The 69,563-nt window shown below is 56.7% G+C and overlaps 2 protein-coding genes across 2 annotated transcripts; both read left to right on the top strand.

Moving 5' to 3' along the window:
- The first annotated feature begins 31,982 nt into the window (after positions 1 to 31,982).
- On the top strand, positions 31,983 to 40,945 carry LOC123651939 (keratin-associated protein 5-1-like). Its single transcript, XM_045578214.1, has 4 exons — positions 31,983 to 32,014; positions 34,012 to 34,367; positions 36,009 to 36,142; positions 40,832 to 40,945. The coding sequence occupies exons 1-4, from the start codon at positions 31,983 to 31,985 to the stop codon at positions 40,943 to 40,945; spliced, it is 636 nt and encodes a 211-aa protein (XP_045434170.1).
- Positions 40,946 to 54,112: 13,167 nt separating this feature from the next.
- On the top strand, positions 54,113 to 68,972 carry DUSP8 (dual specificity phosphatase 8). The gene is made up of 7 exons (XM_036428806.2): positions 54,113 to 54,629; positions 59,411 to 59,748; positions 61,583 to 61,721; positions 64,340 to 64,506; positions 64,989 to 65,148; positions 65,308 to 65,431; positions 65,713 to 68,972. Exons 2-7 carry the CDS (start codon positions 59,518 to 59,520, stop codon positions 66,755 to 66,757), a joined length of 1,866 nt encoding a protein of 621 aa, XP_036284699.1. The 5' UTR covers positions 54,113 to 54,629; positions 59,411 to 59,517; the 3' UTR covers positions 66,758 to 68,972.
- The last annotated feature ends 591 nt before the right edge of the window (positions 68,973 to 69,563 follow it).

The following is a 69,563-nucleotide window of genomic DNA, read 5'->3' as shown; positions in this document are numbered from 1 at the left end:
GGGTGGGGGCTCGGAGGGGCTCAGGGCTAGGAAGCAGCTCCCCCCCCCCCCCCGCCAGATGTCTAACTGCATTAATGTAGTTGCTAATGCTGGCTGCTTCCCGTTTCCACATAACCGTCCCTAACCTGATTAAGTGGCTCACACAGTCCCACCAGAGCTCCAGGCACAGACTCTACGTGACGGGAGGCAAAAGGTCTGATGCTCATTTAGAAACACAAAGAGCAAGGTTGACGTGGGAGGAACCAGGCCCTTCCACTCTCAGACTTCCAGTGAAGCTCTGGTGGCCGGGGTGGGGGCCGGGGAGGGGCAGAAGGGGCACACAGGGGACCCCACAGGAGGCTCCTCACAGCAGAATTGCTAGAGGGAGTGTGGCCCCTCCCACAAACGGGGCTGCAGCGGGTACATGTTCTGGGGGCCCCCTGGACTGACCCTCACATCACTTTATACAAAAATCAGCTCAAACCGGATCATAAGATTTCAATAAGGTGTAAAACTCTAAAAGGACACACAGGACAAGACCTTCAGGGCGTCTTCAATGTAACATGAAAACCACAATCCTCACAGTTTTAAAAACGAATGGCTAAGCTTTCCTCTGTCGATGCCCTTTGACCCTGAAGAGGCTGCTGGGAAGAGACGGGAGGCCCAGCCACGTGTCGGAGGACGAGCTCGCAGGCAATTCACAGACGGCCAGAGCTCAGCAGCAAAGAGACCAAGAAAATGGGCCTCAGACGTGAGGGCCACGTCCTGGCAGAGGGGGTGCAGGTGGCCGGCAGCTCCCGAGAAGCCTGGCATAGGGGCTGCAGAGACACCGAGGGGCCCCAGGGAGACACTGGCTGCGGTGGGAGCACTCAGTAACACCAGCGGCCGAGCCCCAGGCCGGCCCCGGGGGAGCAGGAGGGGTCACGGGGCAGCTCCCGGGCACACGTGGGAAGCAATGCGGCGGTTTCTGTAAAACCTCCCGTGCACTCCCAGACGCCCCGGAGGCACCTGCTGACCCCGGGGGACTGAAAGCTCGTGTTCACACAAGAAAGTGGACATGGGTTCCCTTGGCTCTGTTTGCCTCAGAGAGAGACAAAAGCTCTGGCGTCCTCCCCAGGTGAGCCAGACCAACGCTGGTCTGCAGACAGGCTGGTGCTCCTTCCCAGAGAAGCACCCACGGAGACGCGGCCCGGCATGGCGCTGAGACACGCCGTGTCAAAGGTCGCAGGCGGTGTGACTGCACTTATTCACTGTTTCCAAATGACAGGACAGCAGCCACAGAGAAGGGAGGCAGAGGGTCCCGGGAGCTGGCTCAGAGGGAGACACATTGCAGCAAAGCTGGTGTAGGCTGGCCCACCCCGCCTGCTGCTGGAAGCTCGTGGGAAACTCCTGAACTACTTTTACAGCTTCCTGTGCCTCTACAGCCATTTCACATGAAACCATTATTTTCAAACGGGCGTTCAGAGCTCTGCACAAAGCTGTCTTGTGTGAGGAAGAAGAAGAAATAAACGTGTGTGTCCTTCTTGCAGACAAAGCCCAGGAAAGACCCCGGTGGCCAGACACCAGGGACTGGGACGGGGACGGGGACATCACAGGAGCCAGGACCCTCTGTGCTCCATCTGCTCACAGACATAAAGAAGAAGAAGAAACTGGGAAAGAAAGGGAGCGATTAGCAAGGACACCCAGAAATACACCCACACTTTCTATGAACAAATGTCTGCGCCAGCAGCCCTCCACACGACCAGAAAGGGGGCAGAGCCAGGCTGACTGTCGGGGAGCTGCTCCCTTCCCACACGGCCCAGCTCCAGGCAGGAGAGGGACAGGGGGACACAGCCAGCTGGCAGCAGGCTCAGCTCACACCCACATTGCAGCCACGGACACTGTCCTTGGTGCTGCCCCAGAGCTGCTCACAATGTCGGGGCCTCCATCCCCAAAACTGGGTCCCAGAGTCGGGGTCGCTGGCCCCTCTCCAGCCCTGGCCTCAGCTCCCTCCTCCCAGGCCCAGCTCCAGAGGCAGCTCAGGCCGCCCCACCCACCCCACCCCAGGCCCTGGCCTCAGCAGATTCTTCCCAGAGAGATAAGCTCCCAGCTCAGCCCAAGGTGGGCGAAACCAGCATTCCCTTCCTTAGTTGGCATTTTCCAGTTGACAAAACACCCCATGCTCTTTCCCCCAGTCGTTCAGTTGCCAAACATTTGTGTTTTTGAGCAGACCTGACACGGCAGAGGTCAGGGGGATTTGGGGAAGGAATGCGAGCTCCGTCTGCTGATTGTGAAACGTGTCAGCGGTCACTCTGACAGGCCCCAGAGGCGGCGATAGCAGGCCGGCCTGGGGCGGGGGTGCTGACGCAGATGTGTATCTGTGTCCCGGCAGGAATCTGCTTTACGTTGAGAAATCAGCGTGTTTACCGCACACCAAGGCCGACCCCCACCCCTTCCCTTTCATGTGGCAGGAATGCTGTGCAGGGCTGGCCGGGGACCCCCGGGACCATGGGGCTCCCCACCAGTCACTGCATCTCCCCACGACCCCCTGTGGGAGCCCTCAGGCCCGGGCCTGGCCCCCAGGGTCAGCCCAGCTGTGTGGGCAGTGCCCTGGGGTGTGAGGTCCCTCAGCTGGGACAGGGCTCTTCTCTGCCCCAAACTGGCCTGCTGGACGGGACGGCGGAACCTCTGGGGTGTTCTGGGAGCAGAGAGGAGAGGCGTCCCCGGATCTAGGACCTTCCATGTGGAGCCTGGTGGGCGGGAGCTGGTGGGGTCAGTGATGGCCCTGGGGGAGCAGTGGGGCTGTGGCTCCAGTTGTGGGGACCAGGGGCTGTTTGGGGGGCTGTGACCCGGTCCCTCCTCGTCCTCTCAGCCCCAGAGCCACGTGGACAAGCATGACATCCTGGGCCCCTGTTTTCTGACCCTGTGGCCGAGGCCCCCACTCGCTGTTGGAGACACATCACCACACGCCCGACGGCTTGTCCGATCCCAGCCCACCTGCCCCTGTGACGGCTTTGGTGAGGCCTCAGCACCCACGGGAGCGTCCGGCAGAGGGTCCCAGGCCCCTGAGCAGCAGCTCAGCACCCAGCCCCTGGCCTTGGCTGGGCCGGCAGCTGCCTCCCAGGGGCGAGGGCTGCAGGTCCATTCTCTGGCCGGGGGTGCCCCCTGCTCCCCAAAGCCTCCAGGGGATGCCGACCCGAATGCCCAGCCCTGTCCCCTACCCGCTCGCCCCCCTCCCCTCGCTGCTGAGAGCCGTCACCCCAGGCCCGGTGGCTGGGCCGCCGCTGTCCCTGCCCTTCCTCCGGGCCAGCCTGGCCCTGCCTGGCTACACAGCCCGGCCAGTCCCTGCCCCTGGCCACGGGGAAAGGGCCGCTCAGTGTCTGACCCCCCGGGACGCTCCGTCTCCCTCCGGGCCCTGGGCCTGCGTGTCCTCGGGCCTCCCGGGAGCAGGTGCCGAGGGGGCTCCATGTGCAGGGCCATGCGTGTGTTTCTGTGTGCCCGTGGACACGCGGCTGCTCCCGGCCTTGGGCTACTGTAGCCTGCTGAGCGCGACCCCTCAGAGCCTCTGCTCTCCGTTGTGGGGGGACAGTGGTAGGATGGGGTGTGGGGTCACATGGAGACGCCGTGTAACTCTGTGTCTTAACAGAGACACACGGAGCTGGCTGGAGCCTCCGTGTCCCCACCCCCAGCCCAGCCCATGTTCCTCGCTGTCTCCTGGAGGTGAGGACGGGGCAGGCGCCCAGCAGCCCTGTCAGACCCTTGGGTGCCTCCCTCCCCCGGGATCAGGGAGCAGAGACAAGGGGCTGGGGTGCCTGGTGTGTGTGGGGCTCCTCCACCAGCCCCCACGGCCGACATGTAACCTCACACACGTGTGGGGTTGGCTCTGTTGTGTGTGAGCCCGTGGCTGGCTGGTCTAAGATACACTCGCTTTTCAGAAGCACCTTGTGGGTTTGAGAAGTTGGACACTTTTTGTTGTAAAACGTCCATGGACGGAAATGGACACGGTCCTGCCCCGGGTCTCCCCGCCCGCCCCCCCCCCGGGCCTCAGCTTGGCCTCCAGGCCCTGAGGACTCCTGCAAAGCCTCGGCCACGCGAGCTGGGAGGACGTGATGTGTTTCCCACAACATTCCTGCTCCTGACACGCGTGTGCTGGCTCCCAGCATTCCAGGCAGCTGTGCCTTCCCGGGATCACCGGGACCTGCAGCCAGCGTTGCTCCTGCAAGGCCTGCTGGGGCTTCTGCGGGTCAGCAGCAGCAGGAAGTGGCCTGTGGGCCGGGGCAGCTCAGGGGGCCCTGTGGGCGCCCAGGCCTGGGAGGGTGCCTGCTGCTCAGGGCTCCTGTCCTCCAGCCTCAGGCTTCTGGGGTACAGGTGTGCTAAGAGCGAACCACTGCTGTCTGAGCCGGTGTCGCTGGGCCCTGTCATTGCCCCTGCTGGGTGCTCTGGGCCGGTGCCCCGCCCTCCGGCAGCGAAGAGGTCCTCTGTGTCTGGCCCCGGTCCCAGGAGCCCGGCTGGGGCACAGCCTTCCCAGGGAGCAGAGCCGCCGCCCCCCGTGGGCTGGAGGAGGTGGGACCGAGTGTGTCCATTTCCCAGTGACCAGTCCCAGGCTGAGGTATAGCTTGTTACCCACCACCCTGCACAGGTGGGCACTCAGCATCTTCCACCACGAAAGTCCCTTTTCAGTCTCATTCTCTCATGCCCACAGGCCTCTGCCTGTCCCCCTGCCTGTCCCCCTGCCTGTCCCCCTGTCTGTCCCCTGCCTGTCCCCTGTCTTTCCCCCTGCCTGTCCCCTGCTTGTCCCCCTGCCTGTCCCCTGCCTGTCCCCCTGCCTGTCCCCCTGTCTGTCCCCTGCCTGTCCCCTGTCTGTCCCCTGCCTGTCCCCTGCTTGTCCCCCTGCCTGTCCCCTGCCTGTCCCCCTGCCTGTCCCCCTGTCTGTCCCCTGCCTGTCCCCTGTCTTTCCCCCTGCCTGTCCCCTGCCTGTCCCCCTGCCTGTCCCTTCGCCTGTTCCCCCACCTGTGCCCTTCCTGTCCCCCTGTCTATACCCTGCCTGTCCCCTGCCTGTCCCCCTGCTTGTCCCCTGCTTGTCCCCTGCTTGTCCCCCTGCCTGTCCCCCTGCCTGTCCCCTGTCTGTTCCCCTGTCTGTCCCCTGCCTGTCTCCATCTGTGGGACCCTGAACTCCCTCTGACCTTCTCCCTCCTCTCCTCTTCCTCCCCCTCCCTCCTCCTCCTGCTCTTTCTTCTCTATTTCTATCTTCTGTATCTGTCCCCATCTCTATCTTGTCTCCATCTGCCTGTCTCTCCCATGACATCTGCATGCAAGGCATTCTCTCCTGAAACCCACTGCCCAGACACGCCCCAGCTCCTCGCAGGCGCCTGCCTGCCAGCTCATCCCTGCATGGACTGCGTGATCCCACCTCCCCACACAGGGGTCATAGTCCCCCAGACCACCTGACAGTCCCCATCCCACCCGCAATGGGTCCTGTCTCGGCCACTCAGAACCCTGCCCTGATTGGCCCTTACGTGTCCGCTGCCATCCTCGGTACCGTGCCCAGGGCTTCCCACCCTGATGGCCGACCCCTCTGTCTCCCTGCCCACTGGCTGTGGCCGTAGGAGGTGGCGGTGGTCTCACACCCCCGTCCTGGCCACTGCTGTGCACAGGACAACACCGAAGGCCCTGCAGAGCTGGGGCTGGCAGCGTCCGGAGCGTCCGGAGGGTCCGGGGCCGTGGGAGACCACCCTGAGTGCATGGCTCCAGGACACCTGTCTCTGGGACAGATTTGCATGGCTCTCTCCCCCTCATAAGTCTCATTGTTCAATCAAGCTAGCCCAGGGGTCAGCAAACTGTGGCTCTCGAGCCACATGTGGCTTTTTGGCCCCTTGAGCTTTTAGCAAAGGCCAGATTAAGTTAATAACAATGTACCTACCTATGTAGTTTAAGTTTGACAAATTCGGCTCTCAAAAAATTTTTTCAATTGCTGTCCTGTTGATATTTGGCTCTGCTGACTAGTGAGCTTGCCGACCACTGAGCTAGGCAATTCAGTTTTATAGCTCATGGCCCGTGGATCTAACTTTTCGTTTCCTTCTGGGTGTCCTGAGAGCTGGCCCCGTATCCCTGGTCACAGGGAAGCGGCATCTCGGTCTCCCATGGGGGTTGGGGGCACACGGGTCCCCTGAGCTCACCCCACCCGCCTGGCCCCCTCACGGACCAGCCCGGACCGGTCCCATCAGGCTTCCCGGGTCTTTCCGTCTGCATTTCTCTCCCTGAAGCTTCTCTCTTTCCCAATCCCCTCTCTGGTTTCCCGCCTACGGTTCATTGAAGGGAAAGCTGGTCTCTCCTTCCTGACAAGTTGTGGTAAGTGATTCGCAGGCCATGCTCTGGGGGAACAATGTCTTAATCTGCTTATCTCTGCTTCGCGGCAGGACCCTCGGGACGAGATACTATTGCCAGGACCCAGTGAGGTGAGCAGGCAGCTCTGCCGGCCGGGACCATGCCAGCCGCTGCCCTGTGCTGGGGGGTCGTGTCCGCAGAACCGCTGCCTCCAGAACAGAACCACCTGACGTCACGAGAAGCAGCTGCCCTGCGGGTGGACACCTGGCCGTTCAGGCCGTTTCCATGGCGCCTATCTCGGGGCAGGCACCCTGCTGGTGGTGGCCTGTGCGGGCCAGCCCAGGTATTTGCGGCTCAGAGGAAAACAGCCCGGCCTGCATGATGGCTCTGGCGTGGAATGTTGACCTAGGAACCAGGTCAGGGTTTGATTCCTGGTCAGAGCACAGGCCGGGGTTGTGGGCTTAATACCCAGTGAGGGGCATGTAGGAGGCAGCCAATCCATGATTCTCTCTCATCACTGATGTTTCTACTTCTCCCTTCCTCTCTGAAATCAATAAAAACACATTTTTAAGAAAAATATGGAAACAAAAACCATAGAAACACGGGCAGTGTAACCGGGAAATCGGTAGGTCCAGGACACATTGAGGGCAGGCACCGCGGGCAGACCCGTGGCTGTGGCCAATCAGACCCCGAGTTCCCCCGTCCCCAGTGGGAGCGGGGCCTGCGAGGCCAGGGTGGCCTGTCGTCCCGTGTGCCCAGCCTCATCGGGGCTTTCCCTGAGCACCCTGCACCCCAGGCACCCCTCTGCCTGCTGCCCACCCCTGAGCAGGGCTCTGAGGAGCGGTCCACAGCTGCACTGCCCTCCCACTGCGCCCCCCGCCCCATCCGTCCGGCCTCTGCCCCCCGCCCGGTGACCAGCCTCTGGGGTATCACGTCTTAGACTCTGTTCCCGTGGCCTTTGGGAAAGGCCCTTCCTATCCGCGTGACAGGGGGTTATGGATGGCTGCTGGCCTCAGGCCTTATCTCGGGGAAGCGTTAGGTCCCGGGGCTGAGGCGCCTGGGAAACTGATGAGTCATGTTCCAGCCCCAGGCAGAGCAGGTCGGTCATCCTCCCCCCTCTGACCACCTCCACCCACTCTGGCCACCGGCAAGCGGGGAGAGGCCTGGGCCTAGGACCCCCAAGGAGCCCGTGGGAGCCATGTCTCCTTCCCGGGCCCAGACCTCACAGCACTGTCCCTGCCCCTCCTGGGGCAGCCGCAGCCCCTGGGCAGCTGGGACCCCGTGCCTGTTCCTTTCCACAGGGCACCCAGGCCACCAGTGGGACCCCGCTCTGCGCTGGTCTCAGGGACTCTGCTCGTGCCACGGGGGGCACCCCGCTGCCATTCGCTCATTGGCCACAGGCTGGTGGCACTGAGGACACTAGAGCGTCTCCTCTCACAGGCTCAGGGATTCGGCTCTGCTGTCCACTGGGGAGTCTTCCTTCCATTGACACAGGAGAGAGGGACAGAGAGTCACACAGACACAGACACAGACACAGACACAGAGACAGAGATGAAAGACAGGCAGAGACGGAGAGACAGACACACACAGAGACACACACAGGGACAGAGATGAAGGACAGGCAGAAACACAGAGAGATAGGGACAGAGTCAGAGAGAGGGACAGACACACAGAGACAGAGACAGAAAGAGGGACAGAGACAGAGACAGAGAGAGACTGAGATAGAGAGAGACAGAAAGAGGGACAGAGACAGAGAGAGACTGAGATAGAGAGACTGAGATAGAGAGAGGCAGAAAGATGACAGAGACAAAGGGACTGAGACAGAAAGAGGACAGAGGCAGAGAGAGACTGAGATAGAGAGAGAGAGACTGAGATAGAGAGAGACAGAAAGAGGACAGAGGCAAAGGGACTGAGACAGAGACAGAAAGAGGACAGAGACAGAGAGAGACGGCACCCCCGGAGCAGGAGGCAGGAGGAGTCTCAGGAGGTGGCAGCTGTGAGCCGAGGACTCAGAGCACTGTGGACAGTCGGCTGACTCTAATGGGCTAAAATTCTGCTTTTGTGGCTACTTTTTTTTTTTTTTTTAAACCATTTTTAATTGATTTTCAGAGAGAGAGGGAGAGAGGAAAAAACATCTGACTTGAGAGGGAGATGGCTGTGGGCTGGCTGCCTCCCACACGCCCTCTGCTGGGCGCCGACCAGAACAGGGCGACTCAGGCACTGAGCGGCCGGCTGGAGGCCTGGTTGCTTCTGAGACAAGGAAGGAGGAAGGAGCGTCACCATTCGAGTTGAGGGTGCTGCTGGGCTTCGGAGCTAAGAAGCATTTGGGGTGTCCCCGCCCCCCCGCAACAGGAGGCTGGGTTCAGTTTGCTGACAATCACAATGCCCTCTCCTGTGAGTTTGGTCCACGCCAGGCAGCAGTCCAGCGCTTAGGACAAACAGAGAGACAGACATACAGAGACATACAGAGACAGACATACAGAGACAGAGACACAGGGACCCTTGAACCCACATTCCACATCCAGGAGAAAGCGGGGGCTGTTCTATCAGAAGCTAAAACCCTGCTGTTTGGGGGCCCAGGGGAGGCCCCTTTGTTTGACTTTCTTGTGCTCAGGTGTCTCCAAGTCCCAGCAGGACCGGAGGCGTGGACTTGCTCTGTTCTCTCGTGGGATGGAGGCCTCAGGCCAGCTGTCCCCAGGCCCCAGGCCCCGGCTTTGGCTGCCAGCCCCTCTGGTTGAGACAAAGGAAGCAGATGAGCAGGTGCGGGCTGTGCCCTCACCAGGGACACCTGGCCCAGAGGCTGGCACGTTGTGGTGGGGCCAGTGGGGTGCACGGCGGGGGGTCCTTGGTGGTGAGCCTATCCAGCATGACCCATCCAAGCCGCTAACCGCTCTGTTCCCAGCCCAGCTGGTCCCAACAGCACTCAGGGCAGCTGATGTGTGCTCAGCGGTCAAGCCCATGATGGTGGCCGCCTGCTGACCACCAGCACCTCCGGCAGGCAGAGCGGGCGGCCAGGACGGGAGCCACGGCTGCAGGGTGCAGGGCAGGGCGGGCTGGGTGGGCAGCTTCTTCGGGGGGCTTCCGTGTCCTGCACACAAAATGCCAACAACAAACCACAGGGAGAGCCGGCACCCCGTCTATGGCTTTCAGAGGCGTCACCCACAGAACAGCAATCCTTTGTCCCTTCGGGGAAGGCGGGCAGCCTCTCCCCACCCCACCTCGTTCCAGCGGGGACTCCCAGGCCAGGGCAAGGCCTCAGGCCCTCCCAGCCTGGCACCTGCTCGCCCTGTGGGCACTCACGGTGGTCCCTGCACTTTCCCTTCCCCTGGGATGGGCTGCATCCCACCATCCGCTCACATTTCTCAGGCAACACTGCCCCCTGGTGGCCAGTCCATTCCTCTGCTGGGAAAGAATATTTCAGAAACCAGGATCCGGGCAAAGTGACTCTTTATTTTTATTTTTTTATATTTTTATATATTTTATTGATTTTTTTCAGAGAGGAAGGGATGGGGATAGAGAGTTAGAAACATCGATGAGAGAGAGAAACATCGATCAGGTGCCTCCTGCACACCTCCCACTGGGGATATGCCTACAACCAAGGTACCTGCCCTTGACCGGAATCAAACCCGGGACCCTTGTCCACAGGCCAACACTCTATCCACTGAGCCACACCGGTTTCGGCCAAAGTGACTTTTTAAACCACTGAGCCAGACTCAGGAGCCTGCCTGGACTCAAGACAAAGAGCTGAACGTTCTAGAAGCCCGGTTTACAAAGCGACACCCACAGCAAAGTGCAGCCCGATGTGGGGGAGTCCGGACTCAGACTCACGGGAAGGGCCGCTCTGCATGAGTGGGGGGGGGGGTCTGGGCATCGGTGGTGACCGCACTGTCCTGCTCTCCAGGCCAGGGCTCCGCGCCCTGCGGTCCTTGAGCGCCCCTCACCCCTGCTCTGGGGACACCCATTCCGTCCCCCTGACAGCCAGTGTGGGTCTCCGTCCACCACGGCCGAGGGCTCCGGTGTCACACAGCTCAGGCCCCCCCCCCCCCCCGGTCCATTAACCACAAGCGTCTCCTCCTCTTGCTGCAGCCGGGGCCTCCGGAGACACGGGGCAGGGGCACTGACTCCGGGTGGCCCAGGTTCAGCTGGGGGGGGGGGGTACCAGGCTGTGCTGTCGCCTCAGTCTGGGAAGCCCAAACCCCAAGAGGGCTTTGCGGGTGGGGTGCCCAGAGGGGCGGCAATGGCCTGGGTGCTTTCTGAGACGGAATCTGGAAGATCTGGGGAAAGGTGGGCTCAGAACATGCTTTTATCTATTATTTCTAAAACTATTTTATTTGACTTCAGATAGGAAGGGAGAGGGAGAGAAACACCAATGATGAGAGAGAATCATTGATTGGCTGCCTCCTGTATCCTCCTACCCAACCCCGCCCACTGGGGGATCAAGCCCACAACCTGCGCATGTGCTCTTGACCAGGAATCGAACCTGGGACCCATGAGCCCACATCCCACGCTCTGTCCACTGAGCCAACCCGGCAGGGGCAGGACATGCTTTTAAAGGAGCCAGAGGATGCCGCCGCCAGGCCTTTGGGGGAGGTGGACGGCGTTTCTGGTGAGTTATACCCTCAGGAGCCTCTGGTGGGTGCTCTCATCTTTCCGGATGTCCCCATGGGCCTAGCCGGTGTGGCTCAGTGAGCAGAGAGGAGGGCTCGGCCCCGGGCACACATCCCGCCTAGGAGATGCAGCTTCGGGCCTTTCCCACCAGGTGCTCGCAGGCGGGGGAGAGACAGGGACGAGGACAGGGAAGAGTGCGGCGAGGCCCCCCAGCTCCGGCTGCCCACCTCCCTCGGCACCTACAGGACAGGAAACGGGTGCAATGGGTTTGGTCACAGCAGTCACTGTGGCATCAGCCAGGCAGGACTCCACCCCTTCCTCCCTGCGAGCAGGCACTCACCTCTGCCCGGGCCTCTGGCTGCACAGGAAACCGCGGTGGCGTTCCCGGTCGGGTCTGGCCCACGGTGAAGTGCCACACGCCGGTGACCGTGCTGGACTCGCCGTGGCAGGAGCAGGCTGGTCCCTGCCAACTGGCAGCTGGGCTCCCAAGACCGGCCTGCAAGTTGCTCGGTCACCATCCCCAAAGCGGCACAGCCCAACCACACCGAGGCACCAGCACCGGGGCCCTTGGGGCCACAGGCGTGTGTGTGTGTGTGTGTGTGTGTGTGTCCCCGGGCCTGAACTGCTCCCAGTGCCCCGCTGGGGAACCCCAGACCACCAACCAGTCAGCCAACCAGAGCCCAGCCCTGCCTCCCCCCCAAGGGCCCTGAGCTGCTCCCAGTGACCCGCTGGCGGTTCAGTGAAGGTGGGTGTGGGGCCTTCGCACTGCTGGGCACAGTGGTGGGAGCTGGCGGGGAAGCTCACCTGGTCGGAGAAGGTCAGGGGTGGCCGGGGCAGGCACAGCTGGCTGCATGCAGATGGAGTGCCACCAGGTACCGCTCACTGCCCCATAGTCATCCCCGGACACTCCCCACATGCCCACAGGCAGCTCCATCTAGCGCCCTCCCTGCTCCTGCCCCACTCATTCCAGCCCTGTCACCTACATTCCCGGAACTCTGTCCTTCGCTCCTCGAGCTCCACTCAGACACACTCCAGCTTATCTGAGCCTCAGGGCCTTTGTGCGGGATTGGCACCTGGCGCCACAAGGTGATGCTGCCCTGGCTGGTGTGGCTCAGTGGATAGAGTCAGCCTGCGAACTAAAAGGTCCTGGGTTCAATTCCCAGTCAGGGCACATGCCCAGATTGTGGGCTTGATCCATGCAGGAGGCAGCTGATCAATGATTCTCTCTCATCATGGATCTTTCTATTTCTCTCTCCGTCTCCCTTCCTCTCAGAAATCAATTAAAATATATATTTGGAAAAATTTTTAAATAAAATAAGATGATGAGCCCTGACTGGCTTGGCTCAGTGGATAGAGCGTGGACCTGCAGGCTGAAGGGTTCTGGGTTTGATTCCAGTTAAGGGCATGTACCTTAGCTGCGGGCACATCCCCAGTGGGGAGTGTGCAGGAGGCAGCTGATCCATGTTTCTCTCTCATTGATGTTTCTAGCTCTCCCTCTCCCTTCCTCTCTGTAAAAAATCAATAAAATTATTTAAAATAAATAAGATGATGACAACAACGTCCAGTTCACCTGCTTCTACAACAAATATGTCAAACTCAATGGCAAACACGGGCCAAGTAAACAGGCATGGGGCCCGCAGGCCGCGAGTTCGACATGCTGTTCTACCAGAACCGAGCTGCGTCCTTACCTTAGGGCCACTGTCAGCCTCAGAGCCCAGGGAACCAGCCCAAGGACAGGAATCTCCCTTTCCCCGCGGAGCCGCGACGCTGGGCAGCGGTCAGCAGCGCCCCCTGGTGGCTCTTCCGCGCGGAGCCGCGTCTCCAGCCCTGGTGCCACCTGCAGCCCAGAAGGAGGGCCAGGCAGAGTGAGGTGAGACCCCTGCAAACATGGACTGAATGTCCACTGCGCCCTGGCCCTCCCGATGGTGCAGAATGGGGTGTGAGCAAAACGCCAGGTGTGTGCCTGCCGCTCATCCAGCCGGGCAGAGAAGAAGGGAGGAAGGGCCCTCAGGTGGATGCAGAGAGAAGCCCTGAGAAGGGGCAGGGCTGCTGGGCCCTCGGAAACCCTGGGCGCAGGTGCTTGCGCTGCTTACCTAGGAGAAGGGAAAGGCAGCGTCCACGCCCACGTGCCCACACCTGTGCCGGCATGGGCCCGACTTACCTGGGCACCCACTTGGGGGGAAGCTGAAACGGGGGGCGTCGCTCTGACCCCTGCTCTGCACTGAGTGCGAACCACAGGTGCACTTCTTGTGAGCGCTCCTTTACCTTCTTATGACTTTCCTCACATTTATTTTTAAAACGTGTGAGCAGCCCCAGCCAGTGTGGCTCAGTGGATACATCCTCAGCCTGTGGACCAAAGGGTCTGGGGTTCAATTCTGCTCAAGGGCATGTATCTTGGTGGCAGACTCCTCCCCGGCCCAGCCTGGGACCTGGTGGGGGCTTGTGCAGGAGGAAACCAGTCAATGTGTCTCTCTCACATAGAGGTTTCTCTCTCTCCCCCCCCCTCCCTTCCACTCTCCAAAAATCAATGGAAAAGTATCCTCAGGCTAGGATTAAAAATAACAATGAAAATAAACAAATAAAAAGTGTGGGCACCAGAGAAGTCTAGTGCCTTTCGAACATCCTCCCTCCAGGAGGGAGACGTGGGCGGGCGGTCTGGTGTTTTCTGGAGAAGAGCTGCAGAGACCAGAGGGGCCCGAGGACTGGGCTCCACGGGGAGAAGCATGAGCTTGGAGCGCTGATGACCACGGAGGGACCCCTCCCACTCAGCCCAGCCCTGTCCCTGGCACCCTGACCCGGGACCTGCCCTCCCCATGCAGGATTCTCCCCTCTCACCGGGTCCCAGGGCCGCGCATGGAGGCCTGTCCAGGAATCACCCACCGAACGGACGCTCTTGATCGGCACTTAGTGAACATGGGGCCTTCAGTGGGCACCGTGTGAGGGACGAGCAAGCAATGACAGGCCTTTTCCCTGTCGATGCGGCAAAGCATTTTGATAGATTTATCTACATCACGCACGTTTGTGTTCTTTTAAAAGATATTTTTATTGATTTTATTATATATATATATATTTATTTCAGAGAAGAAGGGAAGGGGGTAAAAACATCGATGATGAGAGAGAATCATTGATCAGCTGCCTCCTGCACGCCCCCTATTGAGGATGGAGCCTACAACCTGGGCATGTGCCCTTGACGAGGAATTAAACCATGACCTCCTGGTTCATTGGTCGACGCTCAGTCCCTGAGCCGCGCCGGCGGGCAGAGATGAGAGTTTTGCAGAACAGACAGAGAGGAACCGAGCTCCACGCTGTCTCTCTGGAGGACCCAGGGGGGTCTGGAGGCTCAGAGGAACCCGAGGGCACCCCGTCCTGAGCAGGCCAGCTCTGCGTCCCACGAATGAGCGGCCTCAGGGCCTCTCTGGGCCAGAGTGCGTGTTAGGTGAGGTTGGGAGCATGTTGGTGAGGTCGGGAGCAGGAGGGCAGCCGGGAGAAGAGGTGGGTATGAGCCACGGGAGTCCCGTGGGGAGAAGGTGGTTCCAGGTTCTCTCTTTCCATGGATGCATTTCAGAAGCTCGGGCGGGAGACGACGACATCAGCGACTGAAGTCATGGAAGCAGGAGGTCAAGAGGCCTGGACACAGGGCTGAGAGCCTGGGCCGTGCATCCACACCACCACTGAGGTGGGAGGTCAGAGCCTCAGATCTTGCACTGGCAGCAAACGGGGGCACAGCAGGGTTTGCAGCAGCTGGTCTCGCAGCAGCAGGGTTTGCAACAGCTGGACTGGCAGCAGCAGGGTTTGCAACAGCTGGACTGGCAGCAGCAGGGTTTGCAGCAGCTAGACTGGCAGCAGCAGGGTTTGCAGCAACAGACGGGCACACAGCAGCTGGAGCCACAGCCCCCCTTGCAGCCTCCACAGCTGGAGCCACAGCCCCCCTTGCAGCCTCCACAGCTGGAACCACAGCCCCCTTTACTGCAGCTGGAGCAGGAACAGGCTGGCACACAGCAGCACACGGGCTTACAGCAGCAGACAGGCACACAGCAGCTGGAGCCACAGCCCCCCTTGCAGCCTCCACAGCTGGAACCACAGCCCCCCTTGCAGCCTCCACAGCTGGAACCACAGCCCCCTTTACTGCAGCTGGAGCAGGAACAGGCTGGCACACAGCAGCACACGGGCTTACAGCAGCAAACGGGCACACAGCAGCTGGAGCCACAGCCCCCGCAGCTGGAGCCACAGCCTCCGGAGCAGCCACAGCCGGTCATGGTTCTGGTGGTTGAGGGTGGAGCAGGTAGAGGAGCAGGTGGAGAGGGAGGTGGTGAGGTGTGGAGCCTCCTGGGCCGGGGGCCTTTATATACCTGCCCGGACCACCCCTTAACCCCCAGTCCGGGTCCCCACATCCTGCTGTGCAGACTTCCTGGATGTGCCTGTTTGTTTGCTGGGCGTCAGGCTCTCATTGGCCCAGGCCCACATTTCCTCTGTCAGATCCCTAAACACTGCCACTTCCCCGCACGGGACCCTGTAATTACCTGAGCACCTGCCTTCGCTGCTCCCCTCAGGTGACCTCAGAGGACAGTTCCTACAGCTGCCACTCCCTCCCAACCAAACGCCCCTGAACTGGCTGCAGCCTCTCAAATACGATTAGCAACACCGATTGCTTCCAACTCCGACACACGTGCTTGTGCAGAAGAGGAAACTGGGAAACGCAAGGACCAGGCGGCCCAGCTTTTCGTGAGGTCCAGCGGCACTCCTACTCCCTCGCCGTCTCTGTGGGGACGCTGTGGGTTTCGCTGAACTTCCATCCACGTCGTTAAAGAAGCAGAATGGGAACGAGGGCTGTGGCCTCGCCCACCTCGCCCACCAGGGACGTGGCTAACTGTCCCCTGGCTGTCAGCACCTCAGCTGCTCCCGCTCGACCCCTTGTCACTGTATTTTGAAATCTGTGTGAACGCACAGCGGGAAAAGGGCATTCCTTTCTTTCTTCCATTTCTTCTTAGTGAAGGTGACTTCTTTTTAAGTTATATTTTTCCGGTGGGCTCTTTCATCTTTACGGAGTTATTTTTGTAGATATATATTTTATTAATTTTTCACAGAGAGGAAGGGAGAGGGAAAGAAGTAGAGACATCGATGAGAGAGAAACATCGACCAGCTGCCTCCTGCACACCCCCTACTGGGGATGTACCTGCAACCAAGGTACATGCCCTTGACCAGAATAGAACCCGGGACCCTTCAGTCCGCAGGTCGATGCTCTATCCACTGAGCCATACCAATTAGGGCTTTACGGAGTTATTAATAGGTTGAGGAAATAAATCCTCAGTCTCCAAACCAGATCAGTGTTTACACAGGAGCCGAGTTTATGGTGTTTTTAAAAACCATCTTCAGTTTTCCTTAATGGCGTGTTTTTGTTTTGTGCAGCTATGGTTTCCCTGCCTGGCCAACCCCTTTCCTAGAGTGCGAACGCCTTTCTGTGGAATCAATCCTGCCTCACGCGGAGAGGTGACCCTGCTAATTCACGTGGCTGAGGAGTGAGCAGACAGAGGCTGAGAGAAAGGAGGGGAAGGGACCCAGTGCTCACTGCCACCCAGCAGGTCTCCTGTCTGCCTTCCCACCTGCTGTCCAGTGCCTGGGAGGATTCATGGGTGACACCATGTGGCCGCAGGAAGAACAGCATGTGTCTGTCCCCTGTCCATGGGCTTATGGACACCAGGTAATACTTGGGACCTGCTTACACTTACACAGCTCTTGCTGTTCTCTGAGGCCCGGGTTCCCCTGGGCGTCCTGAATTCATTGTCAGCTCTGCCACCTGGGGGGTGGGCAGGTAGACAAGCCTTCAGGGCCCTGAGCAGGCCTTTGAGAGGCAGGAGCACACTGTTGCACGGGGCCCACAGCACAGTCCTGGGGTGACGCCCATCTCAGCCAGCCCTCCAATCTCAGGGAAGCCATTCTAGGTGAGGCGCCTGCGGACCAGGAGGCAGAATCCCCGGGCAGCCCCATGAGAGGTGGTGCTGCCAGGAGCTCCCTGCAGATGACAAAGCAGAGGCCCAGGCGCCCCCAGAGCAAGAGAAGGGGCAGCAATGATGACATCACCAGGAGTGAGCAGGGCCTCCGGCTGAGTCTGCGGCAATCTCAGTGCTGCTCCAGGACCAAGGACCCTGTGCGGATGTGGGCAGTGCTGACCAAGGCGACCAGGGAAGAGAGCACAGCGCCAGTTGGTTATGAGAAAACACCGAAGGTGCCAGGAAGACAGCACAACAGGAACCAGGAAGTGACCATGTGCCCAGCATCTCAACTGCCCCCTGTCCCCAGCGGTATATAATGGCCCCTGGCCCAGGAGGCTCCACACCTCACCACCTCCCTCTCCACCTGCTCCTCTACCTGCTCCACCCTCAACCACCAGAACCATGACCGGCTGTGGCTGCTCCGGGGGCTGTGGCTCCAGCTGCGGGGGCTGTGGCTCCAGCTGCTGTGTGCCCGTCTGCTGCTGTAAGCCTGTGTGCTGCTGTGTGCCAGCCTGTTCCTGCTCCAGCTGCAGTAAAGGGGGCTGTGGTTCCAGCTGTGGAGGCTGCAAGGGGGGCTGTGGTTCCAGCTGTGGAGGCTGCAAGGGGGGCTGTGGCTCCAGCTGTGGAGGCTGCAAGGGGGGCTGTGGCTCCAGCTGCTGTGTGCCCGTCTGCTGCTGCAAACCCTGCTGTGAGCCTGTCTGCTGCTGCAAACCCTGCTGTGAGCCTGTCTGCTGCTGCAAACCCTGCTGCTGCCAATCCAGCTGCTGCAAACCCTGCTGTGAGCCTGTCTGCTGCTGCAAACCATGCTGTGAGCCTGTCTGCTGCTGCAAACCCTGCTGCTGCCAGTCTAGCTGCTGCAAACCCTGCTGTGCCCCGGTTTGCTGCCAGTGCAAGATCTGAGTCTCTGACCTCTCACCTCAGGTGACCCCTGCTAACCCAGCTTTCCCAGCTGTGACCTTTCTTTTATTGCTAACTTCAAAATCTCACTCAGACCCACCTCCCACCCCCCACGCCCCACCCCCTGTAGAATGAACCCTGATGTGGCTGCTTGTTCCTAAGTAGAAGCCACCCTAATGTCCATGTACCTGACACGTCTCCTCCTGAGTCACACTCGAGCCTGTCCCCTGGTCCATGAGCCCCGTGTGGGGACGCGGAGCCTATGCCGCTGAGGGGACCTTCCTGGGAACCCGGGGGTGGAAGAGATGCCCTCGGAGCTGCTTTGCACGTCACACACTCTGCTTGACCTTCAGTCGTTGATGCGACTCAATACGGATATCGCTGAGGAGCCGAAGCCCTGCTCCTGGAACTCCCTGGGCGGCCTCCTCCCGGGCTCTGGGCGCCATTCTCTCCGACGATAATTCAGACTTCGGGGTTGATATTGATGGAGTCATTGGTGGGAGGTGCTGAGGCCTCACCTCCAGGACAAGGCCACACTCCTGGATGCCTCTCCCCCCTCTCAGGACCTCCTTATCCCCGTCCTATCAGCCATGGATCTGGTGGAGACAGACTGTCCCTTGGCCAGGCCTCTGCCATCTGCCTTCTTAGGCCAGGGAAGACCCTGGGCTTCTGCATTTGATTCAATAACGTCAAAATGATTCCAGCCGGTGTGCCTCAGTGGTTAAGCATCGACCTATGAACCAGGAGGTCACAGTTTGATTTCCGGTCAGGGCATGGGCTCAATCCCCAGTGTGTGGCGAGCAGGAGGCAGCTAAACGGTGATTCTCATCATGAATGTTTCTATCTCTCTCTCCCTCTCCCTTCCTCTCTGAAATCAATAAAAAATTTTTCTAAAAAGCATCAACATGACATTGTGATGTATGTTATCTAAAGATCTGGAGAAACGACCAGCCGGTGGCTGCGAGCACTCCTAGCACCGAGCCTCCTTGGTGAACACCGTTTCTGTGTCTAATGGAAACTGGCTCTCCAGGAAGGGCTGGGAACAGGCGGGAGGAACCTGGAGTGTCCTGTTATCCGGACAGACAGGAGGACGCAGAGACCACCCATCACGGCAGTGGGACCAAGGGCCCAACTCAGAGGGCTGAGTTCTGAGAGAACTCAGTTCTCCCAATGCAAGGCTGCCCACAGCATTCCAGGAAGATGGAGGGGAAGCCCTTGGCTTTGGTCTTAGCCAGAACCACCTGCTCTGGCACCAACAGCCAAGGCACCCAATGCAAACATGAGTGAGCAGACGGGGCCACGTCGGACGACCATGTGTCTATCCACACAGCACAGGACACAGCCTAGTGAACACAGCAGGGGAGTCGGAGACAATGTTTGCAAAGCGCATTGCCCCTGATGAGAGAATTCCTAAAATATTAAGGTACTCACATAGCTCAACAGCAAGATAGCAGACCAATTAACTCGGTTTAAAAATGGGCAGAGGAACCTGTTTGGCTCAGTGGATGGAGCGTCCGCCTTCGGACTGAAAGGTCTCGAGTTCGATTCTGATCAAGGGCATGTACCTTGGTTTCGGGCACATCTCCAGTAAGGGGTGTGCAGGAGGCAGCTGGTCGATATTTCTCTCTCATATTTTTTAAATAAATAAACAAACAAACAAACAAACAAATAAATAAATAAAAATGGGCAGACGTCCTGAACAGACCATTTCCCAAAGATGGCGTATGAACAACCAACTGGTCCCTGAGAAGATGTTCAGTGTCACTAATTATCAGCGAGCTGGAGAGCATGCCACAGCGAGATGCCACCTCACACTTGTCGATGGCTCTTCACACCCCACCACCTGGTGCCGGTGAGGATGTGGAGATCGGGGAGCCCTGGGCATGCTGGGGGCTGTAAATGGTGCAGCCACTTTGGAAAACAGTATGGCGGTTCCTCAAGAAAATAAAAATAGAACTATCATCTAACCCAGCCATCTGCTTCTGGGTATAAGCCCAAAGGAAATAAAATTAATGCCCGAGAGATAACTGCACTTCAGTGTTCACTGCTGCATTATTCACAATCGCGAGATGTGGAAACAGTTTCACTGTGTGTCAACAGATAACAGTAAAGAAAATGTGGCATCTACACAATGAAATATTGGATAACCTTTAAAAGTGCCCCGTCAGTGTGGCTCAGTGGTTGAGCATTGATCTATGAACCAGGAAGTCACGGTTCAATTCCTGGCCAGGGCATATGTTTTATCATTTATGTTTCTAACTCTGTCTCCCTCTTCCTTCTTCTCTGAAATCAATAAAAATACATTTAAAAATAAAATAAAAAGAAAATCTTGCCATTTGAACAGCATAGGTGGACCTGGAAGGCATGACATAAAAGAAGCCACAGTAACAAAGAATAGAATGATTGTTGCCAGGGATTGCAAGGAGGGAAGGATAGGTAGAAAGTTTCCATTTCAGAACTTATTCAGAATGAAGAATAAGCTCTAGGATCTATTGTTAACTGGTGACTACAGCTAACAAGGTTGTACCGAATATGTCCATTTTGCTAAGAGAATAAACCTTGTTTCTCACAAAGAAGGGTAACTGTGTAAAGTGATAGATACATTGATCAACTTGATTGTTGTGATCATTTCTCAATGTGTATATATATCAAAACATCACACTATACAACCTAAGTAGATACAAATTTTCTTCATGAGTCATACCTTGTAAATCTGGGGGGTAAATACACAAAACGCAAACCTGAGGCTCCTGGAGGAAGCACCCCGTCAGTCAGAGCTAAACATGTGAGGCTGGCTGTCAGGAAAATGTAGAAAATGCTTTCCTGGTTGAAACCAGTTGGGCTCAGTGGATAGAGCATCGGTCTGCGGACTGAAGGGTCCCAGGTTCGATTCCGGTCAAGGGCATGTACATTGGTTGTGGGCACATCCCCAGTGGGGGAGGGGTACAGGAGACAGCTGATCGATGTTTCTCTCTCATCAGTGTTTCTAACTCTCTATCCCTCTCTCTTCCTCTTTGTAAAAAAATCAATTAAATATATATATATATTTTTTTTTAAAAGTGCTTTCCTGCTGCAGATGCTATGAAACCTGGCCAGTGGCTCCATTGGTTGGGGCATGGTCCCCTGCATCAAAAGGTTGCCAGTTTGATCCCCAGTCAGGACACATGCGGGAGGCAATCCATCTCTCTCTCTCTCTCTCCCCCTTACTCTCTCTAAAATCAATGAGCATATACTCAGATGAGGATTATTTAAAATGCTATTAATTAACAATGAGGCAAATCAAATACTAGGAGAAAATTGTACATAACATGTATGTAATTTATATAATTACGTGCTATACACACACACACACACACACAGACACACACACACACACATTATGCAAGGTGTCCCCTTGGGAGTTCAACCAGAACGGGAATTTGACCACTTGCTATGACCACCAGGGGGCAGCGTGGAACATGGTGGGTGACCAGCTGCAGCTGCGGGAGCAAGGGAAGGGGAAGAGAGGAAGGGGGAGATGGGGAGGTGGGGAGGTGGGGAACCTGATCAGCCCTGATCGCTAGCCAGGCCGAGGGACCCTATTCGTTCATGAATTTCGTGCACCGGCCCTCTAGGACTAGCATAATAGTATGCGATATATTATACATAACATATAATTATGTAGAGAGCAAAACACTTTATGGAACTGAATTTATGAAGAACTCCAGCAAATACACAACAAAAAGTCAAAAACTCAGGAAAAATAGGGTGGTGGCCACATCAGTTCACATGTAGCAAACCTTGTGGGATTGTGTATTTCAAATACGTGCATGTCACTGGATGTACATTTTATCTTGGGGGGGAAAAAGGTAAAATTTATTGTCCAGAGAATGAAAGTGCATGAGAGATGATGGCTCCTCAGATTGTGTCTGATCCATTCAAGCTATTTTCGTGGCTTTGAAGGAAATAACTTCCAGTTCTGTCTGTGACCCGTGGGGTTTTTACAAAGACGGACAGAGAACCAGCAAGTGCCCAGGAGGCAGTGTGGGCCCAGGTCTGAGAGAGTGGGGTGGACCCGTTCCAGGAAGACGCTGGCCAGAGGGAGGGGCGGGCAGCTAAGGCCACGGAGGCTAAGGCTTCAAAAGGTGGTTTCACAAATTTAACAAGATGGTCCTGGTAGCTTTGAGGTGGTGGAACTACAAACCATTTCATCCCATCTCACACCTGATACATTTACTCACAGAAATAACTACCAATGCATTTTCAAGTCGGGAATAAAACTCCCTTGCCGGTGACGAGGATTCAAACCAAAGAGCAAAGACAGGGGAGCCCAGCACGGGGCCCAAGCGCCAAAGGAGCTCAGTCTGTCTTTACTGAGGGAAGCACCTCAGGCAGAGGCCACATTTAGAAAACTGCTCGTGGACCCAGGAAATGGAAACTCACAACAAACAAAACAAACACAACATGACCCCGAGGAAATGGGCCAGACACAAGGAAATGACAGTGCCCAGCATCTCACCTGACCCCTGACCCCGCGGTATATAAAGACCCCCGGCCCAGGAGGCTCCACACCTCACCACCTCCCTCTCCACCTGCGCCTCTACCTGCTCCACCCTCAACCACCAGAACCATGACCGGCTGTGGCTGCTCCGGAGGCTGTGGCTCCAGCTGCGGGGGCTGTGGCTCCAGCTGCTGTGTGCCCGTCTGCTGCTGTAAGCCTGTGTGCTGCTGTGTGCCAGCCTGTTCCTGCTCCAGCTGCAGTAAAGGAGGCTGTGGCTCCAGCTGTGGAGGTTGCAAGGGAGGCTGTGGCTCCAGCTGTGGAGGCTGTAAGGGGGGCTGTGGCTCCAGCTGTGTGGGCTGCAAGGGGGGCTGTGGCTCCAGCTGCTGTGTGCCCGTCTGCTGCTGCAAACCCTGCTGCTGCCAGTCCAGCTGCTGCAAACCCTGCTGCTGCCAGTCCAGCTGCTGCAAACCCTGCTGTGAGCCTGTCTGCTGCTGCAAACCCTGCTGTGAGCCTGTCTGCTGCTGCAAACCCTGCTGTGAGCCTGTCTGCTGCTGCAAACCCTGCTGCTGCCAGTCCAGCTGCTGTAAAACCTGCTGTGCCCCCATTTGCTGCCAATGCAAGATCTGAGGCTCTGAACTCAGACCTTCGGTCTCAGTGTTTGGGAATCCCCTGAATCAGGTCCTCCCTGCTGCACCTCAACCTCCTCCTTCCCCTCATTCATGCTCAGCTCTCCCGGCCTTCTCCGTCCTCCTCCCTCATGGGCAGTGAGTCCTGGTCACTGGAGGTGCCTGGAGGCAGGTGCCAGCTGACAACTGAGACTGCGCCCTGGCTGGTGCGTGGCCATTCCCTGCCCCTCCCGGTGGCTGAGATGCTTGGACAACCCTGCATAGTCAGGGTGTGTCTGAGTGATGGCCGAGGGCTGCTGGCACCTGGCTCCTCAGCCACCAGGGCCCTGTCCTGTCCTGGCCACGCCCTCTTTCCCCGCCCCCGACGCCCGTATGAGGCTTTCCTTCCTCCTTTGCTTCCACTCTTTCTATAAAAAATAACTGAATTTCTTTTAATAAAACTTGTGTGCTTGTAGCCAACTGTATACTTGGTGCCATTCTTTCCTTGTGGTGACACATCACTAACCTCCTCGTAGATGTGACTCGGGTCGGTCCCCTCAGCCGGGATCCATGCGGCGTGCCTGGTGCATCCCCAGGAACCACCACCAGCTCTGTCTTCCCAGCGCCTGCCAAACCCAGCGCCCTGTCCCCTTCCTGGCGAGAGTCCTCAACCGGAGGCGTGGGCATCGGGTGCCCGGCGGGGAGGCCCCATAGGGCAAACAGAAGGGTCCTGGGTACCACAACCCGCTGTGCACCCACGTCTGCTGCCTGGGCTGACTCCTCTCAGCAATGGCTCTGAAAAGGAATAAGGTTCTGACACCTGCTACTCAGTCCAAGTCTGAAAGAACTATGTCAGGTGAAGGAAGATAGTCACAGCAGACAACGTATAACTCCATGTTTCGTTTGATAAAGTATTTTTTATTTATTTCAGAGAGGAAGGAAGAGGGAGAGAGAGGTAAAAATATTCATGATGAGAGAGAATCATTGATCAGCTGCCTTCTGTATGCCCCACACTGGGGATTGAGCCCACAACTTGGGCATGTGCCCTGACCAGAAATTGAACTCTGACCTCCTGGTTCATAGGTGGATGTTCAACCACTGAGCCACACCGGCTGGCTCTTACTCCATTTTAACAAAGTGTCTAAAAGAGGTGAACAGAGCCATAGAGTAGTGAGCATTTTCTAGGGATCAGGCCGAGAGGGAGGGACGAAGCTGCCTGCTAAGTGTGCTCAGCCTCTTTGGAGTTAGAGGGGGTGACCAAGTGCCCTGGAGTCAGGTGGCAGGGATGGCGGCACAGCTTGTGCAGACACTAATTGTGCATTTACTCGTTAAAGGGCATGTTTTACGGCATATGAATTCTACCTCAATGTTAACTTCATGTCATGGTTTTGTGTTAGGATTCACCTATGTATATATTTAGATATTTCTTAATATTAAAGAATTGTTCCTGGCCAGTGTGGCTCAGTCAGTGAGCACCCATCTATGAACCAGGAGGTCACAGTTCATTTCCTGGTCAGGGCACAGGCCAGGTTGTGGGCTTGGTCCCCAGTCGTGGACGTGCAGGAGGCAGCCGATTAATGATTTTCTCTCATCACTGATATTTCCCTCTCTCTCTCTCTCTTTCTCTCTCCCTCACCCTTCCTCTCCGACATCAATAAAAACGTATTTAGAAAGAGAAAGCAAACCCTTTTACACCCAGCATGTCAGGAGCTTGGAAGGGACACTCTCATCCCTGCGGCAAGAAAAAAGCTGAACAAACCCCAAAGCCACAGCTTCTCTCCCATTCACCAGACCTGAGGCCACAGAGCACAGCTTAGCGTTACCTCCAGTTTCTCAGTGATCAGAGAATTCGCTGGTGCTTGTGAAATATCAGCGCATCCTCGAGGCTGCCTCGGGGAAGGGAGCTCTCAGACAAGCTGCCTGCAGGGCGGGTTTCTCTGTGCCTGCTGACCCCGGAGAGGGGATGCCAGCTCCACCCATCTGGCCTTCTTGAGATGCTTCAGGGACAGAGGGGCTGAGAGTCCCTTGTGAAGGTCACAGCTCCAGTCCCTTAGACGGAGACAGTGTCACAGGCCTAGAGAACACTGCCCCCCCTCACCCTCCCACCCCTGTCCTGCACAGTGCCTTCTCCCAGGCCATCTCATCCAGGTTTCAACAAAAAAATGACCAGGCTGACCACAGGCTCAAGCGGACCCTAGAGACACGGAGCAAGAACCAGAGGCAGCCCTCGCTGGTTTGGCTCAGTGGATAGAGCACTGGCCCTCGGCCTGAAAGGTCTCAGGTTCGATTCTGGTCGGGGCCACATAGTTCGGGGCAGGCTTGGTCCCCAGTGGGAGGCAGCCATTCCATGTGTCCCTTTCACGTGGATGTTTCTCACTCTCCGCCCTTTGCTCTCTCTGAAAAACCACAGGAAAGTGCCCTTGGGTGAGGATTAACAACAACAAAACAGAATCAGACATGGAGGCAGGGCTGTGGGTGTGGCCATCCAGTGCTCGGGGCTCGGGCCACAGGAACAGGTGGTGCCTGAGAGGTGGACGACCTGAGGCAGAAGCTGAGAGATACCTGAGCTCAGAAAAAGGGCCACAGCGCAGACTGCCCCCAGTAGGTTCCCAGCGACGGGGCGTGCTAAGGGGAGGGGTGGAGGCCAGGGGGGTTGGGAGGAGGGGGAGAGGAGCTTCCACGGAAGAAAGGAGAGAACACGGGGCACATCGATCGGTACGCTGCTGGGACACTGTCGTCAGAAGGAATAAAACTGGTCCCTTTTTTATTGTTCCTCACCTGAGGATGGAGGTCAGCTAAGTGGCGGGTCATCACTTCACAGAATGTGTGAGTAGAGACCTTAACCTCCCCCACCTCACCCCCAAGCTTCTATGATGCTGGATCCAATTACAACCCGATAAAACCGGGGAGGGAGGTGCCTGGACGGCGTGGCTCAGTGGTTGAGTATTGACCTATGAACTAGGAGGTTGTGGTTTGATTCCTGATCAAGGCACAGGCCTGGATTTCGGGCTCGATCCCCCGTGTGGGGTGTGCAGGAGGCAGCTGATCAATGATTCTCTCTCATCATGAATATTTTTACCTCTCTCTCCCTCTTCCTTCCTCTCTGAAATAAATAAAAAATACTTTATCAAACGAAACATGGAGTTATATGTTGTCTGCTGTGACTATCTTCCTTCACCTGACATAGTTCTTTCAGACTTGGACTGAGTAGCAGGTGTCAGAACCTTATTCCTTTTCAGAGCCATTGCTGAGAGGAGTCAGACCAGGCAGCAGACGTGGGTGCACAGCGGGTTGTGGTACCCAGGACCCTTCTGTTTGCCCTATGGGGCCTCCCCGCCGGGCACCCGATGCCCACGCCTCCGGTTGAGGACTCTCGCCAGGAAAGGGACAGGGCGCTGGGTTTGGCAGGCGCTGGGAAGACAGAGCTGGTGGTGGTTCCTGGGGATGCACCAGGCACGCCGCATGGATCCCGGCTGAGGGGACCGACCCGAGTCACATCTACGAGGAGGTTAGTGATGCGTCACCACAAGGAAAGAATGGCATCAAGTATACAGTTGGCTACAAAGACACAAGTTTTATTAAAAGAAATTCAGTTATTTTTTATAGAAAGAGTGGAAGCAAAGGAGGAAGGAAAGCCTCATAGGGGGTGGGGGGCGGGGAAGGGAGGCGTGGCCAGGACAGGCCAGGGCCCTGGTGGCTGAGGAGCCAGGTGCCAGCAGCCCTCGGCCATCACTCAGACACGCTCTGGCTGTGCAGGGTTGTCCAAGCATCTCAGCCACCGGGAGGGGCAGGGAATGGCCCTGCACCAACCAGGGCTCAGTCTCAGTTGTCAGCTGGCACCTGCCTCCAGGCACCTCCAGTGACCAGGACTCACTGCCCTTGAGGGAGGAGGATGGAGAAGGCCCGGAGCGCTGAGCACAGAGGGGGCCTGAGCATGAATGAGGGGAAGGAGGAGGTTGAGGTTCAGCAGGGAGGACCTGATTCAGGGGATTCCCAAACACTGGACCGAATGTCTGGGTTCAGAGCCTCAGATCTTGCATTGGCAGCAAATGGGGGCACAGCAGGTTTTACAGCAGCTGGACTGGCAGCAGCAGGGTTTGCAGCAGCTGGACTGGCAGCAGCAGGGTTTGCAGCAGCAGACAGGCTCACAGCAGGGTTTGCAGCAGCAGACAGGCTCACAGCAGGGTTTGCAGCAGCAGACAGGCTCACAGCAGGGTTTGCAGCAGCTGGACTGGCAGCAGCAGGGTTTGCAGCAGCTGGACTGGCAGCAGCAGGGTTTGCAGCAGCAGACGGGCACACAGCAGCTGGAGCCACAGCCCCCCTTGCAGCCCCCACAGCTGGAGCCACAGCCCCCCTTACAGCCTCCACAGCTGGAGCCACAGCCCCCCTTGCAGCCTCCACAGCTGGAGCCACAGCCCCCTTTACTGCAGCTGGAGCAGGAACAGGCTGGCACACAGCGGCACACGGGCTTACAGCAGCAGACGGGCACACAGCAGCTGGAGCCACAGCCCCCGCAGCTGGAGCCACAGCCCCCGGAGCAGCCACAGCCAGTCATGGTTCTGGTGGTTGAAGGTGGAGCAGGTAGAGGTGCAGGCAGAGAGTTAGTTGGTGAGGTATGGAGCCTCCTTGGCCAGGGGCCTTTATATACGCCAGGGGCAGGGGGCAGGGGGCAGGGTCAGGGCAGATGCTGGGCACTGTCACTTCCTTGTGTCTGGCCCATTTCCTCAGGTCATGTTTATGTTTGTTGTCTTTTCTCCCTCGAGTTCCCATTTCCTGGGTCCACTGACTTTTTTTTTTTATTTTTCTAAATCTGGCCTCTTCCTCATGCAGGCTGAGCTCAGTCTTTCCTCCCTCAGGGTCCCTGGCAAGGGGGCCACTTGCTTTCTGTGCCGACATATGTGACCTGGCGTGACCACATGGCCAGGTCCCGTACATCTGTGTGGGAACATGTGCTGTTGATGAAGGTGCAGAAGGTGCGACAGAGAGGCCGCCTGGTGACTTAGCCCCAATGTGGCCACAGGGCCCTGAGGTAGGGAGGCCGAGAGGTGAGACCACACCACCAGGAAGGTGGACAGAGAGGTCAGCTTTGAACCTTACAGCCTCGAGCTGCAACCCCCGGAGGTGAGGGGCCTGGGTGATTCCTCCCTCCCAGCTCCAGGGGCTGGCAGCCATGGCACTGCCTGTCTGTGGCCTGGGCTGGGCCAGGAAGACTCGGGGGCATGTCTGGGATCCAGATCTGGGGGGATCTGTTTCTGTTGTTTTTATCGCCACATTTGTGGTAATTTGTTGAGTAGGGGCAAGAAAATTATACAGTTTTGACACTGGGAAGCAGTGTGCTGTGATACAAGAACCTACAGGGTGGGGGTGGGCTGGACACCTGGTGCGGGGATGCTGAGGGGCGTGACCGAGAGGCCTGAGCCACCCAGTGAGTATGGTAGGAGTGCGGGCGGGAGGCTCAGCCTGCACAGCTCTAGGCGTGGAAAGCTGGGGTGGGGGCTGGGGTGGGCGAAGGGGCCCCAGGGCTGAGGGTTTGCAGCAGCAGGCTGCAGGCTCCTGTTGGAAGCGAGAGGAAAGTTATGTTCTGGCAGAAAGGGCAGCTGAACTGTGTGTAGAATCATGAGGACAGAACCCCCACCTCAGTTTTTCAAAAAAATTAATTTTTATTGATTTCAGAGAGGAAGGAAGAGCAAGGGGGGGAACGCGGGGGAGACTCACAGGGAAAAGGACAACAAACACAAACACGACCTGAGGAAACAGTCCAGACACAAGGAAGTGGCAGTGCCCAGCATCTCACCTGCCCCCTGCCCCCGGCGGTATATAAAGGCCCCCGGCCCAGGAGGCTCCACACCTCACCACCTCCCTCTCCACCTGTGCCTCTACCTGCTCAACCCTCAACCACCAGAACCATGACCGGCTGTGGCTGCTCCGGAGGCTGTGGCTCCAGCTGCAGGGGCTGTGGCTCCAGCTGCTGTGTGCCTGTCTGCTGCTGTAAGCCCGTGTGCTGCTGTGTGCCAGCCTGTTCCTGCTCCAGCTGCAGTAAAGGAGGCTGTGGCTCCAGCTGTGGAGGCTGCAAGGGGGGCTGTGGCTCCAGCTGTGGAGGCTGCAAGGGGGGCTGTGGCTCCAGCTGTGGAGGCTGCAAGGGGGGCTGTGGCTCCGGCTGCTGTGTGCCCGTGTGCTGCTGTAAGCCCGTGTGCTGCTGTGTGCCAGCCTGTTCCTGCTCCAGCTGCAGTAAAGGGGGCTGTGGCTCCAGCTGTGGGGGCTGCAAGGGGGGCTGTGGCTCCAGCTGTGGGGGCTGCAAGGGGGGCTGTGGCTCCAGCTGCTGTGTGCCTATCTGTTGCTGCAAACCCTGCTGCTGCCAGTCCAGCTGCTGCCAGTCCAGCTGTTGCAAACCCTGCTGTGCCCCCGTCTGCTGCCAGTGCAAGATCTGATGTATTGTACTAACTTCTTCCAACTGTTCCATCCAGTGAAGCTTCTGGTTTCCTCACCTCCTCTGCACATTCCCAGCTTCTGCCAACCTATTCCCCTTCTCATCCCTCACGAGAGGGGCCGTGTCCTCTGAGATATCCTGACTCATAGGAAGAGCATATTCCAATGCTCACCAGCTCCTCTCAAACCAAGTGGCCAGGCCCTGGCTGAGCTTCTCAGTGGTTAGAGCATCTTCCCACGAAGCCCAGGTTGCAGGTTCAATCCCCTGTCTGGGCACAGACAAGAACCAGCCAATGAAGGCATAAATAAGTGGAACAATAAATGATGTTTTTTCTTTCTTTCTTTCTTTCTTTCTTTCTTTCTTTCTTTCTCTCTCTCCTCTCTCTCTCTCTCTCTCTCTCTCTCTCTCTCTCTCTCTCTCTCTCTCTCTCTCTCTCTCTCGTCTCTCCTTCCTTTCTCAGAAATCAGTAAATAAAAATAAAATAAAAATAAATCAAGTAGCCACCACTGTTATTCCTGATTCTTCTAAGAAACCATTATCTACCACTTGTAGGCACCAACCCTATACTAAGTAGCTGCCCGTGACTGGCAGGGACAGCACCCCTGGCTCCTCAGTGAGAAAAGCACTGCCCCCTCACATCCCAGCCACTTCCTTCTCCCCAAAAAGTCAGTCCCTGGGGATCCTTTATCTTCAACAGTTTCCATATTTGTCTGTTAAACTACAATGTCCTGCCCACAAACCATGTCTGTCACTGCGAACACTTTCATGGCAGTGTGACTCTGCACGGCAGTCTGCCTCCCAGGCTCATGGTGAGGAACCCCACTGGGCCCAGGCCAGCCAGCTGGCACTCCTCTAGTGCCCCCACTGCCTCCAGCCATGCATGTCCTCCACTGATGTTGGCAAGAGAATGGTCTGAGACATGGCAAAAGAGGTAGGGAGCCCTGGGCAGTGTCTGGGGTAGGGCTTGTGTCCTTTGTCTGGTACTGTCCAGCAGTGGGCCCTTCCCTTTGGGGCAGTAGGATAGTGTGCTGGGACCAGCACCTTCCTACCCTCTTTCCCTCTCCTGTCACAGAGGTGGGAAAGCACTGCCCCGACTCCCTTGCAGCTATGGGTCCAGATGCAATAAGGCTCAGTCATTCTGCTCTCATGACATTAGGAAAACAGAATGGGCAGAAGCACGGGGGCGTCCTGGACCTTCCAGGTGACATCAGGCACATTCCATGGTCCAGCCATGGCATCAGACCTGCCCAGGCACAGGGCCCAGAGAGCCATCCCTGGGGGTTGGCTTCTCTGTTCTGTCAGTGACCCTGAACCCCCCATCTCCATATCAAACCCACTGTGGTGAGCACAGTGAGGTGGCAGAATAATGCTCCCCAAAACAACCTGCCTGAGCCCCACAACCTGTGACTCCTCCTGGTTACCTGGCCAAGGGAATTCAGGTGGCCGGTGAACTTAAGGCTGCTGACCGGCTGACTTAGGAGGGAGTCCTGAAACAGGGAAGAGGGAAGCAAAGGAGTCACAACCAGAAAGATGATGGAGAGTCGTCCCATGAGAAAGACATGACCTGGGGCGGCTTCAAGGTCTGAGCCCCTGACAGCTCGAGGATGAGGTTGCCTTTTAGGGGAAGTGTGGGTGCATCTGGGGAGCATCTTGGTGGGGGTAGGCATTCTGAGGTGCCAGTAAGACTCCCCAGAGGAGAAGCATGGTGGCAACAAGAGGCGAGCATCTGGGGTGCAAGGTTGTAAGACCCCAACATGCTTAGCATGGGGGAGAGAGCATGGGCCAGGCCAGAGCACCACTCCTGCTAACGAGAATTTTCAACAGCTTGAAAGCATCAAATTAGTATGTCTTTGCACAGCAAAGGAAACCATCAACAAAATGAAAAAGGACCTTACTGATTGGCTTATTGACTGGGAGAACATAATTCATCTAGAATACATCCGATAAGGAATTACCTTCCAAAATATATAAAGAACTCAAAGAACTCCACACCAAAAAACAAACTGTAGAGGGCCCCCTGGGAATGCACATGGATGACCTTTAATTATCATCAGCTGAACTTAAGGCATAGGCAGAACCACCCCCTGGGAACACGTTTCCCCAAAATGTGGGAGACGGACCTCAGTACCAATTTCTTATCTTTATCCATGTTCTTGGAATGAGGAACAAGTAGGACCTTTACTTACCCAGGTCTTGATATGCTAAATCCCTGGAATGAGGGGATCAATAGAACCTGGGCGCACCCAAAACTCCTTTGATTCTAAGCTTTTCAGGGAAACCTCCCTTTATTCTTTTGGAAATAAATAAATGCGATGTGTTGTCTGTGGTGGGTGTTGACTGTCCCTCCATCAGAGTGACAGCCCCCACCCGGGTCCCAGCATGAATCTATTTCTGTGTCTTGGTCTCTTTTTTCCTTTAATTTCTTAATCCCCAGCTCCTCCACTCAGGAACCTGTCATTTTCCGCATGGGTGGAGGAAAACAGAGAAACAGCCCCCATAATAAACAAATAAACAAAAACAAGCACACACACAAAACACAATCCAATTAAAAAATGGGCAGAGTACCTGAATAGACACGTCTCTCAAGGGGACATACAGATGGCCAATTGACATCGGAAAAGATGCTAAACTTCACTAGTCATCAGAGAGATGTAATTAAAGCCACAATGAGGTATCACCTCACTCCAGTCAGAATGGCTACCATCAGCAAATCCACAAACTACAGGTGCTGGCGAGGATGTGGAGAAAAGGGAACACTAGCACACTGCTGGTGGGAATGCAGACTGGCACAGCCATTAAGGAAAACAGTATGGAGTTCCCTCAAAAAACAACAATGGCACTGCCTTGGGACCCATGAATGCATGTCCAGGGATAAATCCAAAGAACCCCAAAACATCGATTCAGAAGAACAAGTGCACCCCTCTGCTCACTGCAGCGGTATTTACAAACAGCTGAGACTTGGAAGCAGCCCAAGCGCCATCCATCCACGAGTGGATAAAATAGCTGTGGCTTATCTACACAATGGAATACGACTCAGCAACTATAAAATATGGAAATCTTACCTTGGCCACATCATGGAGGGACCCAGAGAGTATTATGTTAAGTGAAATAAACCAGTCAGAAAAAGACAAGTGCCATATGATTTCACTTAAGTGTGGAATCTAAAGAACAAAATAAACTAACCAGCAAACTAGACTCATAGACACAGAGAACAGACTGACAGTTGTTGGAGGCGGGGGGGGGGGGGGGGGGAGGTGAAGTCATTAAGCAAAAGCAAACAAACAAACAGAACTCAGAGACAACAGGATGGTGACTGCCAGAGGGAAAGGATGGTGGGAGGTGAGGAGGGTGGAGGGGATAAATGATGACAGAAGAGATTGGACTGTGGATATGAACACACAATATAGAGAGTCTGCATACAGAATTGTGCACTGGAAACCTGAATAATCTTATTAACCAATGTCACCCCAATAAAGTCAATCAATTTTTAAAACATGAATAAAAAATTAAAAAACCAAACTCTTAAAAAAAAAAGTGCTGCACTGTGATTAGAAAGTTAAATTAATTTTTTAAAATATATTTTATTGATTTTTTTTTACAGAGAGGAAGGGAGAGGATAGATTAGAAACATCAATCAGCTGCCTCCTGCACACCTCCTACTGGGTATGTGCCCACAACCAAGGTACATGCCCTTGACCGGAATCAAACCTGGGACCTTTCAGTCCGCAGGCCACCGCTCCATCCACTGAGCCAAACCATTTCGGCGAGAAAGTTAAATAATTGTAAACCCTGCCAACAAGGCTCAGTGGTCGAGCATCGACCTATGAGCGAGGAGGTCAAAATTCGATTCCCGGTCAGGGCACAGGCCCGGGTGCGGGCTCCATCCCCAGTGTGGGGTGTGCAGGAGGCAGCCGATCCAAGATTCTCCCTCATCATGGATGTTTTTCGCTCTCTTTCCCTCTCCTTTCTTCTCTGAAATTCATAAAAGTATATATATATTAATTAAATTAATTAAAAATAGTAAAAAAAAATAAAACCAGTATGAAAATGAATTAAAAGCTAACAGTTTCCTAAATAAACCCAAGAAATTGGAGCCTGGGCCCTGAGACCAAATGAGGCTCGTGTACCTCGTGCCCCTCCCTCCCTGTACACGTCCCGATGCTCCCGGGACTTGTCCTCAGTCTGGGCCTCCCTGTGGCAGGTCTCACACGAGGAGAAGAAAAGGCAGATGAGCAGCTCCCATGGGCGCTGGGAAGCATTAAGCAAGCAGGAGCTGAGTCTCTAATAGTGGAGACACACAGGGGAAGACATCAAACTAGAGACCAAAGAACGTGGATGCAGCCTGAGCCAGCCAGAGGACAGGGACACAGAGGAAAAAGCACAGCGCAGGAGTGGCACAAACAGGAACCAGGAAGTGACTGTGCCCAGCATCTCACCTGACCCCTGACACCCGCTGTATATAAAGGCCCCCCGGCCCAGGAGTCTCCACACCTCACCACCTCCCTCTCCACCTGTGCCTCTACCTGCTCAACCCTCAACCACCAGAACCATGACCGGCTGTGGCTGCTCTGGGGGCTGTGGCTCCAGCTGCGGGGGCTGTGGCTCCAGCTGCGGGGGCTGTGGCTCCAGCTGCTGTGTGCCCGTCTGCTGCTGTAAGCCTGTGTGCCGCTGTGTACCAGCCTGTTCCTGCTCCAGCTGCAGTAAAGGGGGCTGTGGCTCCAGCTGTGGGGGCTGCAAGGGAGGCTGTGACTCCAGCTGTGGGGGCTGCAAGGGGACCTGTGGCTCCAGCTGCTGTGTGCCCGTCTGCTGCTGCAAACCCTGCTGCTGCCAGACCAGCTGCTGCAAACCCTGCTGCTGCCAGACCAGCTGCTGCAAACCCTGCTGCTGCCAGACCAGCTGCTGCAAACCCTGCTGTGAGCCTGTCTGCTGCTGCAAACCCTGCTGCTGCCAGTCCAGCTGCTGCAAACCCTGCTGCTGCCAGACCAGCTGCTGCAAACCCTGCTGTGAGCCTGTCTGCTGCTGCAAACCCTGCTGTGAGCCTGTCTGCTGCTGCAAACCATGCTGTGCCCCCGTTTGCTGTCAGTGCAAGATCTGAGGCTCAGATACGCAGCCTGGTAGTTTTGGCCATGAGTGAAGACACATCCACGGGCAGGACAGCACTCAGGTCAGGAACCTCCTCGTCCTTGCTGGCCAGACTTTGCCATCTGCAGGCCCTTCAGAAACTGAGCCCCGAGAAGCAGCCCTCAGGCACTGCATGGGGCACAGAGCCTCCCGGCTCTCCCCATTCCGGCCTCTCCCTGCTCAGTCCTTGTGCCCAGGGAACTCCAGGGCTGGTGCGGATCCCAGAGCCTGGGCCCTGACCCACTGAACACCACGTCCTGTCCCTGGCATTCCCCGACACCAGCTTGCCTGATTCTTGATCTAATCAATTCCTCCCTGGACATGGGGAAGCCTCTAAATGAGCAAATTCTCCTGTGACCAGCTGGTCTTTCCGAGGTTCTTTCCTCTCTGCCATTCTCGGGGGAAACCAGAGCCCTCTGCGTGCTGCCAGGGGTGGGGCATGCAGGGAGTGGACACTTTTTACTTCGGTTGATGTGGCTCAGGGGTTGAGCATCGACCTATGAACCAAAAGGTCATGGTTCGATTCCCAGTCAGGGCACCTGCCCAGGTTGTGGGCTCAATCCCCAGTAGGGGTGTGCAGGAGGCAGCCAATCATTCTCATCATTGATGTTTCTCTCTCTCTCTCTCCCTCTCCCTTCCTTTCTGAAATCAATAAAAATATGTGAAATAAAATAAAAGTGCTTCATTAAAAAAAAAAAAAAGTCTCAAAGCTACCACACCGAGTGAATGCTTCACCAGGAAAGAATGCCAGCTCCCACAGTAGCTCTCTCTTTCGGGGGGTGGGGTGGGGAGAAAGCATTCTAACACACCCACACTCACGTCAATGCCAGCTCAGTAAGAGGTGAAGGTGGCAGCCTTGTGCCCAGCGAAGGGTCCAGCACCAGAGGGCAGAGCAGACGTCGCCCGAGGAGAGCTATGTGTCGGTGCTGACCCTCGGAGCTGGCATAAGTTTTGCCTAGTGCAGACCCCTCCCTGCTGCCACCTGGCTGTGCAGGAGCCCTCCTCGAACACCTGGGGAGGCAGGTGACCTAGATGCGACAAACAGCAGACATGCCGAAACCTGGGAGGAAGGCTGAGGGGAGGCCCTGCAGAAACTAGGGCTTTGAAACTACCACGAACACCAGGGAATTCGAAGGCCACACGTTCCCAGCCAAGGGCGCTCAGAAAGACCCGGGAAGACTCAGGCTTCTCCTCCATCCAGCTGGCAGCGTGCCCGGGACAGGCAGGCAGTGAGTGTGGGCAGAGCTAAGTATCCAGGGAGGATCCCACAGAGCTGCCTGCAAACCCCGATCTGTCTTTTTGTCCTTGTTCTAAGCATTTAAGAAAAGTGTCCTCAAGCCCCTGGCTGACTACTAAGCGCCAGAAACACAGATCTGAAACCACACAGGACAAAGGCTAGTCTTTCCAAAAACGGTCTAGAAACCACCAAGTGAGCAAACACCTACCACTCACCAAGCAGAGGAGCAGCCCTGGGGCGGGAGAGGAGCGGTTGACAGTCACACATTATGATATCGAGGAGTCCAGTTTTCAGCGCAACAGAAGTGACCCCAGAAGTGGGGCTGCTGGTTCTATGGCGGCTCCACCCTGGGTTTCCTCAGGGCTCTCTGTGCTGTCCCAGCAGTGGTTGGCCACGCTGTTCCAGTCCCACCACGGGGCTCCCGTGCGCCAGGTCCTCGCCATCCCTGGCCTGTCCTTCGGCGACGGCCACTCTCACGGCCTGAGGGATGCCTCTGTGTGGCTTTGATTTGCCTTTCCCTGACCACTAGTGACATTGAGCATCTGTGACTGATTTCTGACCACATCCCAGCTCCACCGAAAAGGGAAGAAGAGTCTTTTAAACAAATGGCACTGGATATCCCGGTGCCAAGAAATGAAGGTGAACCCGACTTCACAGCAAAACTGACTCCAAATAGAACAAAGACAGAACTCAGAGAGTTTGAGCAATGAAACTGGAAGAAAGCGTAGTGTATTCCTAAAATAATAATAATAATAATAATAATAATAATAATATATAAAAATAATTAAAAAAAAAAAAAGAAGTGTAGTGTAGGGAGCATTTGAGATCTTGCTCCCAGGCAATTGCCATCAATTTGGCTCAAATAAACTCTTGTAAAAATACAAAACAAAAAAACACAAAATAGTGTAAATCTTCATGGCCTTGGGTTTGGCAAGGAATTCTTAGACTTGGCTCCAAAAGCACCAGCAGCAAAGGAGAAATAGACAAGTTGGACTTTGCCAAAATCAACAATGTTTGTGTGTCCTACAACGCCGCTATGAGAGCGAAACGTGAGAAGACAACACGGGCGGAGGGAAAGCATGTGCACATCATGCATCTGACATGGCTGTGAGTCTGGGACATATAAGAGATGCCTGCAGCTCATAGAAAAAAGAGAAATGACCCAGTTTACAAACGGGGAGAGAGTTGAATAGACATGTCTCCACAGAAGTCCTGAAATGGCTAACAAGCACAGGGAAAGGCATCCGTCACATCAGTCTCTGAGGAAATGCACGTCGAAGCCATGAGGTGCCATGTCAGACCTCTCGGGTGGCTATTGATAATGTCCATTCCCATAAGGGGACCCATGAAACGGAGGCGGCCCCTGTGGCCCAGCCCACGTCACAAACCTAAACCCCAGTCAGCCACACCAAGTCCCCCACTCAGCTTCAGCCAGTTCAGGAGCCCTAGAAACAGGACCTACTGCCTTACAAGGAAATCCCCATCTCCTGGCCATCCCCATGTTGTCTCTGCAGCTCCCTGTAATTGGGCAGGAAGAACGTGGAGATGAATGAGTGCTTGCTAATGCTTATAAGTTTTCTTTTGGGTATAATGCAATGTTCTATAAATAAACTGTGATGATATTTATAAATATACTGAAATCATTGAGTTATGCCATTTAAGTGTATGAGCTTTATGCTGTATAGATCATGTCGCAAGAGGTGCTTAAAAATCACATTAGCAAAGCCCTAACCAGTTTGACTGAGTGGATAGAGTGTTGGCCTGTGGACTCAAGGGCCCCAGGTTTGATTCCGGTCAAGAGCATGTACCTTGGTTGCAGGCACATCCTCGGTAGGGGTGTGCAGGAGGCAGCTGATGGATGTTTCTCTCTCATCAATGTTTCTAACTCTCTATCCCTCTCCCTTTCTTTCTGTAAAAAATCAAAAAAAAAATTTTTTTTTAATCACATTAGCAAAGTAAATATAGGCACTCAACCCATCAAAAATGGAGAACTACAAGGTTTGAGAGCACTTGAAATCAACCACGGAATTCACCATAATAAGGAAATGTTCTATGATGATTTAAATGAAAAGAAAAGGCACTTAAAATATTCAACATTCATTCACAATTTTACAAAGAAAGACCCTGCAATATGGAAGTCAGTGAACACTTGCTGAATGAGACAGCACTAAAAAACATCAAAAAACCACCAAACACCGTTCTTAGTGGTGCAGTATTTTAATACTTGCTCCCGAGTTGTGAACAACAAAAATGTTCACTCTCGTTGCTACTTCTCATTGTCCTGAAGGAGCCAATGCAATAAAATAATTTAAAAATTAAAGTTTTGAGGATTAGAAAAGAGGTCATCACACAGGCCCACATGACATGTAGGAACTCTGAACGGCTGCAGATGCACTAGTGGATGTATTGCTGGGGTGGTTCAATTAGAATAATGACTGATAGTCAACCACTGGGTAGGCCTACCGCTGTTAACGAGTGAATCAATCATTAATAACCTTCCAGGACAGAAAGCACCAGACCCCGATGGGCTCTGGTGAACCCGACCAAATGTTTAAGGAAGAAGTTCACCAGCTCTCTCCGTGCTGTTTCAGAAGGTAGAAGCCAAGGGGGCACTTCCTGACTCACCCCGTGAGGCCAGCACCACCCTGATACCAAGACCAAGCAAACACATCACAGAAAAAGAAAAGCACAGACCAGTGTCACTCATGAACAGAGATGTAAATTTTTAATAAAAAAAAAAAGAGCAAAAAACATTAGTAAATCAAATCCACACGAGCATTAATAAAAATATATGCCGGGACCAGGTGCATTTTATCCCAAATCTGCAAGGCTGGCTCAATATTCAAAAATGAAAGAACGTAATTCATCACTATGACAGACCAAAATGGAAAATTTTAAGACCGTGTCAACAGACCCAGCATTTGGCAAAACTCAAACGCCTTCGTGATAGAAATGTGCAGTAAGCTAGGAACAGAGGGGACTTGCTTGACTTGGTAGAGAGCATGGACAAAAGCCCACAGGTAATGTCACACATCGTAGGAAACAAGATTTCCTGCAAAGGTCAGGTTCAGAGCAGGGATGTCTGCTCTCACCACTCCTTCCCAACATGTGTTGGAAGGCCTTGCCAGGGCGATAAGACAAGAAAAGAAGGTGGAAGGAATACGGATTGGAGGGGAAGAAATGAAACTGTCTTTGTTCTTAAATCACATGATTGTCTATATAGGAAATTCAAAACATTCTGCAAGAAAAAAATCCTAGGACTTACAAGTGATCATAGAAAGACGAAGGGATACAGGTTTATATACAAAAGTCAATCACTTTCCTATATTCCTGCAATGCACAAATAGAATTACACATTAAAAACACAATATCATTTACACTAGCACCCCAAAAAGTGAAAGCATAGGTATACACTTAATTTAAAATGCCTGAGATCAGCCCTAGTCAGTTTGGCTCAGTGGATAGAGCATCCGCCTGTGGACCAAAGTGCCCTGGGTTCAATTCTAGTCAAGGGCACGTACCTCAGTTGCAGGCTCCTCCCTAGCCAGGGTTCTGGTCCTGGCACATGCAGGAGTCAGCCAATTAATGTGTTTCTCTCACATCAATGTTTCTCTCTGTCTTTCCCTCTCTCTTCCACTCTCCAAAAATCAATGGAAAAATTTCCTCGGATAAGGATTAATAAAAAATAAAATGTCCAAGATCAATATGAGGTAGCTACAAAACTCAGATTGAAAAAAAAATAAAAAAAGAAATAAATTAATGGAAAGATAATCCATGTTCATGAATCAGAAGACACAAATTGTCAAGATATCAGTTTTTCCCAAAGTGACCTATACAGTCGACGCGATCCTAGCCAGATCCCAGTGGGTTATTCTGCGGATGTTGACAAACTTTCTCTAGAATTCACACGGGGGCGAAAGATCCCAAAAAACCCACACTGTGTTGAAGGAGAACAAAGCTGGAGGACTGACACTTCCAGACCTCAAGGCTGACTATTCAGCCACAGGAATCAAAAGAGGTCGGTAACGGGCACACACACACGGATCAATGGAGCTGAGCAGAGAGCACAGAGGCATCTCTGCACAAATATGGTCAACTGGTCCTTGACAAAGAGCAGGTGAGAGAGGGTCTGGGCTTCTCCTGGAGCCCAGCACACAGAGCAGAATGGATGTAGCCTGTTCCTAGAGTATTCCACAAACACTAGCAATCCTGGAAGTTACTTTCCATGAATAAAGAATAAACAAAACAGGAAGAGGTTAAATTTAGAAACATGAAAAAGAGGACCAGACATACACACACAGACACACAAACAAACTCACACTCACACAACAGGCTCTGGAGAAACGGCACAAAAAGCCAACACGATGCTGTCACCCACATGCCATGCTGTCGGCACAGAAAGCAGGTGACCCCCTGTCAGGACTCTGAGGGAAGAAGCCTGAGGTCCGTGTGGATGAGGAAGAGGCCAAATTTAGAAACCTCCGAAAACGGTTGGTGCCCGGGGACAGGACAATCAACACAAGCCACCCTGAGGCAATAGTCCTGGCACATGCCCTGACCAGGAATTGAAAACAAGGAAGTGACAGAGCCCAGCATCTCCCCTGCCCCCTGCCCCTGCCCCCAGTGGTATATAAAGGCCCTCGGCCCAGGAGGCTCCACACCTCACCACCTCCTTCTCCATCTGCTCCTCTACCTGCTCCACCCTCAACCACCAGAACCATGACCGGCTGTGGCTGCTCTGGGGGCTGTGGCTCCAGCTGCTGTGTGCCTGTCTGCTGCTGTAAGCCCGTGTGCCGCTGTGTGCCAGCCTGTTCCTGCTCCAGCTGCAGTAAAGGGGGCTGTGGCTCCAGCTGTGGAGGCTGCAAGGGGGGCTGTGGCTCCAGCTGTGGGGGCTGCAAGGGGGGCTGTGGCTCCAGCTGTGGGGGCTGCAAGGGGGGCTGTGGCTCCAGCTGTGGGGGCTGCAAGGGGGGCTGTGGCTCCAGCTGTGGAGGCTGCAAGGGGGGCTGTGGCTCCAGCTGCTGTGTGCCTGTCTGCTGCTGTAAGCCCGTGTGCCGCTGTGTGCCAGCCTGTTCCTGCTCCAGTTGCAGTAAAGGGGGCTGTGGCTCCAGCTGTGGGGGCTGCAAGGGAGGCTGTGGCTCCAGCTGCTGTGTGCCCGTCTGCTGCTGCAAACCCTGCTGCTGCCAGACCAGCTGCTGCAAACCCTGCTGTGAGCCTGTCTGCTGCTGCAAACCCTGCTGCTGCCAGTCCAGCTGCTGTAAAACCTGCTGTGCCCCCATTTGCTGCCAATGCAAGATCTGAGGCTTTGAATCCAGACCTTTGGTCTCAGTGTTTGGGAATCCCCTGAATCAGGTCCTCCCTGCTGCACCTCAACCTCCTCCTTCCCCTCATTCATGCTCAGGCCCCCTCTGTGCTCAGCGCTCCGGGCCTTCTCCATCCTCCTCCCTCAAGGGCAGTGAGTCCTGGTCACTGGAGGTGCCTGGAGGCAGGTGCCAGCTGACAACTGAGACTGCGCCCTGGCTGGTGCGTGGCCATTCCCTGCCCCTCCCGGTGGCTGAGATGCTTGGACAACCCTGCACAGTCAGGGTGTGTCTGAGTGATGGCCGAGGGCTGCTGGCACCTGGCTCCTCAGCCACCAGGGCCCTGGCCTGTCCTGGCCACGCCTCCCTTCCCCGTCCCCCACCCCCTATGAGGCTTTCCTTCCTCCTTTGCTTCCACTCTTTCTATAAAAAATAACTGAATTTCTTTTAATAAAACTTCTGTGTTCCTGTAGCCAATTGTATACTTGGTGCCATCCTTTTTTGGGGGTAATGCATTGCTTACCTCCTCGTAGATGTGACTCGGGGTCTGTCCCCTCTGCTGGGGATCCATGTGGCGTGCCTGGCACGGTTGTCAGGTTGTGAGCCTCAATAGTTGAGCATCAACCTGTGAACCAGGTCAGAGTTCAATTCCTGGTCAGGGCACATGCGCAGGTTTTGGGCTTGATCCCAAGTAGGGAGTGTGGAGGAGGCAGCTGGAGGATGTTTCTCAATCATTGATGTGCCTTTCTAAATTGATTTCAGAGAGGAAGGGGGAGGGAAAGAGAGAAACATCAATGAAGAGAGAGGGCCCACACCGGCAGGGCTCTCATCATATTTTTATCCCTCTCTCCCTCTCGCTTCCTCTCTGAAATCAATAAAAACATACACATTTTAAAAAAGAACCACCCACTGGCTCCTATCTCCCCAGCAGCTGCCCAAGGTCATTGACCTCCCAGGACAAGAGTGCTCCACCAGAGCAGTGGGCACTGGGGGACACTGCCAGGCAAACTGGTCTGGTACCCACAACCACCTGGGATTGGTGGGAGCGCCAGTCAATGAGGGACAACTCCTCCGTCCCACCTCCCTCCTCTCAAGTTCCTCCCTCCTCCCTCCTCCCAAGTCCCTCCCTCTTCCCTCCTCCCAAGTCTTGGGACAGAAAGGCTGGTCCTGGAGGTTCCCAAGGTCGAGGGATCCCAGTCCTCGGAGCCTCAGTCCACCTTCCATCAAACACACACTTAGAGTTTAGATTGAAAGCAAAGGGTCGCCTCATAGAGCCCTGGACCAGTTTCTTCTGGGAAAGCAAGACCACTGTACATCTGGGAAGCTCAGGGGACTGCCATGGGGATCCGCCCGCAGTGAGACTGTCCTGGGACCGGGTCTCCTAAGCTGGGCTCTGGAAACTGCACCGTTTCCGGGGAGGAGGGGCCCAGCGTTACTGAGGAGGTTCTGTAGCCAAATGGACCTGAATAAGAGAGGAAAGTGTGCCAAAGCCAGAACCACGCTGAGCTGCTCACCTGATGAGCTCAGCTGGGAACAGGATGGAGGGACAGGTGCAAGGCTGAGGAAGGGGTTCCTGAGACAAAGGAGGGGAGGATAATCTAGATACTGTACACAATGTCAGATGTTTTCAGCAACATCTAGGAGAGGGTGTAAGTCCTGCAGAGGTCCCGTCTAGCCGGGGAGCATGGTAGTATTTATCGCTGGTCTTGAAAGAAAATCTTATTTAAGATCATGGCTTTTGGGGTTCAGGAAAGTGGTATTAGCGGAAGCATGAGTTTTCTGTATGAGCATGTGCACACACAGAGGCAGGCAAAGCAGCTGGTAGAACCAGACCTCCTGGCTGACTTTGATGCTAAGACCAGGCGAGCCCCAACGTATGGATTTCCATGTGCCACCATCCTTGGGGCACGGCCTCTGCAGGAGAGAACTGACCTGACCTGCTGCGGACAGGGCAGCCCCAGACAGTCCCAGGGCAGTCCCAGAGAGTTTCTGGGAAAACATTTGAAGAAGGGGAAAGGGGGAGGATCCAGGGAGGTAGGGTGGAGCGGGTGCCTTGGGGAAGTCCCCCCAGCAGAGTTGGCACCACTGAGACATGCCCTAAAACAGACCTAAATGCAGCCCACTCACCCCAGCCAGCAGACCAGCCAAACTCTGAGCATGCGACGTGGCACAGTGAGCCCTGGCATCCAATCATGATGAAGGGGTGAGCAGGTGTCCGCCCAGTTCCTGGCACTGCTGGGGGTGGGGCAGGAAAAGGCATCATTACATTTATTTTTTTAAGTTAATTACCTGTTTTTTCCTAAATATATTTTATTGATTTTTCACAGAGAGGAAGGAAGAGGGACAGAGAGCTAGAAACGTCGATGAGAGAGAAACATCGATCAGCTGCCTCCTGCACACCCCCTACCAGGGATGTGCCCACAACCAAGGTACATGCCCTTGACTGGAATTGAACCTGGGACCTTTCAGTCCACAGGCTGATGCTCTATCCACTGAGCCAAACTGGTTTCGACAAGATGTCATTATATTTAGAGAGTCTTGTCTAAGATGGGAAAAATAAACAAATAAATAAAATTTAAGTATGAAACGATAGAGTTGTCACTGAAACAGGGACAGTAGATAACTTATAAATCAGTCAGAGCAAAAAGATGCGTGGTTCAGTGAGTGAGCATCAACTTATGAACCAGGAGGTCACAGTTTGATTTCTAGTTGGGGGCTCCTTCCCAGTGTGAGGCCTGAAAGAGGCAACTGAGGAATGATTCTCTCTCATCATTGATGTTTCTCTTTCTCTCCCTCTCTGAAATCAATACAAATATATATATATATTTAAACCCTATGACAGCAATTGCTGGTGTGGCTCTGTTGGTTGAAGCGGCATCCATGAACCAAAAGGCTGTGGGTTCAATTTCTGGTAAGGGCATGTGCCCAGGTTTCGGGTTCAATCTCCCATTGGGTATATGAGGCAACTGGTCAATCTCTCTCTCTCTCTCCCTTCCTCTCTCTAAAAATCATCCTCTAGGGAGGATTTAAAATAAAAGAGACAATAGTTAGGACTGACTGATCATGAAGATACTAGGTACCCAGACTTGGGCTACCTAACTAAACCTCGCTTTAAAATAATGGTTTGGCTCAGTGAATAGAGCATTGGCCTACAGATTGAAGGATTTCAGGTTTGATTCTGGTCAAGGGCACATGCCTGGGTTGTGAGCTTGATCCTCAGAAGGGGGCGTGCAGGAGGCAGTTGATCAATGATTCTCGCTCATCATTGATGTTTCTGTCTCTTCCTCTCTAAAAACAATAAAAATATAATTAAAAAAATAAAAATAAAATAAAGTAATGCTTAGCCCTAAATGCTTGAGCCAGAAAAAGAAAGATTGAAGATGAATGAGTAAGGTATTCACATTAAGAGAGTAGAAAAACAAGAACAGAGAAAAATAATAGAGTAGGAGGAAATATAAATAAACAAATTTTGAAACAAACCATAAAGGGGGGTCAATACCATTAAAAGCTGGTCTTCGAAAAGCTAAGGAAAGTGACACCATTGAGCGAAACTGATCAGAGGCCAGAAAGGGAAGGAGGAAGGAGAGGAGGAGGCACAGACGCCCCCCTCTGGCAGGAACTCAAACAAGAGCCGTGGGAAAGCATCGACCACCCACCGGAAAACCTGGATGATCCGTCATCTCGCCTGAGGAAGAAACGGGAAATTGACGAGGGACAAGTCTGCTCTCTGTGTCCCGTGAGCAAACCTCCGCCGTTCCCGTGCTCCCTGATCACGTCACAGGCAGGTTCTACCCAGGGGTCGAGGAACAAATAGCTCCTCGTTGGGCAAACGTTTCCACACGCAGGACGTGCCGGCCACACCCAGCGCACAGGTGCCACAGGAGGGGGCCGTTGGGAGGAGCGGAAGCTCTGCCAAAACCGTGTGCCAGCCCCTGGGATGATGCCCAGGGACAGGAGGTACTGCATGTTTACATCCATCATGAAATTCGCCATCGTAACCACAGGAGGGGCCTATCTGACCGTTTCAGCGGCTACAGACAGGCACTCAGTGAAGGGCAGCACCCGCTGAGGACAGAGGCAAGAGTGCTGCCAAACTGGGAACAAAGGGGCCTCCCTTCATCTGACAACATTTTCTACTAAATGTTCACAAAAAGCTTTCCCCGAATGGCAACAGGTGAGAAGTGTCACCTTTAACATCGGGAATGAGGCAAGGCTCTCACAGCACAGTAAGGCCCACAGAGAAATAGAAGCTGTAGAGATGGAAAAGGGGAGTAACCAATAATTCACAAAAAAACACATGAGTGTCCACAGGAAGCCAAGGGGCAGCTACAGATGCATGATTAGAATGGAGCCCTGGCTAGGGTGGCTCGGTGGTTAAGCATTGACCTATGAACCAGGAGGTCAATGGTTTGATTCTCAGTGCAGCACGTGCCCTAGTTTCTGGCTCCATCCCCAGTGTGGACCATGCAGGAGGCAGATCAACGATTCTCTCTCATCTTGATGTTTCTATCTCTCCTTCTCCCTTCCTCTCTGAAATAAAACTATATATATATATTTTTTTAATCAAATCAGACTCCAGGCAATGGAAGTGCACTGGAACCTATGACAGGATGAGCAATTGATAGCAGGAAATGGCACATGGACCTAAAATCTAGGAAAACAAGGTAAAAGAGTTCCTAAATATGGCACAAAAGGGAAGCAGGAAGTGACAATGTGCCCATCATCTCACCTGACCCCTGACCCCCGCTGTATATAAAGGCCCCCGCCAAGGAGGCTCCACACCTCACCACCTCCCTCTCCACCTGTGCCTCTACCTGCTCCACCCTCAATCACCAGAACCATGACCGGCTGTGGCTGCTCTGGGGGCTGTGGCTCCAGCTGCGGGGGCTGTGGCTCCAGCTGCTGTGTGCCCGTCTGCTGCTGTAAGCCCGTGTGCTGCTGTGTGCCAGCCTGTTCCTGCTCCAGCTGCAGTAAAGGGGGCTGTGGCTCCAGCTGTGGGGGCTGTAAGGGGAGCTGTGGCTCCAGCTGTGGTGGTTGCAAGGGAGGCTGTGGCTCCAGCTGTGGGGGCTGCAAGGGGGGCTGTGGCTCCAGCTGCTGTGTGCCTGTCTGCTGCTGTAAGCCCGTGTGCTGCTGTGTGCCAGCCTGTTCCTGCTCCAGCTGCAGTAAAGGAGGTTGTGGCTCCAGCTGTGGGGGCTGCAAGGGAGGCTGTGGCTCCAGCTGTGGAGGCGGCAAGGGGAGCTGTGGCTCCAGCTGCTGTGTGCCCGTCTGCTGCTGCAAACCCTGCTGCTGCCAGTCCAGCTGCTGCAAACCCTGTTGCTGCCAGTCCTGCTGTAGCAAACCCTGCTGTGAGCCTGTCTGCTGCTGCAAACCCTGCTGCTGCCAGTCCAGCTGCTGTGCCCCCGTCTGCTGCCAGTGCAAGATCTGATTTTTGGGTTTTGCTGGGACTCTTCCTAAAGTCAATGCCATCCCGGGTCAGGAGTGATGGGTTCCAGCCTAGCCCTCACCTGCCTTTCCCCAGCATCCCCTGAAGGAGACTGTCCCTCTCCACCCCAGAGCCCTGTTACCATCCTCCTCCCTTGCCACTGGTGAGCAGACCTCTGACCTCCTGCAGGAAAGGCCACAGCATCTGCCCCCAGGAATGATTTGCAGAGCTCTGTCTCCCACCTCAGCGAAGGCCTGTCCCCGAACCCAGCCCATGGACATCTTCTCCCTGCGGACATCTGCTTGGGACGGCACAGGCCCCAGTTCTGCTTGAGCGATGGTCCTTTGGTGGTGTCTGTCTATCCTTTCAGAATGTAATAAAGCCCTTGCCCAGACCCCATTGCTGTGTTGGCGTGTTTATCTGTTTATACTCCTCTGTGGCAGTGGGAGGGGGGGCAGCAGGCATTGGAGTAGTACCTGTAGCCACACTCAATTCTGAGACCCCTTCCTGGGTGCCCTCTGCCAGCACTGACCTGCCCTTCACTCCCAGACTCCCTGTGTGTTTCCTATGCCAACTGGCTGAACAGCCAGAATGACTCCCCTCCTCCCAGCACCTCAGGGTCCGCGCCTATGAAGTGGCCAGGAAATGGTCTGTGAGCAGTAACAGCCCTGGAGACGGGACTGGTGAGGCTGGGTGAGTGGGTCTGCACATGCCTGCTGCGGGCTCAGCGGGGGCAGGTGTGGCCCCATTATCTTTGCTGTGTGCTCTCATGTGGCTCTGGCAACATGCTGGCCTTCACTGCTGGCTCACAGCAGCCCTGGTGACGGACAGGAGCAACGCAGAGCCCTAGCCGCTGTGCTCTGTTGGCTGAGCATCGCCAGTGCACCAAAAGGTCATCAGTTCGACTCCCAGTAGGGGCCCGTGCCCAGGTCGTGGGTTCGATCCCCAGTTGAATGAGTGCATTCAAGAAGCAACAAAGTGCCGAAACCAGTTTTGCTCAGTGGATAAAGGGGCATCCTGTGGACTGAAAGGCCAGGGTTCAATTCTGGTCTAGGGAATGTACCTTGGTTGTGGGTACATCCCCAGTAGGGGGTGTGCAAGAGGCAACTGATCAATGATTCTCTCTCATTGATGTTTTTAACTCTCTGTCCCTCTCTCTTTCTCTCTGTAAAAAATCAATAAAATATATATATTTTTTAAAAAGAATGGGGAAAACTTTTTTTTTTAAAGAAGCAACTAAGTGATATTTTTCTCTCACCTCACTGTTTCTCTCTCTCCCTCTGCCTTCCTCTCTCTAAAATCAATTTTTAAAAAAAACTTTTTTTAAATAAACAAAGCACAGAGAATAAGTGCCACATGACCCAGACTCCATTGTTTGTGTTGGACCACGGAAGTTTTTCAGGCCCCTCTCCCCGCCACCCTGAGCACACACATGGTGAACCAAGGAGAAAGCCCTTTGCCCCTTGTGGGGAAATAGAACCACTTAAACCCCAGCCTCTCAGGCACCCAAAGACCAGACTCCTCCCCTAACAGAAGCATGGTCCCCTCTCTCCACTCAGGCCACAGAGCCCAGCTTGGGGCCTCCCTGCATGGCTAGTATGCCTGTCCTGCCCTCGCACTGCCCGTGTGGTGTCCTTGGCCATGATATCTCAGCCATTTGGGGCAGCGGGCTGGTCCTGCCCTCCCTGGATAACCACAGAGCTGGGACCTCCCCACAGCCTCGCCGTGGACAACTCTGGAGCCAGAACAGGAGCCACACAGCCTGTTCTGCACCCACAGTCCTGACCTCTGAGACGTGATGGTCTAGTGACCTCTCCTGACGAAAACCAGGAGATCGAGTTCCCGCTTCCGAGGGACATGCTCATGGGAGGTCAGCCGTCCCACCGCAGCAGCTAGCAAAGGCCAGGCCAATGACAAAATGCATGGGTTAAAAGGCATTAGCAAACTGCATGTGGCGTGTGCTTTATCACAATGTTCAAGTGTAAGAATATGTCCTACATGACAGTAGAGAGCTGGGGAAGCATGGAGACCAGGTGGAAACGTCTGGAGAGCAAAGCCCTTCTGAGACGCTATGAGTGTTGTGTCTGTGCTCTCGTCCTTTGGGGAGTTAGTCACGTCTGGGTGTGGGCTGACCCTCAGGCTTCACCCAGAAGGAGGGGCTCTCCTAAGAGAGAGAAGCCAGCAGAGTTGGTGAGTGCCCGCACAGGGCACAGGGACACTGCCAATCTCTGGGGCCTGAGTGAGGCCACAAGGCTGACCCGATGCAGCCACAGCCACGGGATTCTCGTCAGCTTGTGGTGCTGAGCCCATAGTGTCCTTCCAGATAAAAGTCTCTGCCTCAGACACAGGCATATCTGCCCCTTAAGGCATTTTCTGAATTTTGAAGCTGCCTGAACAGAAAACAAATTCCTGGTCAAAGGCACATGCCCGGGTTGCAGGCTTGATCCCCAGTGTGGGGAATGCAGGAGGCAGCCAGTCAATGATTCTCTCTCATCATTGATGTTTCTATCTCTCTCTCTCTCCCTTCCTGCCTGGCATAAATAAAAATATATTTAAAAAATAAATGAAGGATACACTGACTGGAATTAAGAATAATTTATAGAGAATCAACAGTAGAGGATGTGCAGACTCAAATCAGGGATTTTAAATCTGAAGAAGTAAAAAACACCTCATCAGAAGAGCAAAAAGAAAAAGTAATCCAAAAATATGAAGATAGTATAAGGAGTCTCTGGGACAACTTCAAGCGTACCAACATTCGCATCATGGGGGGTGCCAAAAGAAGAGAGAGAGCAAGATATTGAAAACCTATTTGAAGAAATAATGATGGAAAATCTCCCCTACCTGGTGAAAGAAAAAGACTTACAAGTCCAGGAAGTGCAGAGAGTCCTAACAAAAGGAACCCAAAGAATCCCACACCAAGACATATCATAATTAAAATGCCAAGAGCAAAAGACAAAGAGAGAATATTAAAAGCAGCAAGAGAAAAGCAGTTAGTTACCTACAAGGGAGCACCCATACAACTGTCAGCTGATTTCATAACAGAAACTATGCATGACAGAAGGGAGTGGCAAGAAATATTCAGTGATGAATAGCAAGAACCTACAACCAAGATTACTCTATCCAGAAAAGCTATCATTCAGAATTGAAGGTCAGATAAAGAGATGTTCAGACAAGAAAAAGCTAAAGGAATTCATCACCACCAAACCAGTATTACATAAAATGTTGAAGTGCATTGAAGAAGAAGAAGAAGAAGAAGAAGAAGAAGAAGAAGAAGAAGAAATATATATCAACAATTGAATGTAAAAATAAAATAAATGAACCAGGAATCTAATGAACAAAATAAGCTGATGAATAAAATAGAACCAGAGGCATAGAAACATGGAACAGACTGACAAATCTCAGAGGGAAGGGGTGGGGGGTGGCAGAAGAGATTAACTAAAGCACTTATGTTCATATAGGCATTACCCATGGACACAGACAACAGAGTGGTGAAGTCTGGGGGCGGGGTGGGGGGAGGGAAACTAGGTGGAGAGGGGCAATGGAGGGAAAAGGGCAGACATCTGTGATAGTCTCAACAATGAAAATTTAAAAATAAATAAATAAATTGAATCTTAAAAAAAGAAATTGCTGACATGGTGAGGTCTAGGGCACAGGTGTTTGTTATACTGCTCTCATTGTGCTTATTTGTGAGTTTTTAAATATCATAATAAAAAAACACAAGAAATAAAATTCCCTGTAATGTGTTACAAAGAGCACATAGGAAGACGCTGCCCATTGCATTGTTCTTAGGAGCTGAAATGTGGGAACGAGCTGAGAAACAGAGAGCTGGTTGAACATCACCGCCCTCCATAGAATGCAAATCCCACAGAGATCCGTCACTGGGTAGTGGGAATCCCAAAAGCATTTCCTTGAGTGAAAAAAAGCCAGACACAAAAGCGTGCCATTCCTATGAAGAACAGGTCCCGCGCCCCGACATGACAGGTCCGAAGGTGAGTGGACCTGACTGGAAAGGCGCAGGGAGCGCCCTGAGGGAGGGGAGTGCTCTGTGACCAGCCGGGTGCATAAGGTTGTCAGAACCAGGCATCTCCTTGTTCAGCCGAGATGTGCGTTTTACCAACCAGGCTTGTTAACAAGTCAGGTAGGGGTAAATGGATACAAAGCTACTACTCGTGCGCTGAGCCGCAAATTAGCAAGAAAAAAGCGAACTGCTTTTCCGTTGCAGAGAAGGATGCTTTGAGAAAAACCCGCCGAGGGCGTCCCTGCTGCGCCGTGGTTTCTGGCGGGCTGGCGGCAGAGGGCGCGCACGGACTGCCTGGAGCTCAGGGACCGCGGGTCCCACCTGAGGCTGCCCAACCGGCGAGCCGCGAGCCGGAGCCAAGAAATCCGGCTGGACCAGACCGGACACCGGACGCCGCCTTGCCGCCTCCCAGGCTCCGCGAGGGCCCTGCTCCACCACGGGATCCCGCACATGGTCTGCGCGCCCACCAGGCCCGCGTGGCCCCGCCCAGCTGTGGGGAACCAGGGCCCAGCAGACGTTTGGGCTTGGACTTCGCCCCGCCTGGCATGGCGGCCACTGCGGGAGGCCAGGCCCCGCTGGGGAGCTGTAAACCGCGAGGGATCCCCTTTCACCAGTGGCCACCTCAGACCCGCCCAGCGCGCTCCCCAGCCCCCTGCCCCTCCACACCCGCGGCCAGAGTGATGCCCGCTGCCCTGCAGAGATGAGCCCGCCTGGGGGCGGAGGCTCAGAGCCCACCCCATCAGGTGCCACCGCTCTGATGGGAAGGGCGAAACCAAAAGCTGGGGAGGGGTGGAATCTAGCTCCCGGGAGGGGGGGGGGGGGGGGAAGAACCCAGGGCCAGAGCTGGGGGCTTGGAAGTCGCCGTCCTATCCACAATGGATACCTCCTACCCCGCTGCCCCCTTGTCGCCCAACGCCAGGTTTAAGAGGGAGAAATAACCATCAGGGTTATAAAATACTCATGGCCTAAATATATCCCCCTGGTCAGACACAGCTTGGGAACTGCGCCACCCACCCACCCACACTGGCACCTTCCAGAAGGGGACAAGAGGACAGCCCCTCAGTTTACTGCCATCTGCTCAGAGCACAGCCAGAGTTCTTAGGGACCAAGGGTACTCCCAGACCACATCTGGGCTTGGCAGAATAGGAGCTGCCCCCCACCTCAGGAGCCCACTTGGACACCCCCACCCACCCCTAGCACCCTACCTCCACCTTCCTCTCAGGCACTGGGCCCTCCCTGGGCCTGTCAGGGGGAGAAAGCTGGTATAGGCAACCCCCACCCCCACCCCTCCTAAGCAGTCCTTCTAGAAGGATATGGACAGCCCCCCCACCCCCTCCTAAGCAGTCCTTCTAGAAGGATATGGACAGCCCCCCCACCCCCTCCTAAGCAGTCCTTCTAGAAGGATATGGACAGCCTCACTCCTGTGGGGCGAGGCTCTTAGGGGCCTGTCAGAGCTTCCATGGTCCAGCCTCCCCACTTTTCAGACGTGGAGTAAGCCCAGGACAGCCAGTCCCCCCCCCCCCCCCCCGCCACACACACACACTCACACACACACACACACACACACACACACACGTAGCTGACCTGGCCGTGCATCCTTGATGGGCATCTCCCCTGCCGAGCTCACACTCCTCTGGCCAGGACCTCTCTTCTGAGCAGGGCTCTCCTTTGGGGCCCAGCCTGGCTCCAGGAAGGAGGAAGGCCCTGCGCCCAGCTCCAGCCCTAAATAGCCCCTGGTTCCCTGTGCTTCATCCTCCTGCTCCCCAAGATGTTTGTTTCTCCTGAGTGCTGGCTCTGAGTCAGGCACCACACACACACACACACACACACACACACACACCACACACACACACCACACACACACACCACACACACACACCACACACACACCACACACACACACACACACACACACCACACACACACACCACACACACACCACACACACACACCACACACACACCACGCACACACACACCACACACACACACACCACACACACACACACCACACACACACCACACACACACACCACACACACACCACACACACACACACACACACACCACACACACACCACACACACACCACACACACACACACCACACACACACACACACACACACACACACTCACGCCTGCTGTTCTTCAATCCAGAAAGGGAGGAGGCTCCGAGCACTTATTAAACTCCTACTGAGCAGCACAGTCTGGTGGGGGGACTGGGTATGGGACAGGGGTGGCCCCTCCTGAATCCTCGCCAGCATATACCTCCTGACCCCATTCCTGCTCAGAGCTCTGGATCCTGATTGCCCACTTGAGGAGATGGCCGTCCTGCCTGCTTCGTTTTCCTGACCCTTCTTCCAACCAGCAATGGCTGAAAGCCATCACTCCTTCCTCCCTGGGAAGGGGCTGCGCTTCCTGGGACTCCATGGGGCTCGGGCTGGAGGAGGGAACACCTGCACTCTCCACTGGGTAGCCCAGAGAAGGAGGGGCTCAGAAATGTCTGGGCCCTGGCTGGTTTGGCTCACTGGGCAGAGCATCAGCCTGCGGACTGAAGAGTCTTGGGTTTGATTCCAGCCAAGGGCACTTGCCCGGGTTGGAGACTCAATCCCCAGGAGGAGGTGTGCAGGAGGCAGACAATCAATATTGATGTTTCTATCTCTCCCTTCCTCTCTGAAATCAATAAAAATATTTTTAAAGAAGAAAGAGAAAGAAAGGAAGGAAGGCAGGCAGGCCTGGGCTGTCTAGCTACTCCTCCCCCAAATAATTACCTCCCCGGCTCCTAGGCTGGTCAGCTCCCGGGGCGGTGCCCTTTGTGCCCTTTCTCTGAAATGAGTCCCAGCGCTGGCACAGGGCCTGGCCCAGGAGGGAACTCGGTAAACATTTGACGATCAATAGATGCGTGGCTGCCTGTCCTCTGCCTCTTTGGCGCCCCGGCCTCCTTCTGGTGGAGAGACAATGTCCTAGGTGGGCCCTGCTGCCCCACAGGCCGCTGCAGCCTCCCATCAAGACCTGCAGGTCACCTCCTGGGTGGCCTCTGGGGACACCCACCTGCTCCGTGTGTAGCTGGCCCTGTTCTGGCCACACTCGCCGAGGTGTAATTACCTGTGTTTGTTCCCTCTCTGGACTCCAGCGTCCCCACAGCCCGCTGGTGTGTTCCCACCAGGACCGGCTGGGGCGGACCCCATAGTCTTTATTGGAGAGGGCACCCTGTAGGGGTGAGCCTGCTTAGGGGTGGCTTTTCACTGGAAACGTCAAGGGCTAGAGGTTCTCGGTGGGGCGGGGGAGGGGGACGGCGCTGCCCTGTCCCCACCACACACACCACACACCACAGTCCAGAAGAGTGTGACCGAGGCGACCCGTCTCGCCTCCGAGCTTCCAGGCTCCTCCCAAAGGAGTGGGCACGCGCTCCGACCTCCGGGAGCCGCGGAGCAGGGTGAGCACCGATGCTGCAGGAGAGCGCGGGGCGCACTGCGGACCGGCCCCGCTAGCGGCTCCCCGGGCGGCGGCCCTAACGAACAAAGGCTGCGGGGGGTGGGGGCCGGCCGACCGCGGGGAGAAGACCCTCGCGGGGAACCCGGTCAGCCGGACCCGCCTCGGGTCTGTGTGCCGTGAGGCTGGGGGTCCCCGGGAGAGGCAGAGCGATGGGGCTGGGAAAGATGGGGGCCCAGGCGGCCCCTTTAAGAGCCAGTGTCGGGGTGCGGAGTGAGGGCAGAGGGCGGAGGGCAAAAGCGGCGAGCCCGGCCCCCCGCCCTTCGCGGCCTCCGCCTCTCATCTGCACCCAAAGCTGGGCTCCGGCTGACGTCACCTGCCCCCGAGCCGCGCGCGCTGATTGGCTGCAGGTGACGTCAGGGCCTTTTTTCGCTCCGCATGACCTCATCCCCGCCGGCGGCCCCGCCCTCCGCCCCGGGCCTGTCACTCGCGGGCGAGCAGTGGCCAAGCGGTGGCCGTCCAAACGCCGAGCCCCAGCCGAGCCCGAGCTGAGCAGCCCCGGCCGCGCCCGCCGAGCCGCGGGTGGGATGCGCGCCGGGAGTGCGCGTGCCCGCCCGCAGAGCGCGCGCCCCGGCCCGAGCCCGCGCTCCCTGCGGCGGCCGTGGCGGCGACGGCGGCGACGGCGACGCGGCCCGCACGCTCCCCGGTCCCCTGCCCCGGCGGCGTGGGCCCCGGCCGGGCCCATGGGCGGCGCGTCTGACCCTGCGCGCTGAGCGCGACGCAACCCGGTGCGCCCGAGGCGACGTGAACGAGGTGAGCGGGCGCCGGCTGCGGGCGCCGGTTGCGGGGCGCCGGAGGGGAGGAGGTTGCCCGCACGGAGGAGCCCGGCGTCCGGCCCGGGGGCGCCACCCGGGAGCGCTGGGGGCTGCGTCTGGAGGTCTCCCGGGAGGAGGAGGCAGCCGGAAGGTGAGCGGCCCCGCTCGCAGGTTGCCGGTCCTAAACCCAGCTCGCAGGGATGCGGTGCCAGACAGGGAAGCCCTTCCCCCGCCTCTCGCAGCGCCCCGCGGCCCCGGGCCTGGCCCACGCCCTGCCACCGCTTCGCCACCTTTCTCCCGCGATCGCTGCTTATCTTGGGGGGAGGGTATGAATAAGGACCCGGAGGGACCATTGGGATCCAGAGGGTACCTGTCGGGACCACTGCGCAGCCTGCGACGCCGCCGCCACCCCCTCTCCCTCCCCCCCCCCCCCACACTCAGCCCCGCTGGGGCGCAGAATTGGAGAAGGGTGTCCCTGCTGCGGGCTTGTGGGGTGCAGAGGCTGTGGCTCCCGGAGCGGAGCACCTTTGGCTTGCAGAAGGCTCAGGGAAGGATGCATTCCGAGTGGAGGGGGGACTGCAGATCCACCTCTCCCGTGTACCCAGGCCGCCGCTGGCACCCCCACCTCCGGGTGCTCAGCTGGGCACTGCGGAATAAAGAGTCGCCAGGCTGCTGCGGAGGCAGCCCGGGTGCGGGGGGAGGGGCTGGCACTGCCAGGCTGAGTGTAGCCAGCCTCCCTCTGCCTGTCTACCCACCTGCGGGTGGTTCTTAGCAGCCTGGCCTGGAGGGGAGATGGCATTGATGGGCCCAGCCCATAGCAGGTTATCATGTTCTGGGAGAATCTGCCTTCTGGCTGCTGCTGGGAGCAGTCGGCCTGGGCTGCAGTGATGGAGGGGGGAATGGGTGCTGGGGGAGCTGGTGGCAGGATCTGGTGTGGCATCTGCAGTGTTCTTGTTGTGCAGTGTGGGGTGTGGGGCGGGGGGGGGGTGTGTGCTGCGGACCAGGGGAGCAGTGTTCTCCCTGCTCTGGGCCCCAGACCTTGCCCCCAGGGCAGCCCTGGGCTGTGAGCAGCATCAGTGCCCCTCCCTGCTCCGAGGACAGATGTCCCTTGCCTTCCCTGAGATGGCTAATGAGCACCGGCCAAGGACAGGCTGCATCCTGAGGTCGCGGCCATCGTGGGGCTGGGAGAGTTGCTGGGCAGGTTCTCATCCCTGCTGTTCTCAGTCCCAGGGAAGCTCCTGGCCCCCGTGGCTGCCTCCAGGAACAGTGAGCTCCGTGCACAGAGATGCAGGAAGATGCTGGAGCCACCCTGTGCTCCAGCGCCCTTCCAGCATCACTTCTCCTCAGGCGGAGGCTGCCTTTGGGATCCAGAAGTTTATCATGGACAAAGGGCCCGGCAGCCATGGCTGTGGCCAGGGGAGGCTAGAGGGAATCCTGGTTATGTTTCCAAGATGTGAAGCTCAGAGGGAAAAGAGATGAGGGGGCTGAACCCACAGTGAAGAGACACTGACTGGGTGGGGATGCAGGAGGAGGCACTGCTCTGGGACAGCTCTGCCTGGGCAGGAACGGGGAGGTGCTTTGGGCTGGTCCAGGTGGGAAACCTGGGGGGTGGTGACCAGCAGCAGCCTGGGCAGGCCTGTGTGCACTCCGGGGACAAGCCCTGCAGATCAGCGAGGCCAGAGCACACGAGGCAGGAGCCGAGGAAGCCTGGCATTGCAGGGTCAGTCCCCACCTGCCTTTCCAAGGCCCCATATGCCAAGCCTCCCACCCCAGGCCACCCCAAGACCCCTGGGTGCCAAGAGGGCAGAGCCCCCCACCCCTCTAGTCTCTAGCCCCCCTGGACTGGCCAGGGCAGTGAAGCCAGCTTGAGTCCTGTCCTAGCCACCCTGGGTGCTGAGAGGGGAGCAGAGATGTGAGCATGTGGATGAGCATAGGTGGGGGTGGTGGGAGCCAGCCTGCTGGGAGGTCTCAGTGTGGCCTTTCCACCCCTGGGTCATAGCAAGCTGGACATCTCAGGTCCCTCCACGCTGGCTTTTCCTGAGTGCCTGCCTGTCTGTGCCAGGCACCACTCCTCTGAGGAAAGCCACAGTGTCATCCTCACAGTCTTAATAGCCTAGCCACCTATGCAGGTAGTGAGCTCCCAGTCACTAGATGCCGAGCAGAAGGCACCGTGGTGAGGGTGCTGGCAGCTGGGTCTCTTGGTCATGCATGCACTCAGGAACATGTGTGTGCTCACGGAGGCCCTGGGAGCGACGGTGTCAAGTCGTGGGGCTGGCATGGAGGTTGGGTGTCCTGGGACCTAGAGCAATTGGGCATGACATGCAGAGGGTGAGGACACCTATGTCCAGTGACCACATGTGTGTGCACACACATTTGCGTGTGAGTAACTATACATGGCGGGCAGAGGTGAGGTGCATTGTGGGAAAGGGGTAAGCACAGCTCTGAGGGTGGTCAGTGTGCAAAGGGGTATGTCCCAGCAGGTGTACACCCACACAGCAGCCAGGCTGCACCCAGCCGGGGCAGGGATGGTCTCCTGCCTCAGGACTGGGAACAGCCTCTGGTGTGGAGTGGGCTGTGCCTCTCTCCCTCCACACCCAGCCTCCAGAGCAGGAGGTGGTCGGGGCTCTCCCCCTCAGTTCCCAGGAATGGGGTCTGGGCTGAGACTGGGGCAGGTCCTTGAAAGCAGGAAGGACAAAGACCCTACAATAGCTCTTTGCTCTGTACCCACCTGGCCTGCTCTAACCCCACTGGACTGCTCGAGACTGTCCTGAGCATTCCCACCCGATCCCCACTCTGTGCCCAGAGCTCAACCCATCCACACAGCCCAAGAGGGAGAGGTAAGCCTTAGGTCCAAGGAGGCCTGTGGGTGAGTATGCGCTCCCAGGAGGCCAGCTCCGAGCAAGGGGTCTCCTGCAGAAAGGGTTCAGGCCAGACCCAACCCCCGTGCCAGCCCCCCGACTTGACACCGTCGCTCCCAGGGCCTCCGTGAGCACACACATGTCCCTGAGTGCATGCATGACCAGGATACCCAGCTGCCAGCACCCTCACCGCTGTGCCTTCTGCTCGGCATCTAGTGCCCGGGAGCTCACTACCTGGCCTTCAGAGCCTGTGCAGGGTGAAGAGGGTAGGGGCCTCATGGGCCCTGGCTGGGGGTGGTCCCAGGCCCCAGGTCCTGGGCACCTGCAAGGTGGGGAGGAGGAGCAAGTGAGGAGGGGGACCTGCCGCTCTACAGAGCCAGCCTGCTCAGTGGCTGCTGAGGCAGGAGGAGCGGTTGCCTGGCACTTCTGCTGTTGCCATGGTGACAACAGAGGTGCTAACTGACTAATGAGTCCCTCTTGGCTGCAAATAACAATACTGTAGTGGTTAATAGGGCCTCGCTGGCAGATCCTGGGGAGGCAGGGGGGGAACCAGGTAGAGCCTGGGGCCGGGCTGCCCACCCCCCTGCAGCCCCAGCAACATCGCCCCTCCCCTCTCTGGTCTTCACCTAGCCTCACCCCCTCCCTGCCTCCCTCCAGCCTAGATTCACACCCTGCTGGTTTGAGGGGCAGTTAAAGACCCTCCACTCTCCCAGCCCATCCTCCTCCCCGTGCTAGAGTTCAATTTGGCTCTTGGAGTTTTAGGTGGGAGGTGACTGCCCCACCCACCTGATGAGAACACGAAGGCAAGTGCCAGGTGCAGGACTCCCTGGCCCACAGTGTCCCCCCAACTGTGACCCTCTCAGGGTCCTGGGCCTCTGAGCTAGGCTCTTGGTTCCATGTCACAGAGCCGGAGGCTCTGCAGAGCCTGCAAGAGAGAGTGTAGGAGGCCTGGTGGCTATGGCCGGTCTCAGCCCTGAAGAGGTGCAGATTATAACTCAGAAGCTTTCCAAACTGCTCGTGAAGGAATCAAATAGCCACCCCACCCCCCAAGCTGGGCGGGGATTTGGTGGAGGGAAGAACTGATGGAATGAGACCTTGGTTCTGTCCAGTCTCCTTGGTGTGACCTTGGGCTTGTCCCACCCATTCCCCCGAGCCTCAGTTTCCCATATTAAAGCAAAGGTAGGCCTGGCAGGTGGGGTGGGGTGGCAGAGATTGGCACTGAGCCCCAGTTCTGCAGTCTCCTTAACCTCCTCCTCCCTCCATTCACCCCTCAGCCCAAGGGCCTTTGGGATATGCTGAGGATCCCAGATAGGGATCACCCATGATGACCTTTATCCTTGGGTTGTCCCCACCCCCAATCCTGGGATCTACCAGCCCTTAGAAGGTGCTCCCAGACCCCAGGCCCCCACTGTGTGAGAGTACCCGCTGCCACCACCCCCTTTTTGTGAGCGTGAGACACACCCTCCGGAGAAGGATGCTGGCTACAGAAGCTGGGTGGCGAGCGCTGCGAGCTCCAGGCCTGGGGTGCAGACCTGGGCAGGCTGTGGCAGCAGAGGAGCCCCCCCCCCCCCCCAAGCCCAGCAGCCTGCGGAGGCAGCTCTTACCCCATCCTCCACCCCTTTCTGGATTATCAGCTTATGGAGCGATTGGGTCACTGGGATCAGAGAGGAAGGGTGTGCCGCCTGGGGGGAGGGGACTCGGTGAAGATGTGGGGTCCAGAGAGGGGAGGGGAGGTAACAGAAACCCCAGGGGTGTGCCAGCCATGTAGCAGGGTCCAGCACACTGTCAGAGCTAGCAGAGGGATGCCGACCCCCCTCCCTCCCCAGAGGAAGGCTGTGGGTGCAGGCTCCGGCCTCCTGAGTGCTGGGGTCTCACACTGGCCTCTCCAAGGCTGCTGCTGACTGGCCACCTCTCCCTGCAGGTCTGGTACCATGCCCGGTCACTCTGAACCCTAGGCCACACCTGGGCCATCGGAGCAGCCCCTGCTCACTTCAGGGGACACCTCCTCCCCACTGCGCACTGCCTGCCATGGCCGGGGACCGGCTCCCCAGGAAGGTGATGGATGCCAGGAAGCTGGCCAGCCTGCTGCGGGGCGGGCCTGGCGGGCCCCTGGTCATCGACAGCCGCTCCTTCGTGGAGTACAACCGCTGGCATGTGCTCAGCTCCGTCAACATCTGTGGCTCCAAGCTGGTGAAGCGGCGGCTGCAGCAGGGCAAGGTGACCATCGCAGAGCTCATCCAGCCCGCCGTTCGCAGCCAGGTACCAGCGCTTCCGGTCCCGCTGCCCGCCTACCCGCCGGCTCCCACCACCCCAGGTGCAAGGCTGAGCTCCTCAGCCAAGTGCACAGGCCATGTCTGAGGCAGCTGCCCCCACCCTGCCCTTGAACTCACATCGGGTGCCTCAGAGTCAAAATGCTCAGAGCCACCCACTGCTGGGCTGCTGTGGGCAGCTCCCCTGCTTCTGCAGCTTCATCCCCAGGGTGGCTCTCCCTGACCCCATCGCCCCTGCCTACCCTCCCAGAGCCTTCCACCCAGTCTGTGTCCTCACTCAGCCCCGCACGGAGCTTTTCACACACACCAGACAAGGCCACATCCCAGGGGCCCAAACATGGGCCCAGAGGGGGTGTGAGTGGATGAGCGAGATGTGACCGCGCACTGGGGCCCAGGTGGCAAGGGGCAGTGGACCAGGATGGCAGGTGGGTCAGGTGGCTGGGAGGACTCAGAGGAGGATGGGGCATAGCCCAGGGGCTTATAATGACCAGTCTTCGGCCCCAGCCCCGCCCCCCTCCATTCTTTCCCCTTTGAGTCCTCAGTGACCCAGAATTCTCTCCGTGACTCCAAGAATGTTGGGTTACCTGCAATGGACAGTCCTGACTCTGCTCCCAGTAGCATCAAGCCCAGCTGTGGAGGGACAGACAACAGTGGTCTGGGAAGGCAGAGGGACTTCTCATGGGGGTGGGGGTGACATGCCATCAGCCTTGGAAGCTTTGGGGAGTTCTCGGTCACAGGCCTTGCCCCTTGCACAGCCAGTTGTGAGAGGACCCAGGTGAGAGCCCCTACCGCAGGGGCCGACCCAGATGGACTCCCTGCGGCCTCAATGAGGGAAATCCAGCCATTAATCACCCCCAGCGAGGACTCCCTGCCAGAGTGCAACCCCATTGGCTGCCGGTGACATCATTGAGCTGGGGCTGGCAGCTCTGCTGGCTTAAGGGCTGATGCTTGGGTGGCCAGGGGCATCAGCCTCTCTCTAAGCAAAAGCTGCTGAACATCTGGCCCCAGGCTGGGCACTGGGAGGGGGAGGAGGGCAGGTGGAGCCCAGCCTCCAGCTGCTGCCTCCAGAATTAGGGCCTTTTGCTGCAGCCCTGTCTCCTAGCTGGCTGGCTGGGGGTGCAGGGAGAGGAGAGCTAGACCCAAAGGTGCCCTGCCTTCAAATCCCCAAAATGTGCCTCCCAGGGACTCTGAGGGTGGTTCCCCTCACCTTGGCCAATGTGGGGGCCAGCCCAGGCCCTGGCTGTGCCATTCTGTCACTGTGATCCCTGCATGTATGCCTGCTGGGGACCTGCCACAGCCTCCAGTTGTCTCTTCCAAGTGGGTCTGGCCCACAACCTCCCGACACCCAGTGTTTGTTCCCTTCACTCTTTTTTTTTTTTTTTTTTTTTTTAATATATTTTATTTATTTTTCACAGAGAGGAAGAGAGAGGGATAGAGAGTTAGAAACATCAATGAGAGAGAATCATCGATCAGCTGCCTCTTGCACACCCCCTACTGGGGATGTGCTCGCAACCAAGGTACATGCCCTTGACCGGAATCGAACCCGGGACCTTTCAGTCCACAGGCCGACGCTCTATCCACTGAGCCAAACCCGTCCCAGCTGTTCCCTTCACTCTTGTATGGCATGGGGACCAGTTTCCCCATCTGCCTGCTCTAAGGGCCCGCCTGTGTGGCCATGGTGTTTACACCTGATCAGGTATACAGTGGGTGGTCGGGTGCCTGCCCTTCCCTCAAGGCAGCAAGGTGGCAGCAGACCCTCCCTCCTATCACTGGAGACCCTTCCTGCTGGTCCCTTGACCTCTGCCCTCTGCTCATGGCCCCAGGCAGAGGCTGAAGAGCCTCAGGACGTGGTTGTCTATGACCAGAGCACCCGGGATGCCAGCGTGCTGGCTGCAGACAGCTTCCTCTCCATCCTGCTCAGCAAGCTGGATGGCTGCTTCGACAGTGTGGCCATTCTCACAGGTGAGCTCCCAGGCCTGGGGAGGGAGGTGCAGGACACCTCTCCCTTGGCCTCTCCCACCTTATCTGCTTGGCTGAGGGGTGAGAGGGGGGCAGGGGCATCCAGGAGTCGGCGTTCCAGATGAATCCACCCCCTTCTTCTCTCTAATCTCAGAGATCAGCAATGGCTGGGGCAGTGGTTCTGTAGTTCTGTAGTTCTTGGGGCCCCACTGTCCCCTCCCCTGGGCCCCCACACTTTGGGGACCCCTGCACTAGCAGGTGAAGAGGTGAACAGAAGGAAAGGGGAGATGGGGAGATATCTAGGCAAAGATGTGGGTGGCTCAGCTGGTAGTCTTCCCCCACTCCCCCCAGCAACTAACCCAAGGATGGGTCATAGGCCTCAGCCTCTAGAAACCCAGTCTGAGCAGAACTGGTCCCCCAGAACTGGTCCTCCTGGCTACAGCCCCTGGAGCATGCCCTCTGCCTGAGAGGGTCGTGGGGTTAGGCACACTGGGGTGCGAGAATAGGCTGCTGTGACCCAAGTTCCCCATCCCCACCCCCACCCCACTGGGCTGTGACGTTGGGGGTGGGGTGGGGGAGGGAGCCTAGTCCTTTAAGCAGCATGGAGGACCACTCCTGCAGAATGCGGGCAGGGGATGCCACCCGCCAACCCCCCTTGCACACGGCACCCTCAGACCCTGACTGGAGACACAGGCGGGAGCAGCCCCGGTGCGAAGGGTGGGTAGGGACCCCACCTGGGAGGGCAGTGGGGGTGGCCTGGAGGCTGGAGCACTGGTGGGCGGAGTCCTGGCGCCTTTGTACAAGTCCAGGATGGCATCGTGAAGGCGAGACCAGCCGTAGCCCCTCAGCCTGCCACCGAGCTGAGGGAGCAGGGTTGGCTGGGAAGGAGGGGTCCCTCCTGCAGAAAGTGGCTGCCAAGGGGGGCCCTGCCAGATAGGGGCGCCTTCCCACATTTGGGAGTGCGGGGACCTGTGGAGGGTCCGGGTCAGCCACCACTGCCTCACTCCCCAGAGCCTGGGCATCCCTGACCTAGCATCTAGGGGGTTCATAGGGGATACCCCAAGCCAGTTTGCTCTAGCCAGGTGGGTCATGGGGGCCGTACCTGAGGAATTGCAGCAAAGACTGGCAGGCTGTGCACTGTACAGACTTTCCCTGGGGAGGACGCTCCTGGTGGACCTTCCCCCACCCCCTCACCCCCGCCTTGGACCAAGGGTCCCCTGGCTCTGGGTGATGAGCAGGAGCCGACTCCAAGGACCCAGCTTGGCCTCCTCTCCTGGGAGCCTGGGAATTCCAAGGCTGGCACCTCCACTTCCTAGCCTGGAGGTCCCCCATGCCTCCCAAAGTCATGCCTCTTCATTGAGGTCACAGGGGCACTCAGACTGGGGATTGCACAGACAACTCTGAGCTGGGCCAGGGTGAAAGCTGAGGCCTCCAGGTGTCTCTGTCCTTGGGATAAGCCAGATCTTCTGCAGACCAGGGCAGGAGACCACACCTCACACTGCTGCCTCCTCCAGCTGGGGAGGGTAGGCCTCGGCCCTATTGTCTCACTGGATGGAATGGTCCACTGAGACCAGAAACAGCAGCCTGCTGGGCGGGGAACAGTGTAGGTGCCACGGGGCTTGTGTACCCAGAAGTGTGGTCTGCCCCAGGGTGCCACCTGGCAGGCCTTGCTCATTCTATGAGAGCTGGTGGTCACTGGGCACTCAGCCAGGCTGGTATGAGAAGTCCATTCTCAGTGTGTGGTTGCCATCGTTTTCTGTGTGGTGCATAGGACCATAGCTGTGTGGTGCCTAGGACGAGGAACAGCTCTGCCGAGGTCATGCCCTGGGTCAGGGTTCCCCAGGAAAGAAGCTCACCAGGTCATTCTGGCCAGTGGTGGGCTCCCTTCTCTGGCCCTGGGCCCAGGACTCAGACGTGCTGTGCAGAACTGTGGCAGTGCACGTGCCAGCCAACGTGGTCTGTGTGCCCGTGCCTATCCTGCGTGCTCCCCGTCCCCAGGGTGCCCAGCTCCTTGGTCTTTGCTGGTGGAATGAAGCTACAACTGGAGCACAGATGCCCCTGAGGGCTGTGCCAATTCCAGTGAGTGATGTCATGCCCAGGAGGAGGGGAGGACCCCCTCAGAAGCTCTTGCCTCCTGGTCCTGGCACCCAAGCCTGGCCTGGGGCTCCCAGCCAGATGGAGGCAGGGAGGTATTGCATCAGCCCAGGGGGAGAGGTGGAAGGCCCAGCCTGGCCCTGCCACAGCTATGGAGGAGCCGTGTGATCCACACCCATGGCCTGGGAGCCTGCCCTGCCTGGGCCCTCGGCATGCTGTGCTGACCGCCACCTCGACCTCACGTTTTATGGGCATCACAGTGGCGTCCCCAGTTGGGCTACCCCCTGACTAGCACGCAGAGGAATGTGGGCACAGAGGGGCCATAGATACACAGCAGGAGCTCAAGCTGCAGCGAGGAAGTGGGGAGATGGCCTCCAGCACCCAGCCCTGAGATCAGGACTCAAGCCAGAGGGTCGGCTGTGGGGCCAGGGTGGCTGTGGCTGGGACACAGGGGCATCAGTGCCCTGGGTTCTCTCCTGCCCCAGCCAGCAGCCTGCCTGACCATCTCCTCGCTCCTCCTACTGCAGGGGGCTTTGCCACCTTCTCCTCCTGCTTCCCCGGCCTCTGTGAGGGCAAGCCTGCTGCCCTGCTGCCTGTGAGCCTCTCCCAGCCCTGCCTGCCCGTGCCCAGTGTGGGCCTGACCCGCATCCTGCCTCACCTCTACCTGGGCTCTCAGAAGGATGTCCTCAACAAGGTGTGTACTCGGGCCAAGGGGGAAGGCGGCAGGGAGGAAGGACGCTGAAGGCCCGTGGGCGGTGGATGAGCACGGGTTGGGGTTCCTTGAGGACCCAAGGGGAGCAGCATTACCAGAGCCAGGCTGGGGGAGGGCCCTGCAGGGCAGGGCGAGGAAGTAGCGCCCTGCTCCCTCAGAGGCAGAGCCCACATGCCGAACCGCTGATGTCACTGGGCCCCTGGCCAGCGCTGAAAGAATCCGGTGTTTTAAAAATGGTGACGAGGGAAGAGGGTGAAGCCACCGCCCAGGCTGCCCTAAAATTCCTGGGAGCCAGGCAGGCTGTGGGCGGGGCTGGCAGAGGCCTGTGGGCTCCCGGGTGGAAATGGGCGGGGCTTCAGGGCCCAGCCCCAAGGCGACTTCTGAGGCTCTGGGATCTGGGCGCTCCAGGTCCCACCAGCTGCGCCCCCTTACAACCTGCTCCCCTCCTTCTCCCGTCCCTCCAGGATCTGATGACCCAAAACGGAATAAGCTACGTCCTCAATGCCAGCAACTCCTGCCCCAAGCCGGACTTCATCTGCGAGAGCCGCTTCATGCGCATCCCCATCAACGACAACTACTGTGAAAAGCTGCTGCCCTGGCTGGACAAGTCCATCGAGTTCATCGGTGAGGGCGGCACTGCGCCCACTTCGGGGTGGTGGGCGGGAGGAGGGGCCGCTCCGGAGAGGCGGCTGCTATTATTAGCGGCAGGGAGGGGTTTTCCTCACCTGGGGGTGACAGGACTGGCCACTCCTGCACTCACCTGGTCCCCACCCCCATCCCCAGATAAAGCCAAGCTGTCCAGCTGCCAAGTCATCGTCCACTGTCTCGCCGGCATCTCCCGCTCCGCCACCATCGCCATCGCTTACATCATGAAGACCATGGGCATGTCCTCCGACGACGCCTACAGGTAGCCAGGCTTCCCTCCGTGACGAGACTGCCTGCCCCCTCTTCTCCTCTCTCCACCCAGGAGCATCGAGCATCGGAGTGGCCCAGGGTGCAGGGCCAGCTGGCGGGAGGGAAAGCCGGGAGGGAAGGTGGGAGGGAGGTCTGAGTCAGCCCCAGCACGTGTGGGTCTGACAGCGGCTGGGTGCCCAGGATGGGCAATTGGGCCTGGGAGAGATGGGTGCACAGCCGGTCCGTGGCCATCCAGGTTTGTGAAGGATGGCACCCATCCATTTCTTGCTCCAGGTTTGTGAAGGACCGGCGCCCATCCATTTCTCCCAACTTCAACTTCCTGGGCCAGCTTCTGGAGTATGAGCGGAGCCTCAAGCTGCTGGCTGCCCTGCAGGGCGACGGGGTGCCCCTCCCCGGGATGCCCGAGCACCTCCCAGGCCCTGCAGCCCCCCTGCCGCCACTGCCACCACCTACCTCAGAGAGTGCTGCCACAGGGAGTGCAGCAGCCAGCTCGGCCAGGGAGGGCAAGCGGGGCACAGGCCGGGAGCCCCCCTCGCCTGCCGCAGCCCCTGCTACCAGCGTGCTGCAGCAGGGCCTGCGCAGCCTGCACCTCTCCTCCGACCGCCTCCAAGACACCAGCCGCCTCAAGCGCTCCTTCTCGCTGGACATCAAGTCAGCCTACACCCCCAGCCAACGACCTGATGGCCCCGGGGCCCCTGACCCTGGCGAGGCCCCCAAGCTCTGCAAGCTGGACAGCCCATCGGGGGTGCTAGGCCTGCCCTCGCCCAGCCCTGACAGCCCAGATGCAGCAACCGAGTTGCGCCCGCGGCCCCGCCGGCGGCTCCGACCTCCGGGGGGCTCCCCCGCCCGCTCACCTGCACATGGCCTCGGCCTGAACTTTGGGGACACTGCCCGGCAGACTCCACGGCACGGCCTCTCAGCCCTGTCGGCGCCCGGGCTGCCTGGCCCAGGCCAGCCGGCCAGCCCTGGGGGCTGGGCACCGCCCCTGGACTCGCCAGGCACGCCGTCGCCAGACGGGCTCTGGTGCTTCAGCCCTGAGGGTGCACAGGGGGTGCAGCTTTCGCCCCTCGGCCTGGCCGGCCCACAGGGCACGGGCAGCAGTGATTTGCGACGGCGGGAGGCGGCGAGGGCCGAGTCCCGGGATGCGAGGACCAGCTGGCCCGAGGAGCCAGCCCCAGAGACGCAATTCAAGCGTCGAAGCTGCCAGATGGAGTTCGAGGAGGGCATGGTGGAGGGGCGCGCCCGCAGTGAGGAGCTGGCGGCTCTGGGCAAGCAGGCCAGCTTCTCCGGCAGTGTGGAGGTCATCGAGGTGTCCTGACGGCGGCCAGCATCGGCCCCTCCGTGGGGACCTGGTGCCCCTGAGCCCTGCGCTGCCCTCGGCTGGGCCGCCAGCAGCCGGGCCCACTACGGATATATATTATATATAATGCAGAGAAAGGTAAATGGTTTTACTGCGATTTTTATCGAGAAGTAAATATTTCGATTTTTTATTTATTGAAGCTGTTTGTTCTGGCAATGGCTTGGCAACAGCGAGGGTGGTCCTCCAAGCTCTATTTTTAGTCTGGTAATTAAACTGAGACACGTTTCTAAGCAATATGAGGCCACCTTTCAGTCGCAAGCTGGGTGCCAGGCTCGGGGTCCCCTCCCCGCCAGCCCCACCCTGAGGAAACACTGCTGACCATTGCAAAGAGGCTGCCGAGCTTTCGTGCACTTTTTACTTAAGAAAAAGGGAAAAAAGGAAAAAAAACACACACACACACAAAAACCTTGCCACAAACTGAGCCGCAGAAACTCCCGCCTACCCTCCTGCCTACCCCTCTCCACACCCGCCTCCTTTCTCGGGCTGTGCACCAAAGCCATGGGAGCTATGGTCCAGGAGTCCCTGCTCCCCCTCTGCCAGCCCCAGGCACTGTGTGTTGGTGCCAGTGAGGACACCATCACCACCCGTTTCCCCAGGCCCGTGCCTGGCAGGTGCTGACCAGCACTGGGCCTGCCAAGGCTGGGGGCTGGGGTATAGAACAGGGTAGGATTGGTGAAGGGGGCTCTTAAGTGTCAGAGGCAGGGGGTCCCAGAACAGGATGGAGGTGGAGTGCCTCCACACGCGCCTGAGCCAGGCCCACTTTCAGGGGCTCAGCAAGGCTCTTCAGAGGTTGCCTTCCTCCCCTCTGCACTGACAATGTCCCCGAGCACCCTCTGGGGTGTCTGGCGAGAGGAGCTGAGCTCCCTGGCCTGCCATGCTGGCTGCACTGGTCAGAAGGCAGATGGGTTTAGGGTCTTATTCTGGGCTCTCCCTCCACCAGCCCGCCCCAGGCCAGACTTGTAAGTCAGGTGCACTGCAGGTGAGGGGCTGTGAGGAGTGGCCACCTTGCCGAGGGAGGGCCATGAGCACCTGTCCAACCCCTCGCTTGCAGGGTGGGGGGCCTTAGGCAACGCAGGATGTGTCTCTCAAGTCTACCCTGCCCTCACAGGGGCCTCAGAGGAGAGGAACCCCCTGCACACTCCTCTCCCCGAGAGCTCCCCCCTCTGAAGCCTCCCTTATCTTCCAGGTGGCGTGCTGGTCCCCACCCAGGCAGAGGGGCTCAGCTGGGCTGGCCTGGGAGTGAGGGCAGGAGAAAAGGCCCAGCCACCTGGCCCCACACCCACTGGGGTTATTGGGACCCAAGGTGTTTAGAGTAGATGTCCCCCAACCTTAGAAGTCCTAGGGTCCAGGATGTGGATGGAGCTGGCACCCTAGGGAAGCTGGCAGGAGGGGTGGCCCCGGCAGGACTGAGTCCCACCCCCAACTGCCCCTCTGGCTGTTTCTATTTGTTCTTCTTTGGACTCACAACCTCGTGTCCCTGTCATGCCTCCCTTAAGCAGAAGTCCTGTTCCTGCTCTCTGTCCCCACCCTGTTCCCCAAGAAATAAGCTATCATTGTTGTATTTGCAATCTATGGATTAGAGGTTTAAGTATTTATTAATATTGGTTAATTATTATTATTATTGATTATGTAAATTGCCTCCTGTTTGTCTGTTGTGTTGGGTTTCTGAGGTGACACTAGGTGGAGTGCTGTCCAGGAGACAGTGGTCCGGGCCACTCATGGCCCAGCACTCTGGAGGCAGGTCCCATGGGGGGCAGGCAGGGGTGCTCTTGCTCTTGAGGCACTGGTCACCCCAAAAGGAGCAGCTGCAACCAGAAGGTCCCCTTTATGTGCTGGGAGCCCCTCCCTGGTCATTTCTACTCCCTGTCCCGGGCAGGGAGGGATGGGCCTCAGTCCTCTCCAAGTCTCCTTCAGCTCTCTACCCTCCTGCCCACTCCCCACCCCATGCTCTGGTCTTGGGGTGGCCCCAGAATGGATCGGCCCCCTTCTATTATTTGCTGGGAAGTCCAGTGGAGGAGAGGTGGCAGGCTCCCCCCACTCCACAGCTCCAGTCTCTCAGGACTGGGCTGCCCGGGACCCTCCCCCAGTGCGGCCACACGTTCTGCTCCCCTCCTGTCCCCTCTTTTGTATTTGGGAAAATTGTGTTGTAATAAATCCTGAGATGGATGTTTTCTCCACAGTCTGCTGCCTCTTTCTTCAGGTTGGGAGGGCAGGGAGGGGTCCTGGAGGCCTCTCTGAGGCCAGGAGATCATGATGTTGGGCCTGCAAAGCTGGACTGCCCAAACCCGGAGGGCAGAGGGCAGAGGGCAGAGGGCAGGACAGGTGGGGGTGGGGGGAAGGCATCACTTAGGAGGTCCGGTGTGGAACCCTTTCTGTTACGAGCTAGTGAGGACTTGGGTAACTTAGAACCATGTGAAATGAAAACTCAGCTCCTTCCTCTGCCCACAGTCCTCTCCCAGAGTCATCCGGGACTGACTGGATGACAGCCTCCTGGGTCCCGTGTGGGCTCACATGTGCACATACCTATGATGGCGCTTCCTTCTCATCAGAAATGGGGTCCAGGCCGAAACCAGTTTGGCTCAGTGGATAGAGCGTTGACCTGCGGACTGAAAGGTCCCAGGTTTGATTCCTGTCAAGGGCATGTACAAATCACGGAAATGATTTGTTGGAGTAATAGGTTCACATGGTGCAAGGGCCTCTGGTGTCACCACCACCCTTGGGCCCCCACTGGATTCCGTCCCCTGGAGGCCACCCTCGGACCTCC

This window comes from Pipistrellus kuhlii, unplaced genomic scaffold (assembly GCF_014108245.1).
Source record: "Pipistrellus kuhlii isolate mPipKuh1 unplaced genomic scaffold, mPipKuh1.p scaffold_m20_p_91, whole genome shotgun sequence".
NCBI lineage: Eukaryota > Metazoa > Chordata > Mammalia > Chiroptera > Vespertilionidae > Pipistrellus > Pipistrellus kuhlii.
The sequence above is the reverse complement of the archived record's forward strand: the minus strand, read 5'-3'. Positions and strand labels throughout refer to the sequence as shown.

Excerpts from the sequence above, each read along its gene's own strand:
- LOC123651939 (XM_045578214.1), top strand. The coding sequence starts at position 31,983 with ATGGCTACCATCAGCAAATCCACAAACTACAG. Across the intron at positions 34,368-36,008 it reads ATGCTGTGCCCCCGTTTGCT|GGCTCTCTGTGCTGTCCCAG; the intron begins GTCAGTGCAAGA and ends GGGTTTCCTCAG. Across the intron at positions 36,143-40,831 it reads ACGGCCTGAGGGATGCCTCT|ACCAGCTGCTGCAAACCCTG; the intron begins GTGTGGCTTTGA and ends TGCTGCTGCCAG.
- DUSP8 (XM_036428806.2), top strand. The coding sequence starts at position 59,518 with ATGGCCGGGGACCGGCTCCCCAGGAAGGTGATGGATGCCAGGAAGCTG. Across the intron at positions 61,722-64,339 it reads CAGTGTGGCCATTCTCACAG|GGGGCTTTGCCACCTTCTCC; the intron begins GTGAGCTCCCAG and ends CTCCTACTGCAG. Across the intron at positions 64,507-64,988 it reads AGAAGGATGTCCTCAACAAG|GATCTGATGACCCAAAACGG; the intron begins GTGTGTACTCGG and ends CCGTCCCTCCAG.